A 72,089-nucleotide genomic window follows, 5' to 3' on the forward strand; every position below is an offset into this window, starting at 1 on the left:
ATAATAATCAAGTTACGCCATCTGTTGTAAAACCGCACGAACTTATTCATAGTCCTATTATAATAAAATTAATAAAAAAAATTCGGGGTTTTATATTTCTATTGTAATGCGGAGTGAAATACCTTTCTTTTGATACCCACATCGGCATATCTCATGCAATTTTTTTTTTTAATTTCGAACAGGTGGCAACCCTGTGAAACATTGTCAGTGGCAAAAGTGTAGAAATGATACACTATCTGTGTGCCCAATTTCATTCAAATCCGTTAAGCTAATCCTGAGATCGTGTGGCTATACAGATATGCATACAAGAATTGCTCGTTTAAAGTTATAAAATACAAAAAAAAAATTGTGACGTGTACATGAAAATCGCCGATACACGTGTTTATTTTTTATCCCCTTTCCGAAAAAGTATATTTGGTTCATAGGACAGAATGTGTGTAACGCGGTGTTATTTCCACACCAAAAACGTCACGATATGTTGTTCTTAACGTTCGACCATTTTCATAAGTTTCAGTAATTTTCACGCGTTGTTCTCTAATGTAAAATTGTAGTAGACATGGCAAATGTCGTATTAAATAAGACTTATTATAGCTTGAGAGTTCAAAACTCATGGAATTGTTGCTCTGCATAGCGCACTCATCGACCTCAGTGTCAATAAATTTAGTACAGTAGGTTCTGTTTTTATGCGGCTTTTTTTTATGCGGTTTTGAAATAGTGCGGTTTTTTTTAAATTACAAAATGCATGTCGACCTATCGGGAATTGTACATATAAAAAAGATTCTAAACCAGCTAAGCAAAAACTCATCACAGATTACATCAGAAATGCTAACCCTACAAGTATGGAACCGCCTGCATCACCATCTAGATCAGACGTGTACATTTCCTAAAGTGACGAAAGTGATTTTACGCTAAATCCTAAACGAACGCGCAACATGTGGGTATTGTCTGATTCTATTTCTGAATTAAATTTATTTTTCGATTCTGACGTTTCTTAAATAAAGATATAATTTTCAAAAATACAATATTTTTTTTATGCGATTTTATTTAATTATTTCAGATTCATGCGGTCTATGGAACGTATCTATAGTAATAATATGGGACTAGTACCCTTTTTTATGCGATTTTATTACATTATTTCAGATTTATGCGGTTTTAGCATTTTGAAACGTATCTATAGTTTTACTATAGAACTAGTAGCTTTTTTTATGCTGTTTTTTTTTATGCTGTTTCTTGCGAAACGTATCTACCACATAAAAACAAAACCTACTGTATTTAAATAGAAAACGGGGCAGTCGCGGAAAAATATTTAAAGTGTGCAATTGCGAACGGAACCTAACTTTGTATGTATACTATTATTATTATTAGCTTTTATTTATAAAATAAATATTACAGATAAGCTTATAACCGAGAAACTAACAACAAAGAGACCTGTTGTATGCGAAATGTTGGATGAATATTATTATATAACAACTAGAAACGCCCAGCACACGTTATCCTGCCTATATTTATCTGCCTATATTTATCTAGTATGTAGTCAAAATGATGTACTTGCTTTCTATAAATCCATTTCTTTAATTAATGTGACAAAGATGGCGACCGCCATTCGGAAGTAACCGGCTTCGAATCTCCTTGACATGAAAGACCAAGTTATAGAAAAGACTATATCCAACAACGGTGGCCCCTCGCCAGGCTAAGCAAACTTTCGAGTATATTTCTGCCATGAAAAAGCTCCTCAAAAGAAAAAAATCTCACACAAATACCCAATAAAGGCAAAAAAAATACCCAAATAAAAAGTAAAGAAAAATACTTAAATTTAACACATGTTCTGAAAAATCCCGGGCCTAGAGAAGAAAAAACGTTTTTTTTTGTTAATTTGCTTTATTCATCAACGTAATTTGCATCAAGAACAACGCAATTCCAGCGCTGCGAACAGCCAGTAGTCACTGGGAACCAAATCTGGCGAATACATTAAAGAAAATGTCGATAATAACGAAAATGTCGATAAAATCACAGAAATATTCGAAACTGACCGGCATGTTAGTAGTCGTAGCATCGCCCTGAAGCTCAAGATCGGTCATAAAGCAGTGATAAACAAGAAAGGTGATGCATTGTTCAGCAAACCAACTCAAAGTGCGACACATTACCTTGCTGAAAAATAAGATTTTCGCCAAAAAAGCACATTGAGAAATGGCAGCAATTAGTCAGAAAGTAAGCCTTACATATATATAATTGGCGCTTAAACCCTTTTTTGGATATTTGGCCGAGCTCCTCCTCCTATTTGTGGCGTGCGTCTTATTTTTTTTTCACAAATGGAGAGCCTACAGTTTTAAACCGACCCCGAATAGCAGTTTGGAGGTGGCTTCGTTTTAGAGAACTTAGTACTAAATACTTAATACTATTTCGCGCTACGCGAATAACTTGTCGCACTTCGTGTTTAAAATCTGTTTTCATTATCTATTTATTTGTAGCTCCATAATTTTCTTCATTTCTTTAATTTCGCAATGACTCTTTTTCGGAAGCAAAAGCTAAAATTTGGCCTATTTCCATTTCTATTAGTTTTGTATCACGTGAAATTTTTATATATGTATATTATTATAAAATGGCAAATCAACTTCAAATTTCCACATTTCTTAATAATATTATAATTTTGCAACAGAGCTATTTGTATTATACAAATGATGTTGCTTTTGTTGCTCGTTACGTGAACTTTTTACTCTTAACACACTTGTGCAAACAGTGCATGTAGAAATATTTTCTCTAAAACACAATAAGAAAATATGAGTAAAATTATTGTGCGCTTATAATTATGCAATGAGGCTGACATTTTTGCACTAAAGGAAATTATTTACTTAGAATCGGTGCATTGAAATCGGGCGAACGGTATATTCAAAAAAGGGGTTTGAATATCTTAGTGTGGCGTATTTAATAATGTTAACATTACGGTCTTGTTATCTGTCTACCCATTATCGTCTCGATCTATAAACCTGCCTTCGCGAATCACCGCGCTGGCGAACGCGCATTCCAAAAGATTATCCCTGCTGTTACAGTTCATTTCAAACCTGCTGGACAACTCACAGAAATCCGTTCAAAGTCAGCAGAAGTGGCCGTTGTAGCAGACGAGCGTGACTGCCTTGCTGTTGTAGCAGCTTAAACATTCCCCATTCATGTACAAGGAATGCTGCTGAAGTGACAGTCCTTGGCCGGTTATAAACCCGGGTCGATCCGGTTACATAGAACCGACTGTGGTGGGATTCTCGTATAAAGGATCTCAATTTGGAGATTCGGCAACTGTAAGCAGACAAAATGGGTAGAACATCTGAATACCTATATCTTCCCCTGCGGTGTAAGTAGTCTCTGATCACCGTAAGGTCTTTGCCCAACCAGACAAATCACAGTGACAGGATGACAATCACATTCGGTGATTATGTGTTACGAGATGGTTGCACAACCTGCCAAATAACTTTGCAGCACTTACTTTCACCAACTATGAGGCCCAAGTGGTCATCAGGAGGCAATAATTTCATCATGTTGATATTGAAAAACATAGGTACAACGTGACTAGTGTACATCAAAATGGTATTCAACCTTCTTTCCCTATCTTTAATAATCATCTAACCCCATCAACATATCAAAATGGCGCCCACCATAAACACGAGGGTAAACCGTTCGAACTGTCTACGGCTTTCGCCTCAGTCACGCTACGTCACTAGCTAGCATCGAACAATCTACTCTCCCACAGAGGCTGGTGAGATAGTCCGCAAATTACCTTTGTAGTCGATACGATACTCGTCAACAACACTTCGAAATCAAATCTCTAAATGGAGGCTGGCAAAGTAAATCGAAGCTTCCTCAACCGTTAGGAAGCATAATACTATGTTCAGCAAGTAGCTTCTGCTGGGGTGTTACCCTAGACAATTCAGGGACATCTGCATGACTTGACTGGACCACAATCGACAACCACTGGACCTCTTAACATACAAACAGGCCATTAACATCAATAATCGAGAGTGTCATCACCATCTCTATGAACTCCAGCTCCCCGAATGTTGTCATCGGAGTACAAGATAATGCGGGTGGCTGTTGTTGTTGTTGTAACAGCATAAACATACATGTACGAGGAATGCTGCTGGAGTGACAGTCCTTAGCCGGATATATTATAAATCCGAGTCGTTCCGGCAACGTAGAACCGACTGCCGTGGGAATGATAGGGTCTCGCGAGGCAGTTGAAGTTCTTCGCCTAGTGCCAGCGGTGATTGGACGCCGGTAACGGCATTCGGGGAAGGAGAGTTCATAAAGGTAGTGAGGTACGCCTAGGGGGGCGTCCATAAATTACGTGAGATGTTTAAGGGGGGGAGGGGGTCGAGTCAAATCTCATCTAATCTTACGTTGGAGAGAGGGGGGGTCACGGCAAATATCACGCAATTTTTTTTCTGATTGAAACAAAAAAAAATTATACTATTTTGGTCCATTATCCAGATTGTACATGCTTAAGATTTAATCTTAAGCGTAATCGTAGTATGATTAAGATCATTCACTAATTCGTTCGAAAGAAAATAATTTCATTCATACTTCGACGTTATACATTACTACTGTCAAACCGCCATATTTGTTTTATACCAAATAGCTCAATTTAATCTGAATTTACTGTACAGTGTAGCCCGTCGTTTATTTTAGCGCCACTATCAGCCGAACGCGCGAGTCGATGAACAAAAGCGTACGAGCTGAGTGGCAGCGACACACGGATCTGCGTATGATTCTTCACGACCGTTTTCTGGCACCTCCATACCCTATCACTCATGTTGATGGACGTTTGACAATTCCGGACTTTAAAGAGCATGACGCAAAGTCATTTGCTCCATTTCTAATACGCCTACCCTCACGGATTGTCAGAAGACGAGCTAATGAGTTACTGTGCGCAAGCGTCAACGCCTTAGAGTGGATAGATCAGAACGAAGTTGAAGGAGCAGATGATTTTACTGAAAATCTTATGGACATGTTGGTCCCAATAGTCTCTCTTGAAACCGCACATGATTCTCCATGGACTGAATTAGAGTAGATATTATTTTTTTAATCCAGTAGTTACGATTTAAGTCTTCTATTGTTAAATTTTTATTACACTTATAACTCTCAGCAATATTGATTACTAGTCTTAACTAGTCGTAAATAAAATCACGAAGCAATTTTTTTTCTTTTTACAATAACAATCTAACGCGTTTACATAAGAAACCCACATTTTGAAAAATCTCACGTGAGATTGGGGGATGGGGGAGGGGGTTGAATAAAATCTCACGACACCTCACCAGGGGGGAGGGAGGGTCAGAAAATTAAAAAAACACCTCACGTAATTTATGGACGCCCCCTAGTGAATACCGTTGATAGCCTGCCTGTACTTATGTATCATAAGGGCCAGTGGTTGTTGTGTATACATCCTGAATTCATGTGGCAGCCGATCAAGTGCTGCCGCCTCAGTAAATTAACTTTATTTAATGCAGTGTATTGTTTGCTGCTATTTCAGTTTATGTAACCGTTTTTAAAAATTTACCTTTAATTTTTTTTTTTCTTATTTAGATTTTTCTCATACAGTGGGTTATACTAGTATGGTGGCCGGCTTTAGATAAGTTATTTATTAAAAAAACAATGGTACATGTACAAAGAATGGCCAGTCTTTGCATCTGCGGGGCCCTTAGGACTACACCCACAGATGCACTAAATATTATGCTGACAAAGCAGCTCTCAGATTAAGAGAAATCAGTCTACTCAGAACGAACCAGAGAGGACACTCTTCAATTTTAGGAAAATTCCCCTGCATTCCTGGTACAACGAATTTCTGTAATACCAAGGATATCAACTTAAATAAATCCTTCGGCACAATATTTCACTCCAAAAAGGAATGAAATAACGGGCTTATTGTTAAGAAAAATACATCTATACAGATGGTTCAAAACTGGACAACAGAGTAGGTGGAGGGGTTTACTCCGATAAACTCGGAGTCAGCCAATCATTTCACCTAGCTGATCTTTGCAGTGTATTTCAGGCGTAAGTCACTGCTATAAAAGAGGGACTTATTGTACTTATTATACTTGGCGCGTACACTCTTTTTGGGTGTTTGGCCGAGCTCCTCCTCCTATTTGTGGTGTGCGTCTTGATGCTGTTTCACAAATGGAGAGACCTACAGTTTCAAGCCGACTCCGAACGGCAGATATTTTTTTATGAGGAGCTTTTTTTATGGCAGAAATACACTTGGAAGTTTGCCATTGCCTGCCGAGGGGCGACCGCTATTAGAAAAATGTTTCTCTTAATTTGGGGTTTCACCGAGATTCGAATTGTGAATTCCGAATGGTAATCACGCACCAACCCATTCGGCTACGCCGGCCGCCAAGAGGGACTTACGGAAATTAAAAAGAGAGTATTATCCACAAATGAAGTCTTCATATACTCGGACAGTCAAGCGGCAATATAAGCGCTAAAATCTAAAACACACTCGTCAAAAACAGTCATAGAATGTTTAAACTTCTAAATGACGTATATTAATGCTACAAAGTACACCTTGTTTGGGTGTCAGGCCACAGGAATATATCAGGGAACTGCGAGGCAGATGAACTTGCTCGAACCGGTACAATGCTCGGTCTCCAATCGAATAAGACGCTGATACCTATGCCTGCAGCCACTTGTAAATTACTTATAGATAGGGAAACCATCAAAAAGGTAAATACAAGTTGGCAAAACCTCACAACATGCGAACTAAGCAGACGGACATGACCGAAATGGAACAGCGGTCGTTCGAAAATCTTGTTAAGACTGTCATTGTTTAATAGGCAGCCACGCTAGAAGGTGTAAAATTTCGGAAAAAAAATTTTTTTTCATAAAATGTTAATATAATCCTTTAAGAATATGTCAAAAAATTTTTAGAACCTAAATTTAAGTATTTCTTATATTATAGACCGTCAACCGTGACGACTCTATTCTTTGCGTTCGAGCGCTGGGAGAAGTATAGTTACGTATTCAAACTTTAGACGCGAGGAAACAGTCAGACACCTTTTATGTTAGTGTGATACGGCATTTTTAACTGATGTAGCGGACATAGCGCATCTAAAACTAACGAAGCTTTGCTCGTTTATTAAAGCTACCTAATGGTTTAAAAAGGAACCCTGCTGGCACCTTTATAGTTACATTATGCACTTATCTTATCTACTTTCCAAATGGGGATAAGAACTCATCAAAGAGATAGTAATTTTATCCGACAACTTTTAAGAAAAAAAAACCGATTATGGGCTCTTAAAAGACAATTTTCCAAAATGTTTCATGATCATGGATGATTCCGCAGGCCTCACAATTTAGATTGCTACATCAAAACCCCCGAAGCACTCCGCTACGTCAACCTTAAACCGTAAATATCAAGATATCTTCTTCTTCTTTCATATATAAAAATGAATGTTTGTCTGTATGTCCTCGATGACTACTGGACCGATTATTATAAAATTTGGTATATATATGTATATTTCCACGGAGAAGGTTTGTAGAATATGCTCACTGTTGCCACTCGCCACCAGGTGGCGCTTCAGAGTAGCATTCTGCCCCGTCCAACCGATTTTTTCGAAATAAACAAAATCAATAGAATGGTTTAGAATTAATTGAATATTGGCGTACTGATTTTTCTTTAAAGTTATTTTTCTTACATTTATTTTAGTTGTTGCCGTAGCAACGCGCGCCGGGTACAGCTAGTTGGTTATAAAACATTCTCTATCTAATTTTTGATGAGTTCTCTCCGAATAACGTAAAACCGACTGTCTTCGTTCCATTTAAGGGGTTAGGTGGGTTTGAAAATTTCAAAAAATCGATTTTTTTTTTGTTGTTTATGTTTAAAATATTCTCCTAAAATTTCAAAGTGATCTGAGTAAAATTCTACGAGATAGACCCTTCAGAATTTCCGCCCATCAGGCCATGTCAGTGCAGCGTTTCGTTTTTAAACGCGTTTATCTCAAAACTCGATTTTTTAAGTCGGTGGACACGATTTCTCGAAAAGTTATGAAACGATTTTGTTCAAATTTTGCACACAGCTTTGGAATAACATTATCAAGTTATTGAACGAAGGATTTTTTTTTTTTTTTATTACAACTAATTTTTTCGAGCCAACACATGACGAAAATTTGACCAAAAAATGTGTTTTTTTTGTTCAAAGTCTGTCAAAAATTCAAATTAATTTTTTTTTTTTTCCTTCGTCCAGTAACGATTTATGCATGTACTAACGAAATATTTTTGGTTTTTTGATTTTATATGAACCAATAATGAGTTATGCTGTCCACGGCAAGAGCATTTTTTTGTGAGACGTTAAGGGAGATGTGGTACCAACGGCTGAGTTTTCGGAATTTTTAAATAAAAATTTCACAAAATACTGTTTAAATATGTATCTTTGATATGCTGAATTGTTTAAATAAAATATATGATTGTATATATTAAAAAAAAAATAGTAAAAATACCCTTTTTTTGAACCTCTGTAACCCACCTAACCCGTTAATAAAGCGTTGTATTTGAATGTCGAAAAAATTGCAACCAATTTATTTAATTTTCATTTATACTCGTATATTTTACGTAATTTTCTTTCAATCCAATTACTTCTTGAAATCAGTATTTTACATTTACCGTTTTATATACACAATTTTGTAATTTCATGGTTTATTATACACATATATTTATTTTAACTGCTTACATCTTTTTTCAAAACCTTATCCGATTTTCTATTCGCAAAGTTGCCAGCATTTGTATGCAGAAAATTAGTATTTGCAAACAAAATATATGTAAGAGTTTGTGGCTATTCAACAATTACGGTACAGTAACCAGGGCATTGACCAAAGCGACGATTTCAACATATTAAGCTAAGGCATAGAAGACCTTTACTGGCAGTACACTTATTTTTTAGCGGATTTAATAATAAAATGACTTAAAACAAAAAAAAAAATGAAATAAATTGCAATCTATTATTAATGCATAGAACTAAATTTTCTTTATGTTACCAATTGCAAACCAAACTAAACCAAAAATTCTCAAATGCTTGCCACTCAGGACAAAGTTCGAGCATCAGCGAGCTAATACAAAGTTAAAATAAGTGTAAATAATAGTTAAGTGGAAGGTAACGATTGCTTGCAATTGCCTTATATTTAAATATATCCCCATGGTTATCGCCGATGCAAAATATTAGATAGCGTTCGTATTTGACTCTGCAATTCTGAATCCATGCGTGCCGCTTCCTGATCAAAGGTGTGACGCATTTCATTTAAATCTGGCAATTTTGTGCTTTTAATGTTAAGCATGTCATTAAAGAACTTTGCCCAAACATGCTTCTTCAGATAACGCGGTAACTTCTGCTTAATGTCCCATACACTGGAGCGCTTTTGCAGTTGCATGTATTCGCCCAATAGCATAACATGTACTGTGCCAGCAATGCAAAAAAGGTCAGTTTCGTATGACCATGGACGGCCCTCCTGCATTTCTATGCATGTGAAACCATCTGTTTGAATAACTTTACGGAACTTCGTCTTATCCGGTTCAGGGAAGAGCGTCATATCGATCGCGCAACCAAAATCTATTAAACGTAGTGATGGATAATGGTAGTCGGTACTGGGTATACGCATTAGTAAGAAGTTATCAGGTTTTATATCTGCATGGATTATTTTATTCATGTGAAGGTGGTTTATAATGTTGCATATCTGCGCGGAGAAATGCATTACCAAAGACTCGTGCATCACTTTTGTAGTAGCTTGGCGAATTTTATTATTTATGTCAAGCAGAGAACCGAACGGCGAGAATTCTGTGGCGATAATGCTAGCATTCGGAGCAATTACTGCAACGGAAATATCCATGAGACCGGGCAGAATATTTGTTGTCTTGATTCGTTTTAGGACCTACAAATTTAAAAAAGCGTGGCAGTAAAGATAAAAAATAAAGTCATGAATATGTGTTTAACATACTTGATCGCAAATATATATTTCCCAGGTGTTTGGAGGTTTCTGAAATTTCAACGCCACCACGTTACCACTGTTAGAATCTGTAGCCTTGTACACTGAACCATATGAACCACGTCCTACTTCTTTATCAATATTGAATTGCACACCATCGGGTAAGTTTAGTGTACGCGTATTCGCTATTTTTGGCAATGGGGTTTGTACGATTTTATAGTTGGTACAACTATCATCCGAGCCTGGGAAGTCTAGTTTTGTAAGGAATGCTCGGCAGAGTTCACTGCTAAAAGGATCAATTGCTTCCTTATCCAAGTGATGCTCAATTATTTCATGAGCTTTTCGCAGGCGAAGCTCTTTTGCTTCTGTATCGTGTTGAGTCGCGAAATATGAATTTTCTTGGTAAGTAGAAATATCTGCAACAGTGCTTGTATTATATGCTGAAGTCGAATCCCGAAAATTGAGCCTGCCAACGGCGGATGTCAATGAGCAGTGGGAGTTCTCCAGAGCCACTGCGCTTGAAAACGAATAATTTGCATTATCATTAAATGTAGCATTCTGTAATACTTCGTCTCCATTTTTAATAGATTTTATGTGTTCAATAGCGATTGCGTTGCTATTTCCATTAGTAGTTCCACCATTTTCAGCTGAGGAGGAGTTGCTACTACTACCAGTTCCTATTGGAATTTTGTTTATTCTTTTTAATTTTGCTTTATAGCGCTTTGAGCTGGATTTTGGCGTTGAAGTATTATCTATGCTATAAGGGTGAAAACTATGACCATTTTTAACTCTTCCATATTCAGGTGTTGATGGCGTCACCGCGGAAACCTAAAATAGCCACGTAACGAAAGATAAAGTCATCACCTTTATTCGAGGTTTGCATAAACATATTTTTTTGTGAAAATATTTAGAAAGTAGACTTAATACATGCGGAAATAAAATAAATAGAAAAAAGAACTGTGCTGCCAACACAAATTACGGTATATCTCACCTCTTGTTGATAGATTCCTTCAATCACATAATTGTTTCCTTTTAACGTATGTCCATGTTGCTGGGGCTCTTTTTTAAATTTAATTTTAATAGTTTTATTTTCGCCCAAACGAATCGTGGAGGCTTCAATTTGATCTTCTAAGTCATCCAAAGTATTTCCGATTTCGTTCATTTCTTTTTGACCTTCATGAAGCATTTGTTGTGGATTCTCATTTTGATGATGGCTCTGAATGTGACGTTCGAGATGATTATGCTGTTGAATACGCGGCTGTGTGTAGATAATTGTGTTATGGAAATTGTGGCCGATTGGTTCAACACCATTCACCCCAATGTGCTCATTTGTACATACTCGATGTTTATGGCTAAGAGTGTGCTGTCTTTCGACATTAGAAACACTTGCATCCCTGTCCTGATGCTGTTGTTGCTTTTGCACAGCACCAATTTCTTGTAACTCTTGCGGTATATGATCGCCTTCAGCTTTAGCTTTCTCTTCTGTATTGATCTGAGCTGCCACTTGTTTTATATTATTTACTACAGGTGGACGAGTAATGTACATTTTAGCTCGCAATTCCTCGGGACTATATTCCACACCTGTTCCAGGGTACACTAATTGCTTGGCATAGTGACAACGACGATTTGGATCTTCAGGTTCTTCTAGAAACAAAGCTGGTTTCCAAGTCTCATAATTGTTATGACAATAAGCAGCAAATTTTCGCGGCAATTTACAAGCGCCTACGGGTGTGAGAGCTGGAGCCATCGCCTTTTTATTTAAAGCTGCAGCTTTTACCTCTGCTTCTTCCATTTGAGTTGAAGAACGTGTCGCTTTTTCATACTCTATGCATTCATATCCTTTAGCAGGCCGATCTTCTGCCGTTTCAGATGCATTTTCTAAATTACTATGATACACGGTGATCGTGGATCCATTAAACTGTAAAATAATATATGTTTTAGAAAAACTATGATTACAAAAAAGATATAAAAACAAACCTGGTTTGCAATAGCCGGTGGATCAGTTTCATTTCGGTAATTTGCTGCATCATTTTGATAAACTTGCTGTTGATACAATTGTTCCTGCTGTACTTGTATGTGGTTTTGCGCATGGGGCTGATAATAGGAATTGGAGGCTGCCGCAGTAGATGTTTGTTGCCTATGGTAGTTTTCCAGTTGCGGTGAATGTAACTGCGAATGCATTTGTGGAGATTGTTGTGGTTCCGCTTGAGGCTGTTGTTGCATTGGCGGCTGTGAATGTTGCGAAAGATTTTGTGATTGACATTGTCCTGCCTGCTGATAATGCATTTGTTGGGATTGGTGATGTTGTGTTAACTGGTGCCCAGTTAAATGCGGCTGATGCTGTTGTTGTTGATGATGTAGCGCCATTTGTGCAGCAGCAGTCTGCATGTATAAGAACTTATTATGCGCATGGTGAAGTTCTTCACAAGACTGTGCCTTTTCCTGAAATGCCAGGTTATACACCGATTCTGCTTCTTTAATTGCGTTAATGGACTGATAGTAACCTGCCCAACCTATATAGAATGCCGCTACTTGTCTACCAACGCCCCGTTGATATAAAACTTGATAGAAATGGAGCGGATGTGTTTGCATTTCAATATATTTTAACCATAGGCGTACCATTCGCAAATCTTGCTTATAGAATTCACTGTGCTCAAAAAGCGCCAGACAACGCTCGAGTGTTTCGCGGAATTTATTCTCTAGATCTCCTCTCAAATGATTTTCATACCAGCAAATATAATTGTACCAATGATCCAAGGGATCAGGTCCTTGGTACATGGAGATAGCATTCTCCCAGGCTTGTTTGTCTCTTAGGAAGCCGTGCATTAAATCCGTGGGTAAAAGCACTGGCAAACAAGAATTCATCATTGTCAGTTACACCACAAGTGAGGCAATATCCCACACCTCTCACAAATAGCGATATTCAATTTCCGCAAATTTTAACAACTTTTATCTCTGCTTTTACTATGAAATAAGTAACAATAAAAACTGATTCAACTTTGATGCAAACTTCGGCAGCAGAAGTGCAAGAATTCACCTTGACGTATATCTCAGGGTTGCTTTAACATTTTAATTGTGTATCGACAATAAGCTACGAAATATTTAGGTAACTTTATTTAAAATTTTCACCACAAATAAAAAAATTATAATTTTTTCCTTTACCCTGCCTTTATACTGTTTGTTTGTCTATCGAAGAGATGCGAAAATTTCCAAAATAATACATTTGGATGTTTGAAACCAATTCAACCCTGAAAACTTACCACCACTTGAAAATGGCTGACACAGGGTTACTTTTATCGTATTACTAAAAAATAAAAATGGGGGAACCGAAAGTTTGAAAATATGTGTTGCAATCACGCGATCAAGATCATTACTTAAATTTTTCACCCATGAAAATAATTATACATGATCCTGAACAAATATATAAAGAGATCACCCAAAACAGGGGCCAACAACTACTGTACTAAAAGCCGTGGCATGTTAAAATCAATTGACTCCCATTTATAACCTTTTTGAACCTATTGGTTTTAAGCTTTGTGAATGTCGTTCGCCACTTTTAATACTAAAGTACCACCTCCTATGCTCTGAGTGACATCAGAGCAGAAAATAAACTAAACTTTGTATGCAAATGTAAGCAGGACAGATATATGTGTACAATATTTATTCTATATTATTGTCTTTCCGCTCACTTTCGCTTATTCTTCTTCTTCATTTTGTTGTTTTAATTTCCGTACTGGCGTCATGGCACTCGAGCGGGCGTAATTATTCTTGAAATTTGCTTAAGACTTCTCCATAGCTATATAATATATATATATAATTGGCACCTACACCCTTTTTGGCTGCAAGATCCTTCTGGCCACGGGTAGATCGGGGACGCTCGAGGGAACTCCTAAGGCTAACAAAGCCACAGCTCTCGAATTTGGTGGGTATCCTTGTCGGACATTGTCCGTTAGGTGTTCATGCGGTGAGACTTGGGATTGCCTCAAGTCCGTTCTGCAAAAGCTGTCTTGAGGACGAGGTGGAATCATCTCAACACCTTCTTCTCAGCTGCCTTGCTCTCGTCTGGCAAAGATTTAGACATCTGAGCTCTCATTTTTTCGCTACGCCTGCGGATATAGCTGGTCTAAATATCACAAATTTGGTGAAGTTCATCAATAGCTTGTTGCGGCAAATTACGAACGCAAATCAGCCACCGTCGGCGTCTTCGTAAAATGCATGGTCATCATCGTCTCTAATCCCAAGGTTCCTTCTTCCTTCCCTTCTCCTATCTCCTTTCCCCTGTATGGCATCACAACGGACGAATTTTCAATATTTGTCAAAGTGTGCCCTAAGAGAGTGACTCTCGATGCCTAAGCGACCGCTCCATATGTTGGTCTTATTATCATGATGTAGATTTATCTAAGGATTTTGGGCTACAGTCCTAATATTTTCCTGTTAGACGTTTGCAGATCATGGGAACCTTTGTTGCTTTGAACGCAATGCCTCTTCCAGCTAAGTTTGGCATCCAGAACAGGGCAAAGGCACTCTGGATCTCCATGAACGGATACAGCGCAATGTCCGTAGACCTTCTTGCGTCAAGAATGACGACAACAGGACAGAAGTCCCAAATGGATCTGTTAATGGCAAACTTCTGATTTGTGTCCAAGTATGCTTACAGAAATCGAGCGTTTGCACTGGTAGTGTGGTACTGAGCGTCAGATGATAACCAAAGTGCAAAGTGCTTCTAGAATTTACAGATTGTAGTGTTAAATTCAATTCAAGTAAATTCGATTCTACATGTAACGGAGTGTAGGGAGAAAAATGGTAAATACGACATTTAAAAGAGAACAAACATTTGTTTACAAAATGAGACTTACTCAACGAATTAAGACGCAGTTTTTTGTTTTGCACAATTGATCTCCTGGCAATAACATCACGAGTTCTAAATTTTTTGCAATGAGTTAGGGTATATACTTCTGCACACTGCGATACGCCATGGTGAAAAAAATTCAGAATGTGTGGCCAATATCAGACCGTTAACCGGCTCTCCGCGAATTAAAATAATCAACTGATTGTCTGACATAACCGGGGTCATGCGAGCGATTTGTTTACGAAAAACTGAGAATGTATTCCTCTTCTTTTCGCCATTTTTTGCGCTCGCTATCTCTGTTTTATCTAGACGAAAAATGTGCTTGCGAAAGCAACAACATAGTTATCAAGTAAGATAACCCGGCAATCTATCATCTTTGAATGTCTTTTATAGGCATATTCTATTCGCCATTTCCCCGCTCGCTATCTCTATGCTCTATGCTTCACGAAAATTTTGCATGCGAAAGCAACAACAAATCGAGTAAGATTCGCCGCCAGCGAGTATGGCTATAGCTCATTATGGCCTCTGGGACGGTCAAGCATTGTTTGACAAGAACTTTATATGTGTGCGTGTCGGGTGCTTGACGCTAATATCTAAAATTTTTTATTGTTACCGACAGCAAGTATGTGTGACACGACGCCACCCGACTGCACTAACACATACAAAGCGCAGTCAAGCATGCTGTATCGTGACCAGAGGTCAATTAGACTGGTATAGCGCACTGCTTTACCAGCACATGTAATTTAAGGCAAATTTCTTCCTCCTGTGTTGCCAACATATCTTCATGTATACAAGTTGCTTCATTTGTTCACCACTTGCTAACTCTTGGCGAAAAGAAATAGGCCTGTGTCTTCCAGCTGCAGAATGAGAGAAATTCACCACAGCAGAGCGACGATTTGTAGGGAGTTAGGGAATTAGTTTGGCATGCTTCTAGAGCAAAACGTTTATGAACTAAAAATTGGAAAATGTTTCAAATGTTCAACCTTTCAAATGTTCGTTCAGTATGAATATCGGTATCTTCGAATAATTTTACTGAAAAGAATATATATCAGGAAAGATTCCCGTTGGTCGACATTGAGAGCATTAAATTCACGTATTACCTCATCTGCTCCAGTCGTTATTCTCCGTAGAGGAGTGGCAAATAGGCAGAGACAGATATGTTTGCACGACAATTAGCCGTTTCCGATCATACTGCGCGAGTGGGCTCCGAGGAGCCGTAGAGGTTTCTTTTATGGTGCTAGGTGGTTACACCCGCGCATTACGCGAATTTAAGGCCGTGTGTGTTAAATGCGCCTGATGGCGGGAGTAACATGTGGCCGCAAACCACTCCTATGTGTCTTAAGGCCTGATCAGCTCTTAAGATTGTCCCAACTGTTGCACTAATTACATCTAATCGAAGTGGAGTTTGGGAGAGCCATCTTTGGCAAGCGTGATAGAAATAAACTTCGGGTCCCGATTTAGGTTAATTACCAGCTCTAAGGAGAAGTATTGGCAACAGTCTTGCTGCATGGAGTTGTTCTAGTGATAATAGACGAAGGGTGAGGATCAGCGCACTAGACAGGGCTAGCTTACAGGGGCGATAGCTATTGGCAGGGAAAAGCCGAGTCGTATGTAGAACTGTGGCGCCTTCCCAAAACAGTTGACAAGTCTGTCGCTAGTCTCCTTTCTAATACAAAACAGACACAATGAAGGAAACTTGCATGCTTGTAAAATTCAGTGAAGTGTTTGGTAATATTGTGATGCAGTTTTTTTACGTTTTTTATGTTTTTTCTTTAGTTTGTTTATTTATGTTTGTTTTATACTTATGTTATTACATAACTTTGTATTCTATCATCCTTGTTAGAATATATTTCCAACCGGATACTTTCTCTATTTAGTTTTTCACCAACACAGCACCAACATATATATTACAGCTGGCAATACCACATTTGCTTCCCATAAGTGCAAAATACTAGTGAAAAGAAATTTTTTATTAATTTTCGTTTTTAGTTTTTACGTACGACAAATTTACGACTTTTAAAAAAAATCGTATATGCAAGTGATGCAATGGAGCTTTCTTCAGATCCTTATGAACTAAAATTGTATCAGATGTTCCAAAGTTGTGACAAAGAGCAATGTGGTTTGCTTAATGAAGAATCATTGTATCGTTTATGTGGCCTCCTGGAACTTCAGGATAAAGGCGCTGTTCTTATTGCAGCTTTATCTGGCAATGGTCGTGTTTCTTTTGATCGTTTTAAAGAAGCACTGTTGAGTTTTCTCGGCGCAGAGCTTGGGTTGGATACCGAAGAACAACATTCACATTCGGAAACACATATACGCAGTAGCAATGTGATCTCAGCAGCGACGATCATTAATACTAGCAATAGTAGTGGCTGTTTGGAGGATACTAAAGGTAAATATATAACCATCATCATGACACATTATATCGGCCTTTTGTAAGAGCCATTATGTGATTAAGGAAGCACTTTTAAAGGCTTGCTGAACCCAGTTGTTTTTCAGCGACACTGAAACCTGGTATAGTATATAAACTGATAATCTGTGAAGTACATAAACTGACCACTTTAAGTAATATTTGAAATAAGCAAATCTCATTATTATAGGCAATCAATAAGAGTGTTATATATTTATGTATATGTGTATGTATATTGTAATTTTCGCCTTTCGCAGGTAGACGATAGGATATTCTTTTCTTTCATAAATATGTTGTTCGCATGACCTTGGTTAAAGATTATTCCGTGGACAGCGGTAAAGACATGTGCAAAAATGGCCTTCGAAATTATCGTTTATCTTATACTGCATCTTATCTCTTGTATGCATTAATAGGAGTGTTTCTTGAAATTTCAGAATAGTTTTCGGATTGTAGTCTACTGCTCAACCAAATGCAGGCACTATACATGTATACATAAGAAAACTTACCTGTAGGTAGCTAGACTGAGTAGTTATAAATATCTCAATGCTTTTCGGAATTATTCAGTTAGTGTCTGTAATACGTCACAATCACAAGTATATTTATAGTTTAAGACTGGAAGTGATCTTATAATAGCTAGGAAAGGAAGTGATCTTGTAATAGCTAGGAAGGAAGTGTAACCTATATATACAATGGGAACAAATTTCTTTTACAAGCAAAAACTATATTTCGACCAATCCAGTGTCGAAGCTCTAGCAACCGTTTTAGGTAGGATCTGTTTTTAGATTGAATACCAAATATGTTGTGTACAAGAGTAATAATTATTTTTCCTTAATAGAGCGAACTCTAGTTATATGTGATGAAACTGCAGGAAGTAAATCGTTAGATAGTGATCATACCACGTCAGACCGGGAAGTCTCACCTAAACTTGTGATGGGATCTAAAAAATATGGTAGACGTTCCCGACCAGCAGTACAAAATGAAAATAACGCACCGCTGACAGATTCCGATGATGATGTTAATGAACAGGATCATAGACTATGCGATATGAATTTACACCACAGCATATCTTCAGTAAGTATATACAACAACTTGCAAATATGCATTTTTCTACAAAGTATTTTTTTAATTTATAGGTGCAGCGTTCGTCTTCGCAAACTGACATTCCCAATAAAGGAAGGCGTCGCTTGCCTACAGCAAATGATGGTGGCAAACTTAAACGTTGTTCTTCTTTGCCTACACATCGAAACTTGCTACACAAAATGGCTCCTAAATCACTTACTTCAAATGTGCAAAAACCACAAATTGAAAAGGATGTGAAAGTGTCATCGATTTGGAATAAGCATCAACAAAAACAGGCACTGAATAGTAGTGTGGAATCATTAGGTAAAATAATGAATATATGTAATATAATACATATTCGCTAATTGCTTATTTTCCATAACATTTAATTTTAGATTCACCAACATTAGCTGAGCCTGAAATACTGCCTGTACATAGAATATTAGATATATTCGAGCGGGCACATCTCGCAAATGGTAAGGGAATTTTGCTCGCTCTCGGATTTGATGATGAAGAAGTTAACGTAGGCCAGTTGAACAAAGTTTTGGAAGAGGAATTACGTGGTTTTGAAGATGATACGCAGCTAGCACTAGTTCGTGCTTACATGGCTTTGCAGATGGCAGAACTAACAACCTTACGCCAAACAGTTCGCCAATTATACGGTGAAAATAAAAAACTGCATGCCAGCAATAAAGACGCAAATCAGCGGTTGTCATTACTAGCAGCTGAAATTGATGAACGACACGCATCTTTGGAAGATTCTTCAAAAAAAGAGGTAGCATTTATATAATATCATATTGTATTCTATTACCTCATTTATGCCCATATTTTTTTAAGATACGTATGCTGGAGCAACGACATGCTACTTTGGTACGTGAGTTGTCGACAAGGATGGCTAACGATCGTGAAAATTGGAGCAGTTTTACATCTCGTCTTGAAGCAAAAGTCAAGCAACTTGAGCAGGAAGAAATCAAGTTTAAAACGGAGTTGGAACTTGTGCGAAGAGAAAATTGCGATTTAGAAAATGAGCAACACAAAATGCAGAAACAAGTCACTGATTTACTTGAAAAAAATGTCCAACTAAATCTGCAGTTAGCAGACTTAAATAAGGACGCTACTAATGATATACGGGATAATCAAAATGGCAAGAGAATAGATGAAGACGAAAATGTAGCAGGATTGGTAGACAAAATATCCGAATTGAAAATAGAAAATAAAAATTTACGAGATAAGACTGATGAGCTAGTAGCTGAAATAGAGCGTTTGAATTTGGAGCTATTGCGTATAAAATCGAAAAATAAAAAAATTCCGCCGTCAATCAACACTAACACAACTACAGAATTAGATGCACCCATTGCTGTTTTGGATGATTCCGAATTAGGAGTCAATTTAACTGCCACGAAGCGTCGCGGTGACTCGCCCAGTAAATCTCATATAACAGAAGAAAGTCCCCGGTTGGGTAAACTACGGAAATGCACAGATGGGACAGGTAGTGAGACCAGTGACACCAGCGGGGAGTGGATGGCCCTCAACTCGGAGTTACGTGAGTCAGAGTCAGATCGAAATATAGCAGCAGATTGTGCTCAAGAATACTTGGAGCAAATTTCCTGCCTTAAGCAGAAAATAGCTGAACTAGAAACACCTAAAAGTAATTATGCTACTAGTGAAAGTGTTTATACTGATGAACGTTGTAAAGAATTAGAAGCCAGTTTGGAACAAATGCAACGTGCTTACGAAGACTGCGAAGATTATTGGCAATCTAAATTAGCTGAAGAACGGCAATTATTTGAAAAGGAACGGCAAATCTACGAAGAAGAACAACAAGAGAGTGATAAAAAATTTACTGAGTTGATGGAAAAAGTGCGCGAATATGAAGAACAATTCAGTCGAGATGGCAGACTATCACCCATAGAAGAGAAAGATGCGCTGGAGCAGCAATATGCTGATCTAGAGGCGGAGGCTAACGAATTACGAGAGACGGCAAGAAAAATGTTCGACGAAAAGTGCAACGAAATCGAAAGCTTACAACGAGAAATCGAGGATTTGCGTACGAGGTTAGGCGAAAGTGTGGAAATACTTACCGGTGCATGCGAGTTGAACAATGAAGCTATGGCAGTGAGTGCTTTACACATTAATCCAGATAAGCAGAGTCCGGCTAGTTCTCCGATTAGCTATCTATGGCATCAGAGTACCATACAAGAACCAGTTAAAAACTACAATACAACATTCCCTGAGTCACCTTCTCGACATCCTAATCGGTAAGTGGTTTTCTTTGCTCTAGATATTTAAGTCAGTATATTGTCCACGGAAACTTTCTTATATTAAACAAAGTTTATTATTTGCCACTACATTTATCCTTTTCAGTAGATTTTCCTTTCTAGTGCCCATCGAATATAAAGGCCTAAACCTATACGAATCGATTAAATAAAATGATATACACTAGCACACATACTATGTATGTATGTATGTATATATAATCTATACTTCTATACTAATTATATAATTTGAAGTGGCATTTTTAGTAATGGGGTACAGGACAAACGGAATTTTTAAAGTGCTATAGACACACTCATGGTCATCTAACACACGCTCATTTAAAGGAATTAATCAAACGAAACACACAAATAGATAAGACCACTTTCTTTGCTGTGAGGTCTGTTTTTGTTTCTAATTCATTCAGATTCGCACACACACAAGCATTGCTTAGATATAAACATATTCATAGGAGCGCCTTCCTCTCTTTGCTGTAGTGGTATTTCTTTTACTTCGTAATTTATATTTGTAATTCTTGCGTTCACAAGGCACAGCACAAACACAATGAAATAATAATAAAACATTGTAGTGTTCGGTTTTCAAAATCAAATATAAATGGAACCTCAAATCCACTGTAATTTGTTACTCCTCGATCTGCTCGATGTGCTCTTAAGATGCATTAATAATAAAGCTTTTCTCTTCATGCGTCAAATTTTTTTCGTTTTGGTTATTTGTTATATGTATATATATACATATAGTATATATATAATTGGCGGGTACATGTATTATGTATATGTGTTTTTTTAGCTGCATGAGAACAATCGATAGCGATAACTATGGTTTGACAGGTTGATGGCAAACAAAGGTTTGGCAAGTCTTCATGAATCGTTTAACACCAGAACAACGATTCCAAATTGTGGAGATTTACTTTGAAAAAAAATAAAATAAAATAAATAAATCTGTTCACGAAACACATAGAGCACTTGCGGCAGCATCGGCCCTTATCTTTGTCGAAATGAAGTCCTTCCTTTACAACAATGAAAGGCAACGCTGACTGAATTTTCGTTTCCTAAAATTAATCAGCTAAACATCGACGCCATTTGGTTCCAATAAGACGGCGCATCTTAACAATCTATTGCAATATTCAAACCAGCATTGTCGCTATACGGCTAGATTTATTGAAAAAAAAAACAGTAAAAAATTGGACTGACTCAATGGACCATGCACTGTGGCGGATATATGTCGGATATTATATTTAAAAAAATGCCATGCAACTTTCTACCAGATTATAATAAAAAAATCAATTCAATAATATTTCTGTTATGTATTATCATTTTAAGTTCTCAAGCTCTTAAGAAACACCCGATACTTCAAACTAAGAAAATCGAATAAACCTAGGTAAAACTACTTAATAAGATTTCTTATTCCATGCAAGCCAAATCCTTCCAAGTATTACCATATTTTGCACAAATTTAATGTTTTTTTGTTTTTTGGTTTGGTCTAATATTTTCTTGCATTCTTGGATCGCACCCGTTATCCTAGACAACACTCGGAAATACAAGACTTTATTTCAAATAACCAATGACGAATAACAAATGAAATAGTTGAAAGAAATTGTATATATATGTATGTATGTATATGTAATTGGCGCGGACGCCCTTTTTGGGTGTTTGGTCGAGCTCCTCCTCCTATTTGTGGTGTGCGTCTTGATGTTGTTCCACAAATGGAGGGTCCTACAGTTTCAAGCCGACTTTTTTTTTATTAGGAGCTTTTTCATGGCAGAAATACACTCGGAGGTTTGCCATTGTCTGCCGAGGGGCGACCGCTATTAGAAGAAACTTCCCAAGGCTGAAATTGCTAAAAATGTTGCAAATTGAAAAATCAGAAAGGTTAAATTTCGAGTTTCAAGCACAGTTTAAGAAACAACGTTTTAAATGCAACTGATTATATACATTGATCCCTCCAACCCATAATGATGTTGTTGTTGTAGCAGTAACCCTTTCAGTGTAGTGTAGATTATCGGTCGTTTTCGTCTAGTTCATCTAACGGCACTCCCAGGAAACTTGCTGTTTCGACAGGTTGGGTCCAGAGGTCCAGGAAACTAGAGCTGTCTAGGGAACCGTAGCTTACCCATAATGATCATATCGGACGGTATAAGATTTCTGCGGTTTAATTAAATACTATTAGGCGGGGTCGAGTATGTACATATATTTGAACGATGCATTAAATCCCGACAGCAACAAAAATGCTTAAAACCTTGAGCATAAGGTTATACTTCCTTCGATATTTACTGGATCATTTAAATGTATGCACGCAAGAAAAAACTCATAATGCTATGGTTTATGTGCAAATTGCGGTCGACCGGACTCGCAACCCGACAGGCGTGAAATTAAAAAAAGAAAAATTATAACGAGCTTTTTGATGAGCAAAAGTTTTACGATCGTCATGATATAATTGCAAGAGTTTTTCGTCTTAAAATGAAAAGGCTTAGGCACATAATTATAACAAAAAAAAAACACTTTTGGATTTTTGGATATTCTTCGCTGACTAACAGACAAAGTTCAACCCCAACCACACTAAAATTATCAGTTGGTCTATCAAAAACAGGGCTTGTCAAAAATCAAGAAAATTATAAGACAAAACTAAAATACATATCTAATAAAAAAGTATATTTTTTTTTATCTGTGCAAGAAATATAGATAATTTTTTTCAATAATGCATACTTTAAAAGAAATGCGCACAGTGTCGCTTACGGGCACGCTATTTATAAGGCGGACTGTATGTAATAAGTAAGACAGACAACACCGTACGCTATTGGTATTTCACTACTTAATAAAAGAAAAGGTTGACATTGATTCAATGGTAACAAATTGTCTAGTTTTTCACTCCATGATCTTCTAAGTATATGTTTGTTGCTGCAGGAATATGGCCACTAATTAAGAACCTTGTAGCTTTTAGTAACCTTTTAGCTTTCGTTAAATTTATATTGCAAATATTCTTGGACATCTTCCGCGTCTTCCCGCGTATGTTTGTGCCCGGTAAACGAGAAAGTAACTAGCCGTTTGAGTTCCAAGTCACAGGATAAGTTTGGTTTCAAGCTTAGTCTGTTTAAGCGCACAGAGGAAATGTTTCCAGATTTCCGATGCAATAACATTGACCGAACAAATAATTAGTTTAAACCAAAACAAGGCAACCAAATAATGTCGTCGATATTAAAAAAAGTATTTAATATTAAGGATTTATTCAAAAGTGACTAGTCCTACTGTAAGTGTAAACCAAAATTGCTTAAGTCCATTCCGGCAAACCGTGTTGCGCTCTGCTACTGTACACTTATCTTATGGGATTATCGACCATAAAATAAAGAGAACAAATGAGTATTAAAAGATAACACAAACCAAGAAGCACATGTGAAATTGTTAGTATTTTCGTATTCACAATCAATAGCTAACAAGTCCGCTCATCTTGTTGTTTATGACTTGGTAGTCACCACAGGGTCTACATTACATTTAAGTGCAAAATAATAACAACGCCCAAGAAATAATTGACGAAACAGTGACCTATTTTCATGCCGCTATTATATCGCAAGTTATAAGCAAACAAACAAAAAAAACTATGATAGTTTGTTTTCCTACGTTTTACGAAGTTCAGTACTCCGCATTACACCAGGTCGAATGTTAATGAACTGAATGGAAATTTGTACATTTGCCGATAATAATAACACATGTCGTGAAAGGTATAGTGAGTGCATGTATGGTACGATACCTGATTTTTGTTTTAAATGTGAAGTCCGTACTTAGTGCCAAATCCAATGCTATAGGTCTGGACGGTATTCATCCTCAATTCGTTGAATACATACTACTAGAAATTCTACCGTATGTTACTTATGCCTTAAATACCATTTTGACCACGTCTATCTTTTCCATTTGTTCCAATGGAGATTATAGACTTATCGCAATTTTTACCTTTTTTGTCAAAAATGCTCAAGCGAATAACATTCTCAGATAAACCATCAAAAAGGAGCTGCACTACAGCGCTTATTAAAGTTTCAGATGATATCAGACTTAACATTGATAACAACTTCGTAATTTTTTTTACGCTTCTGGACTAATCGTAAGCTTTCGACACTATTGATCACGGACTATTGATTGAAACTTGAAGTCAACTTCAACTTTTCAGCGCCAGCATTGAGTTTAATAAAACTCGCACGCAAGCCCTATGTGCCAATCACAGCTTATCCAGCTATTTGCCTATAACTAAGAGAGTTCCCCAGTGCTCGATTCTTGGCCCTCTTTTAAATGTGGCCCGCATATGAAGTGACACTACAAAGAAACTAGGAATAACCTTGAATAGAAATCTGACTTGGAATAACCACATCTATAGTGCAATAGGCAAAGTTTATGGTATGGTACGGTCATTATGGAATACTCAACGCTTTACCCTAATGAAAATTCGACTGCTCACAAAAACGTTCTTGTTGCCAGCGTTACATTGTGGGTGTGAACTGTATGCCGATTGTGATAGTCTATGTCGTACAACATCAGTACTACAGTCTATGGATCAGGGAATAATACGAGCACTCAAAAAGAATTTTAGAAAAAACCTTGTGCTCAAAATGATTAATAGTCTTGCTGCTAATGACAACAACCCTTCTACAAAAATAACGATGCTAGATGCAATTCTGATGGTTAATGATGCCTGAAATAAAACGTCACAAAAACCATTCACAACTGTTTCAGACATGCAGGATTCATTGAAGGACACGACGGTTCACCAATCAAATATCAGAACATGAATTTGATGAAGAAGATGATGTCCCGTGGTCACGAAATCTAAATTTAGATTCTTTAGCAGCACCAGCAATGTGGAAAGATTATGTTGACATCGATAGCGCTCTCCTCACATCCGAAGAACCCACCGATAACAGTATCGTACAGAACATTAATGCTAAGGAACAACAACAAGCTGCAGAATTATTATCCCGATTTGTTAATAGCAATATTGAAAACGATAATTTGACCATGGCGATGTCTTTTATACACAATAGTATTACAGACTATTTTCACAATAAAATGAAAAACCAAAAACAGAAAAAAATTACAGATTATATTCATTATTCATGTGTATAATGCGTACGTAATAAATGTGCAATTTTGATTTCATTAATTACATACTATATTTTTTCTATTAAAATACATACATATGTACATGTTTACGCAAACATGTTTTTTTTTCACAAAATGCTTTGTATGACGTCCGCTTATTATGACGTGTTTGTCAATTCCCTTCGATGTCAATATAAACGGATTCCACTGTATTTCTTTTTATTTCCCGTTTCTTTGAAGCAAGGCCTACACCATTCAACCTCTGGCATTCAATAGGTTGCTTTAAAAATTGTTTGCTTGCAGTGCTATATTTTTCACATCCAGCCTATTTGCATTTTTGGGCAATATGAAAGCCAATATGGAAATATGTATTGAAAATAGCTGGTGTCTTTTTTGTGTCGTATTTCGTAATACCTTTACTTTTTGAAATTTCTTTTTTCCACACACGTTTCTATAGGGGACCAGCACAGACTCCTTTGCAAACAAAAACAAGTGAGGGGCCAATTAGTTATTTAAAAATAAGAAAAATCCAATTTTTGCGAATATTTTATATGAAAATAATTACCTCTATTGGAAAAAGCTCCATAATATACACAAAGAACTAAGGATACCACATAAGTATGTAATAAATTAATGTTGTGTAAAAAATGTGTAAAGTTTCATTAAATTTTGTTCAAAATAAAACGTAATTAGTTTTACTCTCAAATTGTCCTCGAATGCCGGATCTCGTATATTAAACAAGTGAAAATATTAGCTGTATGATATATTTAATACAAAACTTAAAATAAATTTACCGTTATTTCTTCTGTTTCCTCATCTATTAAAATTTTTCTCGCAAGTGACCAAGTAATTCTCCTTCTCGTTTTTTTTTAATAATTTTGTTTGTTTTGATTACTTAGATTTTTTTATAGAAAGACCGTTTAACCAAAGATACAACGCGGCTGGCGCTGTGACAAATTTCCGAAATAAAACGTGGTTCAGCGAAGCACCTTCAAGCTGCACGGGCAAAGTTTGTGTAATTTCCGAACTTTTGTTTTCTCGCCCTGATTAAAATTGGTTTAAATGGATATGATGAGCTTTACCAGAACAATTTCTTAAACTTACTGGCGGCCAGCATGTTGCGGATACTTGCAATTTCAGTATACACCGAAGAAATCGCATTTCTTTCCAAATATATTTTGCCAAGCTCATTGTTCTTAGACTTTTACTCATTTTGTTTGGAATGGTTGCTGCAGATTCTCATATTTTTAACTATAGGGTTGTTCAATAGGTGCCCTTCAACTTTTTTCCGATAGGGAGGGCGAACGACGCAATATTTTTTATTTTTCGCTTGTCATTTGTAAACTTCATTAGTATACATTTCTTCATGGAACGCTACACACTTGAGCAACGATTACAAATCGTGCAAATTTTTTATGAAAATAATCGTTCTGCTGCTGCTACTTTAAGAGCATTACGGCCATTTTACGGTCCATTTAACAAGCCGTCCCGTTTTGGGGTTATGTGAAGTCATTGGTCTACAGTAACAAGCCGGCGACGATTTGTGAGCTCAGAGCCAATATTGGACTTCGTAAAACGTGCACGCGGTGGTCATGTAAAAGAAATCGAATTTCATACTTAAATGTATATGTTCAAATTCGATAATAAAAAAAAAATTAGTTAAAAAAGTCAAACCGTTTGTGTTTATTCAAAAAAGTTCAAAAGTTGAAGCGCTCTTACTGAAAAACCCTATACATACTTCGTTGGGCATCGCGCTACACGCGTGCATCCATTGTTTACAAATGGTTCTCACTTTTGGAAATCTATGCAAAACAAATCCGTTAAAGATGGTTCTGATAGAAACTTTAATAATGCATCCATAACCAAACACTTACGCATGCAAAGCTGTGTTATATTTCTCTTCTCTCTACTCTACTCTTCTTTTTTCGCATAAAAAGCATCTGTAATTATTTTCATAATTCCATAAAATGGTTTCATAATTCAAAATTTTCTATAATTTTAACGTACCGCTACTGCTATTTGTTTTGAATTCATATGTCATTTCATATGTCGCACTCTGTTTTCTTTTCTGTTTTTATATATCTGTACTGTAAAGTTTGCTGACTTCACTTGTCGATATTTGTATGTAATTACTATACCTTTTCAACTTCAAATTGGGACTAAACACATTCAAATTGGGACTAAACACATTCAAATTGGGACTAAACAATTTCAAATTGGGACTAAACAATTTCAAATTGGGAATAAACAATTTCAACTTTAGTAATAAGAATTTTAAGTTGGAATTTAGCATTTTAAGTAGAAATTAAGCATTTTTAAATTGATGCAAATTTGAAGTTATTTATTGTAACATACTAAACATTATAAATCATCATAACAAATAACACAACTAATAATTGAAAAGGTATATATATATAATAACACAACAAATTAAATTGATTAATACAAATAATTATTACATATGATTAAAAAGACATGTCATTCATATTTAACGCATCTGGTATAAATCTTTGGACATGGGCGACATATTTGGCACAAGTAGTTACATTTAATTTGGCGATGTTCGGTTGGATTACATTTTCTAGCCGTTGCAGGCGATACTCAGTTTGAGTCATATCTACTCTATTTTCGCCAGCCAAAATTTGTGGCAGTTCAATTGCCAGCTCACGTTTTACACCAGCTTTCAGGGTTGACCAGGCAAGCTCAATTGGGTTGAGCATTGGGTTGTATGGACTTAATCTCAGCAGGCGGTGATCAACAAATTCGTTTTCTGCAAAGACATCCTCAATGGAAGTATGGCAAGGTGCATTATCTATTATCAATATTACTGGTGATTGGTAAATATTTCGAGCATTACGAAGACAACGACGAACAAACTCATTAGCTTCTGCTTTTTTAAATGCACCTCTTCTTACTTCATGATGAATTAAACCCAGATTTCCTATACATCCAATTAGGTGAATATTAGCTTCACGACTTCCAGCTGAAATAAACGTACAACGGCTTCCTTTTTTGGACCGGCCTCGTTTTCTGGATATAAATAAGTTAAAATTGGTTTCATCCATATAAATAATAGGTTTATTCTCCGATTGATATTCTAAAAGTTCCTGAACATACACACATCTTTTTCTTTTATTTTCTTCATTATTTGCTCTTTCAGGCTCGTTTCGAATCTCTTTCAATGTATATATAGATTAAATTATCTAAATGTTTGCGGAAACATTCTGTAGAGGCATTAACGTGATGATGGTGCTGGAATTTTTCTTTAAGTTGTTTTAGTGTTATTTTTGGATTTTCTTCAATATATTGTTCCATTAAAAAATGATGTTCATTTGTTATTTGATTTTTCCTTTTTCCTCCACGTTGTTTTTCACTTTGTGGGTTTTCCTTAACCCACCTATATGCAGTAGACTTTTTTACTCCTAATGTGTTTGATAGTGCTCTCCAATCTTCATTCTTGTTGTACATTGCTTGAATTTGTTTTTTAATATTATCAGCTTCAATTTTTTTAATGTAAGCCATTTCACGGTGTCATATTAATTAATAAAATATGAATAAAATAAGAAAAACAAAATTCAATAAAAATATCGGTAAGGGGTAAGGGATAAACGCTAAAAAAAAAAACACTTTCATGAATTTATTGTAGCGAAACGGTTCAAGTCAGTTTATTAAAAGTTGTTGCATATTATAAAGTAACATTTCAAGAATATTTGATAAAATTTTCATGTAACAATATTGCAAAATGAAAAAATACATTTTGCAGTAGTCAGCATATCTCAGCGTAGAATCATCTGAAATCAAAAAAATCGAATAATTTAGTTAAAGTATGAGTTAAATTTCCCCCAACGTTTATTTTGACGATTTATTTTCATTTTCAGCCATTTGGTAGTCGTTTGAAGTAAAAAGTGATTTTTGACGAAAAAATGCCGCCATTTTGTAGGTGTAAAACCACCTTAATATAAAAAAAAATGGCGAAAACAAAACGTTGGGGGGAGGTTTTTTATGTGTAAAATATGTGTGCAAAATTTCAAAAGGATCGGTTGAGTAGTTTTCAAATGCCAATGACTACGCACTTTAAAAAAAAAGGTTCGAGAAAACCGCGTTTAAAGTTTGTAACGGACTACGCGCGCAACTGCTGCGTCTCGGCAGATGTTTGAGGCGGCTCGGCTTTATGCTCTATAACTTAAAAAGTTTTGCTCGGATTGACTTAAAATTTTAACACGGTATTTTTGAAATGTTTTACTACAATAACATGCAAAAAAAAAAATCGATTTTTATCCCTTACCCCCCCCCCCCCCCCTTAAATTGTCCACTTTACACACAACCCATACGTATTCGTTTTTATAGTTTGCAATATACTTTAATGAACTACACTAAAATGTTTTAATAAAGTAAAATAAAACAAAGAAATAAAATGCTTGCTGTCTTTTTTGCCTTTACTTTTTTAACTCTTTTATTAGAACGTTTCGTTATGATGCATTTGTAAAAATGGATGAATTTTCTGTGTTGTGTGCTCATTCATTGGGTCTATATTTTTTTGAAGTATGACAGGAAAGTTAGAAATTATGTTGAACAGTTGTCTGAAACTACATATGAGGATGAATAAATATTAACGTTACGGCCTACGGGAAGGCACAAACTTGTATTATATCATTCTTGACCAATACAAAAGTATTACATATACAGGTATGGAGCTTTATTGTTTCTCACAAGAAAAGTGTCAGCTTTGATTTTTTCTTCTTTGATATTGTTGTTAAAGCGAACTGGAGTGTGCTGTTATGAATTAATACTTTATTGAATACAATGTGGTGCAAAATATCACCCCACCGGGAGATTTATAATTTTTGCATATGGAGTGGTACGTCAATCATATTGGAAACTTGCGTACTAGACTGTTGCGCGTAAAGGTCAAAATAAAGATTCCCATCACTCAAAATAATTTTTGTATTTAGCAAAACAGCTCCTTAAATTTTATAATTAATTTTGCGCCATCTTATATGTTCGTATATTGTTGATTCCAAAGTGAAATATAGGATAGTTAGTCTTGGACCCGATAGGTGGCGCTGTTATCGTGAATTTTTATTTTTTTTAATAAAAGTTTTTGTGTGCTAATTTCTTTAGATTCCCTATCTAAAACTACACGCATAATAGACTTTTATGCCAGATATGTGACGCCATTGACGCCAATTCAATTGAAACGAAATTTTATTTCGCTAACTTTTTAAACCGCCTAACCGATTCCAACGGAATTTTGTTGGTTACTTTTTGAAAGATAGAATAGTTTTAGATTCGATTGGTGATGTTGTTGTTCCCGGCCTTTCAAAAGATTGTGGCAGGCGACGAATGATAGATCCGACAGAATTGTTTCTCACACGAAGTAGTTCGAACCAAGTGGTTGCTTGTTTTTCGGAATAATTTGATATGTGGAAATTATGTACCAGAAATGTTTGCCAGAAGTGTTCCTAACGATTTTTTATTCCTGCAAATATAATACGTTTATACTTTTTACAGAAAAATCTGTCGTTTAGATAACTTAGTAATTGTTATTATGTTTGTCACATTATAGAATAGCTCTGCATTATTTTACGTTTTTAGTTTGAACGCTTATAATGCCCTCTCTATCTTTTATATTACTTTTTTTTAGCAACAATCTGACAACATCTGAAACTACGATATTCAGTACCACTCCAGTCGACACTATCGCGCCTATTCAAAAGCCAGTAGGATCGAAGCAGTCTGAGTCGGAAACTGATGATGTTTCTTCCACAGCCTCGGGCAAAAGTTCTGAGGGTCACAGTCCTGCGTCCACAAATAGCGCAAGTCAATCACAAACACAGCAACAAATAAAAACGTCGCCCAGTACCGAAAATAGCATATCTAGTCTAAGTATGAAGGAAGAGTTGAAGCGGTTGAAATTCTTCGAGATATCATTACGGGAGCAAGTAAAGAATTTGTCTTTACAAAGAGATGGGCTAGTTATGGAACTGCAACAGTTGCAAGAGGCACGTCCTGTGCTTGAAAAGGCCTATGCTGTAAGAAAATAGTATGGCTACTTTTTTTTCAATTAACTTAGTTTTTCTTTCAGCGCACCCTACATCCGAATATTATACAGCGTGTTAACCAACTGGAATTGCGAAATCGTCATTTGCAAAACGCTATCAAGCAACAGCAACAACAAACGGAGTCCTTAATGCAGCGTTAGTACACTGGCGCACTTCAATAGAATAATTAAGTCTAAAAATCTAAATTTTTACAGGCTCGTGGCAGCAACACCAAATAGAACTTGCCGAGTTGCATAATAGAATCGAAACACAAGGATCATTGATTGCAGAACAAGTACAGCGCTTGCAAAATGGCGATTTGCTGGTCAAAGATTTGTACGTCGAGAATGCTCATTTAGCCGCCACTGTACAGCGGTTGGAGCAGCATCGTGTACGCATGAATATGATGCATCAACAACGACAGGGCTTAAATGGATTGCCTGGAATGCCTTAAACATTTTATTATGCCATGTTACCCAAAGATTTGGATATAATTGCATTAGTAGATGTTTTCTTTGTTTTACCGAGTAGTTAATATTAATTGTTCACAAGCCTTTATGTCCACAAGAAGATGTTGTTAACACAAAGAATCAAATTTCGCACAAGAACTCGTGTTTGGCACCTCAAACTAACACTAAATATTATCAATAGGAATAGTATTCATATTGGGAGAAGCATGATGTATTACGATATTAGATGATAGGTAGAAAAATGTGAGGGACTTGCATATCCATGGGACATGTTGATCAAGAGTAGTATTTTTAGGAACATATGCTCTTATATATTTGTAATATAATACGAGTATTAAATATTGTCCTCATTTTTACTTTTACTCAAAAACCAAAACAACTGACTGTACCTTTCGAGGAATTTTGTTAATTCAATCTTACGTACACATTTTTATTTTTTCATTACTGTGAAAAAATATGATCGTTTTGTATACAGTTTATGTTATGTGCGTTTAAAAGCTAAATTTTTAAGAATATAAAGTTTCTACATAAATGCTAAATATGTAGATTGGTGTTAAATATACAATTTCGTTTGGATTGATTTTTTAATTGTCTGCATATATTAAGTGAAGAAAAAAGTTCTGATCATCTGATCTCATTAGATGTTTTTATTGAGCCATATACTAATATGGTGATTGGAAGGTAACATTACGCTTCAAAAAAAGGTCTTTGACAGTTTTGTGATTAGTAAAACCGGTTGTGTGTTATATCTTTCCGCAATAGAGGTTAAAAGTCGCAGCAAACAAATTTGTTCTGTTTATGGACCCAGGCACAGTATCGAATGCAATGGCAAAGAGTGTGTTTTTGTGATTTCGCGCTGATAATATGTGCGTCGAAAATGGGGTGCGCTCTAAAACCGCTTTGAACCAGTTGCATAAGGCTGGTCCTAAAAGAAGCTTAATATATGGATGGCAGAAAATTTTACACAAAAATGTTGGACGCATTGACGCCTGCCATTGTTTGCCGAAATATACAATCGAGGCATTTTTAAAGCGGATGTTAACTGTCGAACTGGCGTTCAAAAATGGATCACATATCCCATGATTCCATCAGGCCAAGTAATCAATTCAGGCCTCTATTAGGAACAACTGGCCAGATTGATGGAGGCGAATGATCAGAAGCGGTCAGAATTTGTCAATAAGCCAAACCACACAGATCTTCAACGACGCTCCAGATGCTTGGAGAGCTCGTATGGAAGATTCTATCGCATTCCCCTCTTTGAAACATTTGTATAATTTTCTTAATGGAGTTATCAAATTGTTATAATATAATCCTAATTATGTTAATATCATCGAAATTCTCAGAACTTTTTACTTGACCTAATATGCACATTTGTGATTAATATTAGTTTGTCAAACTGATTTTAATCTTTAAAGGCGAAATATGTCTACCAAACTTTACTAACTGTTGACCTAGCGAATAAAGTTTTAATTTCGTTCCCTAGCGTATTTACTTACATTAATTCCTATATGCCATATGCCTAAGACCACAAAGAAATACACCGAAATTTGTTGTTGTTTGTTGAAAGGAAAAACTGCGTATTTGAAGTTTTTTTTTTTAGAAAATTTTGCGATCTAAGACAGTTGGTGTAAGTTAATAAAATCATGTCACAGTTTTAAATTATAAAAGTCGGTTAAAATGTTAAATTTATATAAATTTTATTTAATTATATTACTATTTTTAAGTTGAGCTGTTTATTACAAAAGACACAAGGAAGAAACGAGATCAATTTTACTCGCTTTTTTTTTAAATTATCCACTTTATACAAAACTCCATATGTATTCGTTTTTATAGTTTGCAATATACTTTGATGAACTACACTAAAATGTTGAAATAAAACAAAGAAATAAAATGCTTGGTGTCTCTTTGTCTTTACTTTTTTTGCTCTTTTATTATAATGTTTCGTTTACATGCATTTTTAAAAATGGATGAATTTTTTGTGTTGTGTGCTCATTCATGGCGGGCATCCTTTTCAAGTATGAAAGGAAAGGTAGAAATGATGTTGAGCAGTTTTTTTCTGAAAATACATATGAAGAAAAAACAAGCGTGAGTAAGTAAAATGGCTATTCAATTCTGAAGGAGTTTTTTTGATGTAATATATGTATAGTGGCTCAATAAAGAACTCGGACAAACCTTAGTTAAAACTTTGTATAAAAAACACTGCTAAAATAAAGGCAATTCGAAACAAATTTTTCGATTTCTAAATGCTTTATTTATATAATTTAAGAAATAACAAAAACATAAGATAAGTCGTGTGCACTTCTTTTACAATAACAAAAAACTTTCAAAATGAGAGAATTCACGCCAAAAAAGAACTCGGACATGGAAATTAATTTTACTTTAAAAGCCAATAAAAGTAAAAATTAGTATTTTGTGGGAAACCCTTTGGATTTAATAACAGCATTTAGTCGTTTCGGAATTGACTCCACCAAATTTCTGCTTCGAGGTCCTTTTTGTTTGAAATTTTGTTATTTTTGAGTTTATTCTCCAAATGCGCCCATAAATGCTCAATGACGTTTATATCAGGGAACTGTGGTGGAGTTTCGAGCACTTTCGGGCAGTTATACATCAACCACAAGCGAACATCAAGCGCCTTATGCTTGAGGTCATTGGCTTGGTAAAAATAAAATTGTTCCTTTATACCCAATTTTTCAGCACTTTGGATTCAATTTCTTTTTAAAATTGAAAGATATTGCTTGTGATCCATTATGCCATCAACAAAACAAAGATTTCCGGGTCCGGAGGCGGACATACATCCCCAAACCATCACTAAACCGCCCGCGTGTTTAACAGTGGCACGCAGGTTTTTCTCTTTCAGCTCCTCATTTGGCTTCCTCCATACATACGACTGCCCATCTGATCTGAATATGTTGTATTTGCTTTCGTCGCAAAATATCACATCTTTCCAGAATTCAATGTCCTTATTTTTATAGGTTTTTGCAAAATTAATTCGTTTGTTTTTATTTTCCTTACTAATGTAGGGTTTTTTTCTTGCGACTCTGCCATTGAGGTTGTTTTTTCTTAGAACTAATTGCAAAGTTTCTGGATTGCAGTCAATTTCAAGATGTTCTTTAACTTGTGTTGTAAGTTTTGGATCACTTAAATGAGGATTTGCTCTGACTTGGTTTACTATCCACCGCTCCTTAGCGTCCGTAAAAAGCTTTGGCCGTCCTGTTTTCACTTTGTTTTCTACAGATTTTGTTTCTTTAAAGCATTTTATGGTGTCACATACAGTTGATCGCGGACGATTTACAAGTTATCCGATTTCACGCATGGTTTTTCCATTTTTATGTTACTCAATAATTATTTTTCGCACTTCCACCGAAGTTTGGCCACGTTGTCGACTCATTTTACAAAAAAGAAAAAAGAAAATGCGTATTTGACACAATTTTCTTGACACAATTTACTTCCAAAACTGTCGATCGTTCCTCAATTAACTATATATAATTTAAAAAATTGGATTCCCCCATTTAAACTGCCAGAAATTACGAAGTGATGCCAGATGTCCGAGTTCTTTTTTGGCGTGAATTCTCCTCATTTTGAAAGTTTTTTGTTATTGTAAAAGAAGTGCACACGACTTATCTTATGTTTTTGTTATTTCTTAAATTATATAATTAAAGCATTTAGAAATCGAAATATATTGTTTCTAATTGCCTTTATTTTAGCAGTGTTTTTTATACAAAGTTTTAACTAAGGTTTGTCCGAGTTCTTTATTGAGCCACTGTATATATGTATGTGCATAAAGATACTTATTCGTATGAACCGTTTGTTATAACGTGACATTTAAATGATATTTATTTTAAAAATAGCGAAACCTGAAATAATCTAAATGTTTCCATATTTATTTTAAAACTACATTTAGGGGCGACTTTTGAAGGACTTTTATAAAGGGGACCAAATCGCTGAGCGAACTTTGTCGGGCGAAGCGATGCTGTCGGGTGAAATTCGTCACAACATTTGAATTAATAAAGCAGAACAAAGGCGAAATTGGCATCAAAAGTGAAAATAGGAATCGGAAAATGTTACGATTAATTTAAGTTAAATATCATATGGAGACGGCTTGTTTACATTTTTCACTGACACCTGTTTCTGGCTACCGGGTATAAGTCGATTCTTGACGAAGTTCGTAGAGGTATTTAAAAGAAAGAAAAATTGTTTGAAAGTGTTTATGTTAGCGATAGCAGATTTTGAAATGTTGTTAGACGTTGTTGCTTACCATTTAAAAAAAGCATCCATTCCTGCGCAACTACCATATAATTGGTGGAGCAGTTGATGCTCGTCGTTCGCGTTCAAATCATTATGCAAGGGTTCAAAAGGTGATACAAATTACAAATTTTTGCTGTCCCATACATAATATTTGGAAACATTATAAAGTATAAGAGTTTGTTGAAGCTGACTCTATAGAGAATAAAAGAAATGGCAAGCGGAACTACTACTCTTGATAGAGAGGCTATATTGGTAAGTGAGTATAGCGCAACGCAACTCCACTCGAATTCATTAGAAATTAATCCAAGTAATACAAATTTAATTAATTACTGTAATAAAAAAAGGAATTCTTTTAATTTTAGAATTAAAAAAAAATCAAATTCTCTTAAATTTTGAGTACAGGGTCCGGCACTAGAAGTGTAGCCAATTAGAGAGGCCATAAATTTAGTTTGTAAAATTACTTTTATTCAATTCAAAGTAAAAAATGTGTGAAAATAATGCAAAATTAAAAATTAATTTACTTTTGCTCGATATGACCACCTTTTACCTTGACTATGGCCTTGAGACGGTCCAGAAACGAATCGCAAGCTGCCCGAATATGACTTGCAGATATTTTGACCAACTCGCGGACAATGGATTTTTTCAGCGCCTCGAGACTGGTGAATCTTTTAGTTCGGACCCTGCTATCCAAAATGGCCCAAAGATAATAATCCATCAGATTCGTGGAATTTTAGAACTATTGTGTGGACGTTATGAAGTTTGGAACGTTGTTTTTTAGCCTTTCTTGGTTCCCTCGAGCTTTGTGAGACGAGGTCGAGTCCTCTTGAAACGACCATGGTCTGCTACCGAAATGTTCGTCTGCCCACGGTTTCAAAGCAACTTCCAGAATACTTTCCCGATAATATTTCGCATTTACCTTGACGCCAGGTTCGATGAAAACGATTGGAGAGCGCCCATCCGTGGTTACAGTGGCCCAAACCATTACCTGTGGCGGGTGCTGCCTCCTGGTGGTCAATCGATGACTCGAATACTCGTATGAACGGTCGGTCAAATAAACCCTATCGCTTTGGGAGTTTACGAATGGCTCAATTTCAAAATTTTTCTTGTCAGAAAACACAATGTTCGGAAGTTGACCATTTTCGGCCAAAGCCAAACAACTCCTTCGCTCTCTCAAGCCTGACTTGTTGCTGCTTTGGTGTGAGATTATGCGCCTTTTGGATCTTGTAAGGCTTGACTTTGAGATTATTCTTTCAGTATGTGGCTACGGTCAGATATTTTCAGTTCTTTCGCCATTTGATTGGTACTTCGTCGGGGATTTCGCTCAATTCGCTTCTTCACTTTTTGAACCATTTCACGGGACGTTGCAGTCTTTTGATTACCACGTCATGGACGCGATGCTACCAGTATCATTGTAACGAGTAAAAAACTTTATTTACTTTAAGGTGCTCGAGCTCACGAACAATCGCTGGTTGTGATTTTCCAGCCAAATATAGTGATTTTATTTTTTCGCGTTTACTCTCGGCAAAAGGCTTCCGCGCGCTTTTAAACAACACTCTGGACTGTCATTTAGCCAACAGACAGCTGATGCCGGTGCATTAATAGGCTAGCAATCATCATCAATATGCTACCAACCAGTTAAATTAGATTAAGATTTAAAAACTTACTGTTAGGCTTGAGTTTACTGTTAAGCGATTCAGGAAATAAAATCATGAATGGTATATATTTATAAAAAAAAAAAATAGCTTGGTAGCTGTCAACTTTGGAGTGCGTCCAGGAACAAATTTTATTAATATTTAAAACACTTTCAACTTCTTTGCTATGAAAACAACCAGTTATTTTCGGCATGGCCGGCAAAATGGTCGACTTTTTTTGGAAAATAAAGGTCTGCCACAGCCGTGTTTACCATTTGAACTGCACAGGTTCGAATATCCGTGCAATACCAAATGATAAAAATTTGTTTGTTTTAATAGCGGTCGCCCCTCGGCAGGCAATGGCAATTCTTCGAGTGTAATTCTGCTATGTAAAAGCTCCCCATAAAAAATCATTTGTTGTTCGGAGTCGACTTGAAAACAGCAGGTTCCCGCATTTGTGGAAAAACATAAAGACGCATGTCACAAATAGGAGGAGAAGCTCTGCTAAACAACCAATAAAAATAAAAAAGGTTGTATACTATGTACATATATATAAAGGTTTGGAGGAAGGGAAGTTTAGTACCATTCGAGGATCGTGGCTCTTCGGAAATGAGATGAGAAACGTTGCGTTTTTTAATTAGGCTTGGCGTGATTTGAAAAGTCGTGCATCGGTGAAGGCAAGGAGGAAAATTGCTGCTGTGGCACTGTAAACCCTCCTAGAACTGGACTCGCCTGATATGGCTCCATGTGACTTTTTCCTGTTTCCCAAGCTCAAGTTGCCGCTCCGTGGAAAACATTTTGAGACAATTGAAGTCATAAAAGAGACTTCGAAGAACACACTCGAGCTTGACTTGTTTACAGTAGCACAGAAAACAAACTATGTGACATATCACGCTGAAATTTGCCATGTAAGCTTATAACAGTCCTACCAAAAAACAAAAAATTTATTTTTGCCATATGTCATCCGCGGACCGTTTTATTGATAACGTCTCGTTCATATTTGAGCAGAAGGTACTATCTTTATTTACTGCAGATCGATTTATAGAACTCCGCGTACTTCTCAGGCCAGTATGACGTCATTGCAAGGATATCTTTTTTTCTCATCACTTATACTAATGTATTCCTTTCGAAAAAGAGGCATCGCATACTTTTTCAAGTTCTGCGTTCTTTTTAATACAAATGATAGCATGACCATGTTTCTGCTATATTATGATATTTTCGTACTCTTAGTATGTTTGGATCATCAGTAGAAATCTGAAGCCATCTAGCTTCGGTAATTTTGCATTTAGGATCCTTATATAAATTTTTTTTGATGTCCAATAAATGGATTCGACTGTCTCGTAGATGCAATTAATAGAGAAACATCTTCGGGAATAAAAGGTTGGGAAGTTTTCTTCTTTTTTTCAATAAGTGCAAAATCTCGATCACATGGAAGAAGCTGTGTCCAGAAGTCAAAAATTTTTGATTGATTTCAGAAAAATACTTCGTACTTCGTTTCTGCCGAACTGGCTCTGCAAAAAGTAGTTTACGGTGACGGTACGATATGAAATAGCGTTTTTAACTCTGCTTCTTCGAGGCTCAATCAATTCGATCAAACACGATAAAAACCCGTTTGTTCATTATAATTTTTTTCATAGAATTTGACAAAATAGTCCTTTATTTGAATAACACTAAATTTTTCGCAATTGAAATAGCAACGACAATCACAAATCTAAATAAAAACAATAAATAAAATAAAATTACAGCAAGTACACTTAAAACGTTTTTCCACATTACTTGTTCTGGGGCATTTTTTTTGAGGGATACTTTGGTTTTTCCTGGTTATATATGCATTTCCACTATTTCTAAGCTTTTTGTTTTTATTATCACTCGACTTTTCAACATTACATTTCCTTTTTGTACCTCTGTTACACTTATCAATTACCTTCGACAATTGCGATCGTATCATTTTGCGTGTAACTTACAACGTTCTTCCACGGACTGGCTTCTTCTAATTGCTTTTTAATTGCCTTATGGTCCGAAATTTTAACTTATTTGATGCTTTAGAGATGCAAGAGAGTAATACTAACGGAAATCTGCAACAAACACGTTTTGCAAAAAATGGCTTTTAAAACGTTATTCGCGGCTCCGCTTCAATTATATATACATACAATATATAAATCTTGACAAATAATCAATCGTGATAAGGAAGATGTTGAATTTCTCAAGGGCAAGGAATTAGAGTGTAATTCCGAATAATCTTATTACGCACGTAGGTATGATACATACAAGGGCCCTATAACCTTGTTAGAGAAAATATATTGTTGGCTTTATTTACTCTGGTTTATTTTTCGCGTGAGTAAAGCTCACAACAATATTTCTTCTACACCGTTCTGTAGACTTATCAAACTTAATTTTACAAAGGAGACTACAAAGATATCAAAACAAGAGGTCAACTAGACACAACGTATACAACTTTTATGTCGAAATTTATATAAATAAGTTTCCGCTAAGAGATGTCATAATTAGTACTTATTTATCAACTAATTTATCGGAGATGAATAAACCTAGTTCAATTTTCCTCTTGAATATCTTGAGGAGTTGCGCGCTTACATCCATGGTCCTTACATGGGCTGACAATGACAAACCTCCGAGAGTTTTTCACTATGAAAAAGTTTCGCATAAACAACCATCTCAGGTTGGGAAGCGCCATAAAACTGTAGATCTAAAGACGCACACAACAAATTGGAAAAGGACCTCGAAGAATGTATGTACATACATATTCTCGCATGCTTCAAATTTCCCAAAGACTTGGCATACAAGTTTGGCCAGCTAGAGGGTTGCAAAATAATATATAGTCGAGACCATGAGAATGCAAATTAACAGTGAGTACAAAAAGGAAAAGGGTTTATGTGTGTAGCCGCCTAATCGGCAGGCCGGAAATACTAACGACGCCAGACGCTAGACGTTTTTTCCAAAATCTGATATAACCGAAGCTAATTCGGAACTGATAAACTGATTTCATATAAGTTTAGAAACGCCTTTAACCGGGTTTATAAATAATTTAATTACTTTCGATATTTATGCATGAGATACAAGGGAACTGTAGCTTAAAGAATATTACTGGCACCAGTAGTATCATATATCGCGCGTTGATACCAACAGATGATATCTAAATGGACGGTAAAAACGATCTGACTCCTCATAGCAAATTTAAGTTGTCGTCCGAGAGGAAATAAAATCCAAATGGAGTCTGCAAACTTTACCATACTGCCCTTGCCCACAACAACGAAATAGTATAAACTGAATTTATTTTTCGCATTACCTCTTAGCTAAATAACTAAAATAAACTACGATGCATATATTATGATATACTATAGGAATAATAATTATTTCAAACCAATTCATGAGTTCCATACCAGAAGGATTAAATGCCTGTAGATTGTGAATGTTTTACAGGGTACGGCAACCCGATTATTCAGCTGGTATTCTTGTAGTATTACTTAAAGTTAAAGTGGCAATTTTGACCGAAACTGCAGCAGACGGGCGAATTTTTATACTCGTACCTTGACTGCTGCTCATTTCTTATTGTTTATCTTCGAGTTTTCATAAGTAATTTAACCGTAGTTTACGGCAATAACCAGACTTTATTTCAGAAAAACGTGATATCTTAATTTAACTTTCAACTCAATTCATGACTGGGCTTAAATTAGTTAAAAATTCTAAACTTCTAACTGCAGTTCTGAATTACTGAACCACTAAATTGGCCTGATGATTATCTTTCCGAGTGTATTTATATAACGGCAGTGTCATACGATATGAAGTTTTGATTTATCCCATTTGTTCACAAGGGCGTGAACGATTTTCATTTACAATGTACAAACTTTGAAAACACAAACTTCCCTGCACTGCTTCATTTTTATTAAAGTGGTGAACATTTTAAATGAACAAGAAGAACTGAGCTATTATCCAATAAAAATGCTAAACCTTAGCACACATTAAGTCAATATAATCAACCGAGCACCCATATATGAGCATACATACATAGTAAGGACACGAGTGATTTTATCCAAAGGCTAATAAGCGCCGAGGCAGTCTTGGAGCTTGACCACATCAAAAGCTTTAAAATACTTACAAAAACGACGATGAGCGTTTGTTGCGACAATTTCCTGTTAAATCTATGTACTGATTTGTTCGGCATTGTCGAAAGTTGCGTTTGGCTGACTTCTTATTTTGCTGCATCCTAAATTTGAACACTCCGGATTCATTGTAGTGTAACAATTTTGTTGGAAAAACTGTTATACCAGTTTTGTCTTCAGTTCTCTGAATTTTCTGCTTTTCATGATGTACTAATCCTGGAGGTGAGGAAAGAATTGCAATTAATGTTGGTGATGCTGTTGCTGGCGATATTAATTTGGAATTCAGTTTCATTTCACCGGCCGGCATAAATTTGGGAGCAGGCATGTATTCGGATCGGGGTTCAAGCAAAATTTTAGTTGGTTTGTGCGATGAGAGTGGATTTGCGTACATGTTGGTGGTTTCTTGTATTGTAATCTCCTCTGCTCCTTCTGATGTTTGAGTACTAGACAAGATATTAATATTGTGCATTGGTTGGACCGTGGTTGTTGCCATTGGTGTTGGCCGCGGTTGTGAGAGCTCTGGTGAGACTGTTTTCTTTGATGTTGCTTGGATTGGCGTTGATATTAAAGGTTGCAAGAATGTTGGAAAAGGCGTAGTGAGCTTCAATGGTTTAACCGTCAAATCATCTTCATCATAATAATAATCTTCCTCGCTAGAATCGTCCTGCATATTACAGTTAAAAATATAACATATCTTCTATTAATAGAAGTGTACGTAAATAAATTATTTTATTTGATATTTGAATACTTGCCTCACCAAAGCCATTGTTATCCATTTCTATAATAGCCACATCCTTAATATTGATACGTATATTGTATTTACCACTTTGCCGCTGATCATAAATCATTTTGGAGTCATCACTGTTTACTTGCGGCTCATCATTAACCGGTTGCCCACTAATTATAGTTAGCAGTAGCAACAAAGCTAAACAAAATCGTCCAGCAACTAGACGCTGAACCAGTTCTGAAATTTTCATTTCGTTTGTACATTTGTAGTACATTTTTTTAGTATTTTAGATGCAGGTGATGCCGCCAATGTCTAATGTGTACGTCGTTGGCGTTTGCCGGCTGAAGACTGAATATCAGAATTCAAAAGGAGTTGAGTGCTCGCCTAAAAAGGTTTTGGTATCGAAAGAGCGCGTATCACTAACTAGCGCATAAAGAACTAAATGCAGAAAGATACTTCTGAACTTCGCCTATTACAGTCTTTTGTTTTTAATAGTAATGGGTGGTAGACGCTCTTTCAGTATTTTTGTACAGCTATGGAGAAGAAAGTAGCACTCTTATAATCAATACACTAAACCGCAGTATGTTTCACATTTTTACAACAATAAATGGTAGTTTAGTTGATAATCGTCGTGGAATGAAGCTCGAATTTTTAAATAGTTTTATTGTTAAGCTCGGAAATTGTTCTATCCCGCAAATATCCCTATTCTATGGCATGAATGTGTAGGCAGAAAATTGTGTTAAATGAAAGAAAATAAGACCAACAAGTAATTAGCGATTTTAATGAGGCAAGCACTGATTTGCAGGAAATAACTTTCTTTAGTGCAGAAATGTTAGCCGTGATATATAGGGGGTGTGGCATCTGACAAATATATTAAAATGTGGAAAAGAATATACATATTATATATCTAAAACTAATTAAGCTAGGCAACCGAAAATTGGCACGAATGCACAAATTGAATATATCGTTACTTACGATGACAAAAGGTAGGTATTGGCGAAATAAATAAAATAAAATAAAAATCTAAGTTAAATCTTGCATCTTGGAATTGTACACTTTTATACCCGCGCGCACTTATAAACTATCATCCTTACATTTGAAGTACTTACACACTACGCAAGAAGGATAGGATGAAAGAATGCTATTTTATGCGTGGAATTATCGTAAAATAAAACCTAAATGTTTCTGTTTTTAATAAATGTTACATAAAAACTATTTCATTTGTAATACTACAGGTTTATAAAGTAATGATAATCTTCTATACTATAAAGGTGAATGTAGGTACGTTGTCCGCGCATCACTACGAAACGACAACACCAAATGACGTAAAATTTTTATACATTCATATTTTCACCCAATGAAGGTTATAGGCATGTTTTTATGATGGAACTCCCTTCCCACAGGCCCCAGGCCGCGCCACCACTCTCATTTGTCACTAGTAATCGAATATTTGCTTAAATTTAATCTAAATTAATCTTAGTTTTTCCTATTTCCCACTATTTATAGCACACTCTAGACTTCATAATCCGCATAAGCGGTTCAACTATGACCCAAATGCAAAAATGTAATGCTTTTATATACATTTCCTAAATCCCTCAAAACTACTCCTACGCGAGCGGGGCCGCGGATTAAAGCTAGAATTTGATAAAAATGTAAAAATAAAAACTTTAAGTACACGAAGAGACAAACAAACAAACAAACGGACGGCGCTGATCAAATTGAAATTTAGTACAGAAAATCTTAACGGGCGAGGTCCCTCATTTTCATTCAAGGGGTTAGTAAAAGCGAAATGGTTTTGCGTGTTTTCTTTCCATTTTTGATGCCACTGGCAAACTTAAACTTAAAAGATAGCAAAACGTTAAAGGCGTTGACTTACCAAAACACTACTCGCACAAGATTTATCTATATGTAGAGTGTATACTGTAAAAGTGTTCAATAATTAAAGTGGATGATAGGAAGATCCAAACGAACAAAAAGGAGGTGGAGGGTGAAAAAGGGTGAATATAAACCGTTGGCAAGTTAAGGTTGGATAAAATAATTTTCAGTACTTTTAGAAACAAAAAATCTCTTTTAAACGTTAAGTTTTTGTAAAAAAATTTTAATAAACTTTTAAAGGCAAGAAACCGTTAAAATGTTTACTCAAACTACATGTTTTAAATTGGCTTGCCTTGAACCGCCTCTGACGCTCTTAAAGTATTGCAAACTGTTACCGCAGAGCCTTTGTTTTATATTTCGGATTTAGATTATTATTTGTTTGAAATTAGATATTTCGAATACAAAATTAACTGAATTTCCAAATATTTCGCTAATGAATGCCAAAGAAAGTGCTGCCAAAAAACAAAACTATAGTCGGAAAATTATTCTAGAGACGAAATAATTTTGGTAAAAAATAGTTTTTTGAATCTTAACAGCAATATAAGATAAACGTTGATTGAAATCCATAGAAAAAAAGAATCGGAAATGGATTAAAGCGACCTCTCTTGCGATTATTTTGGAACTTGGTCTTTCTGTCTTTATTAATCGAGTTCAAGTTGATACCGATTTTTGAAGCCTTTTGACTTTTAAGGTCTAAACTAGCTGATCTTGGCTTTCATTTTAGCTTTTTGGCGAAAGAGCGTTTGGTTGTTGTTATGGGTTGTAGTTGCTCACGATCTTTTACTGTGTCATCGAATGTTCCGCGAGGTAGTGTCTTCAGACTCTTTTGCTTGTCAATTTTATTAATGATATATAACATTGCTTGGATATTCTAATTTTGTGATGACTTACACATGTACAAAACCGTCACGAGTCTTTCTGATTCTATCAGACTTCAAACGGATCTTGATAATGTAACAGCTTTGGATATGGTAAAAAATCGTTTGAATCTAAATATTAAAAAATGCTTTAGATTAGCATTTTCTAAATGTTGATCTCCCATCCATACTAGGTATTATATTGGTGACTATTTGCTGAGTTCGGTTCATGGGATATTCGATTTTGGAATAGATGTTGATGCCATTATTCGCATCACCTTGCACAGAGTATGGAATACATAGGGAAACTTTTCACTTCCAACAAGTCTCAAGTCATCCGGGTAGGAATCGGGTTTGATTCCCCGTTTATCCAGGGATTTAAAAATTCCTCACGGAAGGGCGTCATTAACACCCTCTTCGATGTCGACAAAAATGCCCAATACGAAACCTTACAGCGTTGGATACTCCTTTATATGCTTATATGTCGCAATAAGTAGGTTTTCGCATATGTGCTGATTAATAAAGAAATGGTTTTTTAACAATTTTGCAGCTAAGGCTATAACCAAATGTAAACCAAAGCTTCGGGAAGTTTATTAAATGCCCAGGTGGGCATACTTGTGAACATTCAAGTTATTTAAATTATGTTGACAGCTTAGGCATTAGTGAAAAGCAAGTATATACAATTTTGTCCCATAAAAACAAAAACAAATTAATCTATAACTATGTTTACTGGCATATTTATTTCATTTTTATGGTGGAATTCTATAAGTCTCAAATTTTATAGATGTTGTAAGCACAATTTTAGAAATGGTTTCAATTGTTTGGTGGTTATACATTTTGGAAACAGCTTCCACCTATGTACTATATATTGCAGAATATCGTGACCAAATTGAAAGCTACGCGCGGCCCAATTAAATATTAAATGACAACTCGACTCAATAAAGTAGACGCCCCTTATGTCTGATTTGTGCACGCTTTGAATTCTGGCATCTGCTTACGCTATAGGTATGTGCTGACAAAATGGCCGATTGACACTATTTACCTTATATTTGCCAGAACTAAATATGCATATTAAGAAGAATAAAGCTAGATTCACTCGCAAGCTTGAAAGCAAAGCAAAGTTTGAATAAATACAAATTAAAACAAAAACAACCACATACATAGGATAACAATTCGGTGCCGATGTGAGTGTGAATGGAGAAACGAGAAAGAAATTTTATTTTTATTTTGGCATACAAAAAAATTTGTTTTCATTCTTTTAAGTGCTATTATATTAATTTCCGACCTACCACAAGTTTTAATAAATTGAAGGTATAGACTTATACTTTGATGAGTCTGTATGTTAATGGAGCACACTAAAAATAGTCTCTAGAAAGAGAGCAAGTGCCATTAAATATTTTCGAGACTGAATCGTGATAAAAATACGTTTCGTTAGTGTGCTGCTAATTTTAGATTTCGTAACGAAGTTGTATATGTAAATAGAAAAAAAAATGCCGTGACACAAATATATTTTCATCAGCAGTGTTGCACTTTATTTTGACAACGAAATAAGAAAACTATTTTTTCAGTTTGGTAAAGAAGAACTTTTAAACTACAACATGCGTGTTTATACGAATAAGATATGCCTCCACAAGTATAGATGTGCCAGTGGTTAGACGAAACTGGACTTTATACATATTATTATAGTAAATATATAATACAATAATAAACAACAGTTGTTACTTTTCATCTTACTGACTAGACTCAAAAAGTTCCGATGGAAAACGAACTTGTACAGTTTTTAAAATTAAAGAAAATTAAAATTAGTCACACAAATGTTTTCACTTTGGTAAAATAAGTCAGCGTACTGACTAGCCGAAAGAGGTTAACGGATTTTGTAGTTTTAAATATTCAGAGATCTCACAAACTAAAGACTTAAATATTAAAAGAAAGGAAGCATTACAAATCAGATGTTTAATTTTCATATATTAGCTACCAAAAGACATTCACTAATTGGGAACCTCCTGTCAAGGAAAAATCGATTGCGACTCCATTCTAGAATCTTTTTTTGGAAATTATCAATTTTAGAGATTCGATTCCAAATTTGAATACCTACATATGCAGCGATGGCCACAAAATATAATATGTACCAATAGAAGTGATATCAATACCATGTAGCGATTGTTTTCTCACACTTGGCTTATTGCACATGGGACAGTTGACTCGCCTTTACTCTCGAAAAAAACGATGCCATTTGCAAAAATTATAAAAAAAGTTGTAAAAAAGGAAATCAAAGGAAAAAAATAAAAATACATTGAACATAAATTTTTGCCCTTTATTTTTAAGGTATAATTATCACTAACAACTTTAATTTCTAACCTGATTCTAACCGATTGTTTTTTGCAAACGAAAATTAGTGAAGAAGCATAAACACATTAATACAAAACATCTTCTTCTTAATTGGCGCGATAACCGCTTACGCGATTTTGGCCGAGTTTAACAAAGCGCGCCAGTCGTTTCTTTCTCGTGCTAATCGGCGCCAATTGGACACACCAAGTGAAGCCAAGTCCTTCTCCACCTGATCTTTCCAACGCAGAGGGGGCCTTCCCCTTCCTCCGCTACCATCAGCCGGTACCGCATCGAATACATTCGGACGACATATCGCAGCCAACGTAGCCGCTAGATCTTTATTCGCTGCGCTATGTCTACAGGGTGTCATTGAAAAGTAATGAGCCTTCCCGCGCGGAGTGTCTGCCCAGCGATCAACCGAATCGGCTGGTGGGGAAAATGATCGTAGGACCTTCCCCTTCCACTAGAAACCGGACCCAATTCGCTGGCAATAGCGGTGCAGTCAACATCGCACCGCGCGTGAAAGCTGTTTTAAAAGTGTGTTAGGATTTTGCAGTGGCGAAAATGGAGCGATCGTTGGAGCAACGTTACTCGATAAAATTTTGCGTAAAGCTAAACAAAATGAGAACCGAAGCCATTGGGCTACTCAAGGAAGTTTACGGGGACCAATCTCTGTCCAGTGCCCAGGTAAAATGGTGGCACAATTCGGAGTGGCACACGAGTCAGTCGCCACGACCCAAGAAGGCGCGCATGTCGAAATCCAAGGTCAAAACCATGCTGATCATCTTTTTCGACTCTCGAGGCATCGTCCACAAGGAGTTTGTACCTCCAGGAAGCACTGTAAACGCGGCATTTTACAAAGAAGTGCTCCTTCGGCTGAAAAACCGTGTCGCCCGGGTTCGACCCGACCTCGTCAACAATTGGACCCTTCATCACGACAATGCGCCGGCGCACACCGCCTTCCTCTGCACCTCTGCATTGACCAAGATGGGGGTTCCGGTGCTTCCCCACTCTCCCTACAGCCCAGACCTCCTCCGGACTTCTTCTTGTTCGCGCGCCTGAAAAGAAAGCTGAAGGGGAGGCGTTTCGACTCCATCGAGGCGATCCAAAAAACTGTAACAGCCGAATTGAACGCGATTCCGGCGGATGAGTTTAAAAAATGTTTCCTGCAGTGAAAGGACCGCTACCAGCGGTGTATTGACGCTCAAGGGTCCTATTTTGAAGAATATAATATAATAAGTATAAAACAACTGCTTAAAAAAAATAACGCTCATTACTTTTCAATCAAACCCTGTATGTCGTCGTAAAGCCCATAAAGCTCATCGTTCCATCGCCTGCAATATTCGCCGTTGCCAACGTGCAAAGGTCCAAAAATCTTACGCAGAATCTTTCTCTCAAACACTCCAAGCGTCGCTTCATCGGATGTTGTCATCGTCCAAACTTCTGCGCCATACATCCAAAACATCAGTTTCCTTTCTTTTTAAATGCTTTGCATTAATGCGTTTTTATTTTTGTTTAAGTTTAATGTATTTAAGTAGGTATAAGAAGTTAGATGTTTTTCTTACAGTTAATTTAGACATTCTTATTATTAAAAATATTACTTAGGATTCCTAACAATTTATGCTTTAGCTCTGCATATTATTTTGCAATTATGCAAGGGTTATCGCCCTACTGGTTATTGGAAGAGAATTCCGCGTGTCACAAAGTGGTGTATTCAAAACAGACTGTTTGCTGCGAAGCTGATACTTCAAGCTCTGTTCCAATCGACCAATCTCCGTAGCGCTTAAGACTCTTTAAGAATGAACCTACAAATAAAATATCAAAAACAAAAATTTGTACATTGGCAAACATATGATATTTGCCAGCTTCGCCAAGTTTCGGTTGATCGCTTGCTTCGTTAGTCATAAGGCAACCGACAAAATCAGTCAAATTTATTTGTTAACTGATAATAGCTCTGTCCGTAATGACATTAGTACAAAGTATCATAAACAGATGTTCGTTAACACGAAAAAAATTTACAGTAACAAAAAATTCAGAGAGCAAAATCACAGTTGGATGTGAGAGAAATGATTTTTTTTTTAAAGGGGCTTTACAATTTGCGATTATAATCAAAAACGATATCATGAGTGTTAGCGACTTCCCGCCCGGTGTTTTATAATCCAATAACTCAAAATTTAAAATTTCCAAGTTATATAACAAATTATTTTCATAATATTTTTCCTCATCATTTTCAGCTTGCGGCCATAACATCTTCGAGTAACATCTTGAATTTTGATAAATGTGTTCACTATCGATATGATAATTCACATCATCTGGTATATTACAATTAACACAACCACAATTTTCTATTTTTACCCGTTTTCATGTGAAACAATGTATTTACTGAAAGAAGGAATAAACAGTTAGGAATTTCGCTTTTAAAAGTATTCATTGCGCTGAAAACTCGCTAAATTTTAGAACTTGAGTACGACAATGACAAGAACCATATTTCCAAATTTTACACATTTTCAAATATATTCAAACCAGATGAGTTTTCATACGCCTTGATTTGAATCTACTTATAGATTCTTATAAATTCAGCGCTGGCACAGCTTTAAGTATCATATTTAAAATTATTTCATGTTTAGCTATGTATTTATGAGAAATGCAGGTATTTATATTGCATTTGAGTTCGGAAAAAAGCACTAAACAAATGTTTATGGCGCTTAAATTATCAAAGAACAGTAAATCTAGTGCTTGAATTACAAAGTTGACAACTATGTTGGCTAGGGATGGCTAATTTTTCATCGGGTATATCCAAGTGTGATGGATTACAAAATTGCGGAATTCATCAGAGTAATTCTGGCTGTGACGTAACATATGTGGAACAACATCAAGGCGCAGAAGACAAATTGAAGGAGGAGCTCGGCCAATCACCTAACAAAGGCTGCACGCGCCAACTACATATATACCATACATATGTATGTATGCAAGTGTTTATGTATGTTTTTCATTGTAAAACTTATGCTAGACGATGTTAAAAGAAGCATATTATTATTTTTAATTGTATTGCCTTGGGGAAAAATTATTATGTTAAATGTTATATAAAAAAATAGCAATTTTATAGGGAAAATGCATTTTTTAATTAAAAAAATTCTTTTTATTATAACATATTTTTTTTTTTTGATACGAATACCACTCTTAGTACAAGGTAGGTTGGTATGAAAAATTGTCGAAATGGTCAGTAACCACGCCCACCTGCTATGTAACGGTATTTTTCAAAAAAGATAACAAACGTGATATGTCTGCTATAAAAGAAGCAAACTTATTGATAATTTTCAAAAATGACGTACCAAGAAAAAGAAATACGACACAAATAAAATTAAAAAAAAAATGGGCGGTGTCCTCCCACTTTTGGGTAAATGTGTATATCTTGATTCTGACTTAATAAAACTCGTCCAAGCTGGGTGCACGTATTGTTTCACCTAATTTGAACATGAATGTTATTGAGATCTGTCAAAAACCACGTTCATATTTTATACAATATGTTTAACACTATGGGTCTCTTCTTTTCGCCAAGAGTTAGCAAGTGGCGAATAGATGAAGCATCTGGTGGAAATGAACATAAGTTGGCAACGCGGGAATAGAACTGCCTTAAATTACATGTATGTATTTGTAAGGCGGTGAGTTATACCAGTCTAATAAGCTATAGACATACTCGCTACCGGCGAATGTTACTCGATAACTTTCTTCTTGCTCTCGCATGCAAAATTCTCGCTAAGTTAATCGAGCATAGAGATACCAGCCTTATATTTCCCTGCGTTCGTCTGACGTTATAACCTATGCTAAAGAAAAAGTTAAGATATTGATACAGGTTAATTTGCTTGCACCTCTATAGCGGTAATTTTCAAGCAAGTAATCATTTTATTTACTTATCAATTATTCTATCAAGCAATAATTTCTTATAGAATATTTTACAATCAACCCTACACTAGGGCATCAAATTTAAGCAAAACATAAATGTACTTATATATGAACATACATATTTCCATGAAATATACATACATATAAATATATCATTAATACTAATTTTTGTAAGTCGAATTTTTATATTTATCCATCTTATGCTTAGTGGGTTTGGTAGAATGCCAGTACAATCAACGTGGTTAGTACACTGGCATTACTGAAATATACATAGTAGTTGGATTATGAGTACTACAAATAACTTCTAAGATATGTTAACGTTAAATCGCCAGTTAATTACAAGGAGAGTAGATTAGCGCGGGACTAGTAACGAACTGCGAACGTTAGTGAAATCGCTAGTTCCGCACTAGCTACGTTTACTGCAGGGTAGAAACATACATATATACGTGTGCATGTGTGCAGCTCAGCATCCGAACTGGTGCATCAACTCTGAAATGTACACTGATATTTGTATAGTAAGAAGTAGAAGTTGAAAAATAAAAGTGTAAGAACGGTATATGTGTAACCAAATGTTGGATTTAGTTTTTTGTGGCGGTGCTTGGAATTTAATATAATTTTCAGTTCATAATTTTCGAGTAATTCAAACTCGCATTCCTATAAAGAACTTGTAATTGTTTTTAAGTAAATAAACAAACATAGTATGTTAACATACATGTGCGCTTATGCATACAATAACATATGTTATTTATGCATGTATTTCATTCTCACATTTGAAGAGCAATACTCAGCCGCGAGAAGTTTGCGTACCTATAACATGGTTTGTTGACGATGCACTGCGCAAGGTGTTTTTTTTTTACAGTGCAACGAGCTGAAGTCACTTTGCTTTGTTGGTTTTGTATGCTATTTTTGTTTTTGTTTATGTTAGGGTTTTAAGCAGTCGTGACTCTCTTATTGTCTGTAGAAGGTGTGTATTGCCGCACACATATGTTGCTAAAGTGCAAATTTGGATGGGCTTAGAGAAATAGGTTTGTAGTGATTTCACTAAAAATCCGTAAGTCTTTCGAATTCTCCCATAACCAACTATAAGTTCTTCATATGGTGTATTAAAAGCAAGATACATATGTATATAGTAATTTGAGCAAACTGACGAATACATAGAACCGGCCGTCATGGGAACGAAGTCTAGATCTGAGCATTAGTGGAAATCTATGGTATGATACAACATGAAAATGATACAATTTGAAGACAAAAATGCTTCAATTCGAATCATTAAAACGGCCTGGACTGAAATTTCAATATGCTGTCTTGAGAATTTGTACAAATCCATTCATCAACACATTCACGAAGTAATATATTAGAAAGGTTGCAGCACAAACTGTTAAGCTTTAAATAATAAATGTAAAAAAAAAATAACATGTATTTATTATTACTTTTTCATATTCGGTTAATGCCTCTATTCAAATGAACCAAAAATTCAAGCACAATATTACAACCGCTGACGTTTTACTGCTGCAAAATACCGTTATTTTCGATGAATGTTTATTTTCTTTAAATATCTTTCCCCGTTCACTAGTGCTATAGAATTGTATAGTTCCATAAGTAAAAACACTATCAGCTGGTTGTCAACAAATTCGAACGGCTCAGATTAACTGATTTTAAATGCTCCTTGCTATTACATGGTAGCATTAAAATTGTTTAAAAATCAAAAAGTCTTACCAAGTTTAAAAAAAGTCGTACAAATTTGAACATTTCTCAATAAAAAAATTATTATAAGTGAGAAAATATCTGTTATTGCGAACTCTGGGTTGAGTAAGAAAATACAACATTCTGTATTACAAATTCTGGGTGTGAATAATACTTTATGAAATTCTTTATTGCGAAATGAAGAATTTATATAAACATTTTTCTTTGTAAAATTCGTTAGAGAAGTTTATATTATTAAAATAACTAGGGCTAATCTCAGAAACGGATTAAATTGCTAAAAATTTCATAGATTGTTAATCTATCTTGTATCTTATAACTACATATGTTCATGTATATACCTACATATCGATATTCAAACATTGACCCTCGTATCTACCTCGATTTCCATACATTAGCACAGCATAATTGCAATGTAAAATATATGTATATGTACATATATATTTTAACATCGAGTTGAGTTACCGGTTCTTTTCACTTATTTTTGAGTTAAAAAAAAAATTTGATCGAAAAGGCAACATACTCGTACAAGTGTTTCTTCCGTGGTTAAAAAAAGAAACTCTTCTTACCAAAAATAAATTTGAAAAGTTTTCACTGATTAATGCATATGTACATAAATACATACTTATATATATAATTGGCGCTAATTAAGTTTTTTCATGGCAGAAATACACTTGGAGTATTTGTTATGTATGTAATTGAATTTGTTTAATTATTATTGTTTCATAACTCGCGTTTTAGTTAAAATGCCAAAACAAATAACTAAAACAGTAAAAAGTTAAAAATATTGTAATATCACACGCCTGTTAGAAAATGTGGTAATAAGAGTTGCATACGTTACTTATAGAGCTGTAGCAGGAATAATCGAATACAAGATTGCGCCATCTCAGGTACGAGAGGTCAGCACTGAGAATAAACAAATGAAAAGTAGAAGAATAAGCAAAAGTAAGTGGAAAGCCTATAATGTCAGAATATATTGTCGTGGAAAGTAAGAAAAAAACTGCTTTTCGAAATTTCATATTCATTTATGCTTTAACAATTCCACACGAGCCACTCCATTGTCATTATTTTGTTTAATTTAAAAATCAAAATATCCACGATGAACTCACAAACAAGCAACTTTTCACTCAAACGTCAAATTCGACAAAAATAAAGTATCGGTTTGGGCATGGCACCATCTTTATATTCTCTACATCGCGGAGTTGTACTGTGTCCAATAGCAACCACCGCATTGATTGCGCTTACAAATGTTGCTAAGTGAGAATGATTCATTGCAGGCATGGCAACATATGTAACACATTCTCTGTGCAGCTCGCGCGCATGATTTGAGTTCGTGATGTTGCGAAAGCGTGTTGCTAACGTGTTGCCGATGCTCGCCGTCGACTTTTGTTGACTGCACTGCCGAATGGTGGTTTTGTTCAAATCAGAATCAGTTATTACTGCGGCATAAAACCTTTCGTGTGTTTTCGTTTTGTGAGCGGATTGTAAGAGTAGTGTAAATTATTACAACAGTGTTTCTGTTATTTCTTATTGAAGTTTTTATATTTATTTTTTATGTACATACATTTAAAAAGTTACACTAAATAGTACACTAACTGAGAAGCAAACGGATGCTTTGACGGCGCGCCCGCGGCGGCATGTGTATGTAAATAAATGCAAATACATATGCGTATCTGTCCTTATTTTTTTTTGCAAGCTGATGGTAAACATAGTGGTTGAGCAAACACAACAATTTATAAATTTTTGTGAATAAAATTTGGCACAAAGCGCAGCGGTAGAAGCCATCTCCATCTTCACGGCTGTTCGTGGGCATAGCTTGATCTTATCGCAGCGCCCACGAAAAATTAAATTAGATGTTATTAAAAATTAAATTAAAAACACACTGTAAACCAATAAAATAAAATATAAAACAATCAAATTTTAATACAGCTCAAAAAAATGTTTTAGCTTAAATAAGCAATAAATGCAAAGGTGTTGTGCTAGTATGATACGTTTGGCAAAGGTGAGACTTTCTGTCTATTTTGCTGCGGTCTGTCTCGCCTACTCGCCCAGGAAGATGGTGTAGTGACGATTGCGGTTGCAAAGTGAAGTCAGAACAACCACAGTGCATACAACCATCGGTAGTGTTTAGTTTTTTGTCTACGATTTTCTTAATGTTGATGCAGTCCATGATTCACGAATACATTGGAATAAAAGTGAAGACTGTTCAAATATAGTTGTGAATTACAATAAGTGAAATAATAACCAAGGTATGTACTTGAGTACACCCTTATTGTGTAAACATATGTATGTATTTAAGTATTTATATGAAAAACCTACGTACATATTGCATTTATTTGTAAGTGCGTACAAATGTGCATATGTACATATGTGTGTATGAGTAAATCTGTATGTATATACATATATTACTTATAGAGTGAAGTGCTTGGTTTGTTTGATTTTTATAAAATCACCAGATTAACAGGGAGTTGAAGAAGAAATATCCTAACCAATAAATATGCAAAAATATAAGTAGAAAAATCTGAATAGCCAAGAAAATACGTAAAGTAGATAAATTGGCAATAAATCAAAAAAGTTATGAATTTAGCGATGGTGTGGTACGATATATAAATATTGTTATTGTAATATTTTTATTGGAGAACAGCAACAATAGAAAAAAAGCAAATAATGTACTATACGACAAAGCTGTGCTGCTGCGCAGAGCTGCAATAACAGTAATATACAACAACTAAAAACCAAAACAATAAGAAAAACAATAATCCACATTAGCAATAAATAGCAGCGGCGGGCAATAGAAATATCTAAGTTTCCCACAACTATAAAAGCGCATTTTGCCAATATGGCGCGCAATAACGTCACCGTGAAAAACATCACCGGCATCTACACAGTTCAACGATGGTTTGAGTATTGCCGCATCCTAGCACTATTTGTAGCGCTACACTGCAATGCTTCACTGCCATTAGTAGTCTCTGCTGTTGGCAACCGCGTTGACAGCAGCACTGAGACTGTTGCTGAAGGTGTTGGCTTACCCGCAGTCGGTGGTGTTAATGGCATTCCTGAGAGGTCTGCGTATATTTTACCGCCGCCTCATGTATTCCGGCATCAGGAGCATTATTCGCAGCGTACTGAACAGAACGTGAATGACTTCAAGCGAACGCAATTGTATAAGCAACCTAGTGAAAATTATAGTAACTCTATCCCTAAAACAGTCAATAGTAGCGACAATAGCGGCAACAAGTATATTCATTTACTGTCGCAATCGGAGCCTCAGATATCAGAACATTTGCACCGTCACAGTCACAGACATTCATCGAGCCCGGCCTCCGTATGGGAACGTTATGTTCTCCCACCTCTCCGACATCAACGTCATCAGCAACTACAACCACACCACCATCGTCAGGAAGCCGCAGCAGCCAAGCCAGTAATGGTAACATCTTCACCATCAATACACCTGATAGTGCCCACAGCAACAGAGGCAGCTGTCGGAGGAGTTGTCGTCGCTACAACTAATGAGGACGTCAAAATAGCATCATCTTCTATTTCCACAACCAACAGCAGCAGTGAAGCACAGCATATGAAACCACATCGTTACTTTGATCGCGATGGGCTCTACCAATCGCCTTATCTGTGGACAACAAAAGGCCCAAAAGTGCGTGGTGATAAAAATGGTTGGTTAGAAAAAGATTTCGCCGGCATGCGCTTTTACAATAGAAGGCAAACTGACAGCCAAAGAATTTCGCTAAATTTAAACGCTGGCTCGGATGACGGATCACCCACACGAAAAGATAGTGCTTATAAAAAAGTAGAGGATACAGATTCCAGTGAAACAAAGAGTAACACCAATACGGGAACATTTGTTGGCGAAAACTACGGCAGTCAAGTAGCTGAGGATGAAGTAGATAATAGCAGTGAATATGATGATTATTCGTACGGTGATTCAGTAGAGGAAAGTGTGAGTGCGAACGAGTTACCCGATGCTAGCGACATGCAAGACGGGGAACATCGAGCAACCGTCAAACGTTTTACGAATCCATTTAAAGACTTTCGTGTGCCACAAAAGGAGCGCGACTATCCACACTCATATTCTGCAATGCGCCGGCGCATAGCCAGAGATCGAGACGGTGATGATAGCAAAACAAACTCTAACTTTGGTGCCGATTCTGATAATAATAGTGATGCAGACTTTTCTAGCGAAAAGTGGCAACGCATCGAGCAAGAGCACCATCGCAAACAACAAGAACACCAGCAAAAAATGTTGGCGTTGCGTTCACGTCACGACGACTATTACAGATTCACAGAAGCAACTGCGACAACAGAGTCTGTGTCTGTCGCGGCAGCAGCACCCAAGGAACAGCGTTATATTGATGATGTAAGTGCAGTTTTTTTAAATTAAATTTATTGTATTTTGCGATATTATTGATGCTCTTTACAACTATTTACTTAGATACACGCACATGCATATATTATGTATATGTAAATATACAAAAAAACATATACACATTACGTTCTAGGCCGCTGGACTGATAACCCTAAAGCGAATTTGGTTTGCCTGATTTCAGCGGCTATCAGCTGCTGTAATTATGCCAATATGATGTAAATATAATATGTCTGTAGATTTCAGGGGATGGGTGATTGGTGTATAATATACTGCTGCGTTAATGAATAATTAGCATTGACCGCTTTTTAGACACAGTAAAGACAATTTAGTTTTTTCAATGACTCATTGGCATCAACTGCGTATTGCATTATTCTAAAGACAATTGGAAATTAATAGGAAACACATGCCAACAAATTAGTGAACCCAGAAATATAATTAAATATGTATTATAAGAAGAAAGAAAAAAATCAATAAACAACCAGCAAAGTATGATAAAAAAATGTAAGTCATCGTTAACTATTGTTTTGAGATTGAAATTATATAAGTCTCCTCATAATAATTGCGAGTGGAGAAAAATGTATGTGATGAAAAGCTCTTATTTTGAATTATAAAAGCCTTTTTATAATAATTATGAGAGAGATAAATTTTTTACGTCTTCAAATACTTATTTTAAGACGAAAAGTCTTTAGATAATAATTATAAGTAGAAAAAAGTTTAAGTCTTCGATAACTATTATTTTTAGGCTTAAGGGTTAAATTGGAGTAGCCACACCCTAACGCGATAACCATAACCGTGGCCTTAACCGTAACGATATTTACTGTCTTTCCTTAATGGTCACATAACCGTAAACAGCTGATATTTACATACATTCGTAGTCATTTAATTGTTCCTTTCAAAACGCAGAAAGTAAAGAAAACCTACGAACATGAGCATTAAATGCCAAAAGGCGGAAATTGAAGCGCAGAAGACGATCGCGTGCCAATCCCATTGAAATGGATTGGCTTGTCATACACACACGAGCAGCTTCGCAACAAGTCATATCTAAAAATGTTCGAAATAAATAAAAACCATGAACATGAAAGGAAGCGCGGGTGAAAATTGCAAATTAAAACTCACCGAAAAAAGTGAAGTGAACGCGAAAAATAAAATCACAATAAATGCAACGAATCGGCTGTTTATGGATATGGCGAAAACCCAAAATTAAAGTGATCTCTATAGTTCCGGTTATAGTTATGGCATTGTGGTATGGAACCACTACGATCATTAAATAATTCTCAACCTTCATTCAATGGGATTTACTGAAAAATTGGGAGCCTGAGTGTCTCACAAGCTCAACTAAAAATACAAAGAAAGTCGCCCTCAAATTGCTTCTCAGCAACTCGCCCGCCATCGACCAACACGCGGTCATAAACAGCGATTTTTGGACCAAATCGTCCCGGTAGATGAAAAGTGGTGCCTATACATCAATATAAAGCAAAGAAAGGAGTGCGTGGCTCCAGGAGATACGCCAAAGCCGAGAGTCAAGCCGAATCTTCATCCAAAGAAGATCATGATATGTGTTTGGTGGGACTGGAAGGACATGGATCACTGGGAAATGCTCGAAAGAATACCACGGTCAACAAGGAGCTCTACATTGCCCGGCAATATCACGTGAGTGAGACTATTCGACTGAAGAGGCCTGATCGACATAGTCAAACCATACTCCTTCATGACAACGCCAGGTCCCATGCCGCACAAGTCGTCAAATCCGTACTCCAAGTGTTCGGATGGGAGGACCTTCATCATCCGCCGTATTCTCCGGATCTGCCAAACCATATGAAGGGCGTTACCTTTGATAAAAAAGAGGTCCTTAAAAACTGGTCCAAATTGGTCGAGAGGTGGCAAGAGGTTGTGAACACCAACGGCGAATATATATTTGATTAACTTTTTATATAATTATTGTTTTTTTGTTTAAATAAAAGTCTTCGGTAAAAACGCCACGAACTTATTCCACGACTTAATATATGGTTATGGAACCTCTGATCTTAAATTATTAAAATCATTTACCAAAACTCAAAAATTGTTTGCATTTTACTGTATTATGTTGTTTAAAAATTTGATTCAAAGTCTAAAATGACTTAAGTCATCGAAGTCAGCTTTCGTATGTCCCAACTACTTCCTTATTCTGAAAAACATCATGTGATTGCTTTTTAGAAAATTCAAAATGCTTCATATCAGTTTGTGGCTTGGCGTTATCCCACTTAGCATAAATCCAACTGTAAAAACAATAGTATTGCAATCGATAAATATGGAACTCAATTAAAACTTGTCTGGACTTAAACAATGCCGTGCTCGATAACTTCCCATAAAAGAACAATTATTTGGATAAAATCAATTATGACATCTAAACATTTTCGACGTAGTACGTACGCTACAAAAATAGCAAACAGTGTTGATAATTCAAATATTATTGTGAGGAAAATTTTGTATGTTTATGATTTTTGCCTTCAGTCTTTTTGGTAGTTAACCATGTGCTACCTTCCGCTCTCAAGCATCTGCATAGCACAGTAGCATAAATTATCTGAACATAAAATGCACTTACAAAGTATTAAACTCAGGCAGTGTGATTTTTTATTTTTCATTTTTCGTTTCAAAATTGCAACTTGTAATTGCTGCACTTAAAATGCGATTAATAATGCATTAGACAACATTTGCTAATTTGCTAAGTGCGAACTCGGTGTGTACTGCATATGAATGCTTCTGGCACCGGACGCATGTACAGAATCACAAATCGTAAACACCAAGTAAAGTTGGCAATCAAAACCGCAGCGAAAATGCACGCAGAAGGAAAATGAAGTTAACTTTTTCAAGTCATTAGAACATAATAGAATGGAACAGTAGTACCATCTAGGTGAGCAAACCTATAAATATGCTATTCCCATGCACATAACATATGTACATAAATATATGTTATCTAAGGTGGTCAGCATACGAACAATTAAGAATTGCTGTGTCTTGTGTAGCATTTTAAAGCATAGCATATTGGATTAACTGTATACAGGGTGGCCCATAAATGAATGTTTTACGCTTGAACAACTTTGGGAAATATCGCGCAATTATTTTGAAAGTCAATATTGAGTAGCTCACACTTATTGAAAATGAGTGAAAATCAACTCAGCGGCTATGTTGATCAACAAAACATCCATGTGTTCGTCGGGAAATCTATTCATCCTCAGAGACTGGCGACTTATGGCTGAAGGTGGAAACGCCATTTTGGTCAACGGCGAGCACTATAGAGGCGTAAACGTTTTTTGGTGGTTGGAGCTAAGTTCAGTGATCAGAGCTATCGACCAGCTTGGCAATGTCAATTGGACTCCTCGGCGCGATGTGACGTATTCAGACTTTTTGTGGGGTACTGTGAACGATCGACGTTGTGCAAACAATTTAGTAACGATTCATACCCTTAAGATGGATATCGAGCAAGCCACTCATAAGATTGGGCCAGAAGCCGTTAATTTTTTTTGGTGTGGAAAACTGGGTTAAAAGGTTGCGCTACTGCCAGCCGGGCCAGCCACCTGAATGAAATCGTGCTATATAAATGATAGGAAAGCTTGCTCCTTCAAATAGGCAAATTATATACCGATACTAATTATTTTTTAATACTTTTTTTTAATTGTTAACGGAGCCACTATATGTACCACCCTGTATATATACCCACATTTGCCAATCCATCTCTGTAGGAATTCCGTTTGTTCTGTTACTATGCACTTTTGTCAAACTTTGTGTTCTAAATACAGGTTTTTGAATCATGCTATTTTGACACTAGCTGTTAGTGTATGTGACAGAAAATGTCATGTCTTTTCTTCTGTATGGTATCACAGCGGACGAATTTGATTTTTTATCCAAGTGACAAGTGGTTCTTGCTTTAAACACCATTTAGGTTACGGTGTCAAGATTACCGATTTTTGGTGGCTGGAATTGAAGATATGAACTTGGATGATTTTCGATTTTAGTAGTAATGAGTTCGGTCAACAGCTGGAAGCTTGGGCTGATAGGACAGCCAAATAAATGAAGACGGGTTTCATTAATAGTGTGAATGTTTATTCCTTTTAATGAATCAATAAAATATTGAAAGAAAATGATATGATGAAAAATAATTTTGTTCAATTTATAAAAATATACTTATATTTGGATGAACCTGTCTGCTCTGCATCGAAACTTTGTTGCTTGTTTATTTCACGAAGGTGTGTATATTTAAAATGCAAGATTGATTAAAAGATAAATTGATTAGCATTACATATATGGGTCCTTAAAGTATATGTCTATATATAAACAAATATAAGAATTGTTATTTCTGTACATTCAAAGTAACATAGGCCTACTTAACAAACTTTCTAGTAGAATGGTTTAAGCTATTTTTAATCAATTGTTATTATATTAAATGCCTGCAATATCATTTATTATCGATTTAGAACCTCAATAAAAGTACAATTTTTCTGTCTATATAGTCCGTTTTGGTCAAAAATATATATGGCGCCCCTTAATAGTAGAAATAAAAAATACATTTTAGGCAATAATTGAATGCGTCAACTACTGGTTGCTCTAGCAAAGTGGTTCGCATATGGCGAACCAGAAATTGGTTTCATTAGTTTAGGATTTTCCTACAGGATATACACAACGTTAAGGAATTACAATTCAGAGCACAATACGCCTCAATTGATGCAAATTCATTGCACAGTATAATTGCTGGAAGTTAGTAGAAATTAACTGCATGCACAAATACTAAAGGCAATGCTTGGCAACAAATACATATTGGTTTAGCTTCGAAATGAATACCAGTACCAAGCAGTACGCCGGTTAAAAATAGCAAAGTTGGTTATTTATTTTTCTTCACAGGCATCTTAGTTATTTGGTCACTACATTTCTAAAATGGTCCCTTTTTGGCGTAACTTCATAAAAATGCATAGTTGGAATTGTTTGACTATATTATAAAATTGGACATTTTCATTTCGCACTTTGGCAACATCTTTGTACTGGGAATTGCATCGTATGTATTGGCAACACTACAAATTTCGTATCGAATGGTTGGAAGAAGTGAAATCTCACAAATTTTAATTACTTGCGTAATAATGTTGAGTCTCAAAGTTTACCATAAAACCTAAATGGGCGCTAGTCTCAATTTCTACAATTCAAAATAGAACACTTATATATATATATATAATTGGCGCGTACACTCTTTTTGGGTGTTTGGCAGAGTTCCTCCTCTGTGGTGTGCGTCTTGATGTTGTTGGGACCTACAGTTTCAAGCCGACTCCGAACGGCAGATATTTTTATGAGGAGCTTTTTCATGGCAGAAATACACTCGGAGGTTTGCTATTGCCTGCCGAGAGGCGATCGCTATTGGAAAATTTTTTTTCTTAATTTTAGTGTTTCACCGAGATTCGAACTACGTTCTCTCTGTGAATTCCCGAATGGTAGTCACCCACCAACCCATTCGGCTACGGCGGCCGCCGTGCACTTAACTATTTTAAATAAGTTCAAAAATGCTGGATTAAACACAAAATTTTATTTAAGACATAAGAGAATTGAAATAATTATTTAAAATATTGCATCTTCAATAATTTTTCATAAACGTTACAAAAATGGAGGGAACTGCATGATGACGTATTTCTATATTCCATATAACATTATGAATAAAAAATATTAATAAAAATATAATCACAAAATAATAAATTTAATACTAAATTTGACATTAAATCTTAATTTTCATGGAAGAGGAAAAAAACGTATCTTATTAAATTAAAAAGAAAAAAAAAAAACATGCCTAAACATCTTGGACGCAGCATTACTAATTAGTTTCCATTCCTGACACTGTTTAGACTGTGATAAATAGGCTCAACTACGGAAAGGTAGTACATAATTATTGCATGATGGATGTGATTTCAATTAAAGTGTTCTCTTTTACCTATATTTGTTAATACCTGTACTTACTCTGCGAGTCGAAAAGTGGGATGCTTCACCGAAAGATCTGAACTAAATTACAAGCCTAGATCTAAAGGGTGTTTTTTTTAGAGGTCAGGTTTTCAAGTTGGCTCTACTTTTTTCGTAGATGGTCTTTTTGACAGCTGTCACTTGGTTTATGCTCAGTTTGGTTTGCCATTTCATAATGAATAGACTTACACCTGAACAACGTTTGCAAATCGTGCAAATTCATTACGAAAATAGTGGTTCGGTTCGCGCGACGCATCGAATAAAATTTTGTTCAGCGATGAAGCTCACTTTTGGTTGAATGGGTATGTCAATAAGCAAAATTGTCGCATTTGGAGTGAACATAATCCACAAGCCATTGCTGAGACGCCGTTACATCCTCAAAAAGTCACTGTTTGGTGTGCTCTATGGGCAGAGGGAATCATTGGTCCATATTTCTTTAAAAATGAAGCCGGCCATAATGTTACAGTCAATGGAGAGCGCTATAGAGCCATGATTAATGACTTTTTCGTGCCTGAATTGGACGATGTTGATGTGGACGACCTTTGGTTCCAACAAGACGGCGCTACATGCCATACAGCCAACGCAACAATCGATTTATTGAAGGAAACTTTTGGTGAGCGCATTATCTCGCGCCGTGGACCTGTGGCGTGGCCTCCAAGATCGTGCGATATAACACCGCTGGACTATTTCTTGTGGGGCTATGTGGAGTCGCTTGTCTACGCAGATAAGCCCGAGACGATTGACGTCTTGGAAGAGAATATTCGGCGCGTTATTGCTGACATACGGCCCCAATAGCTGCAAAAAGTGGTCGAAAATTGGGCCTCTCGGCTGGAATTTATTCGGGCCAGCCGCGGCGGCCACTTGCCCGAAATCAGTTTTAAAACATAATGGCAAACCCTTATCTTTATAATAAAGCTAAATTCTTGGCCATAACATTAAATTATATACGTTTTATTTCATCTTGAAAACCTAACCTCTAAAAAAACACCCTTTATCAGTTTAGATCATCCGTTCCTCATAAAACCTATGCGCAATTCAGAAACAAAAATTATTGACACAAAAGAAAAGCGTTTGATATACGGAAATAGTTTCACAGCATTTGCCTTTAATTTAATTTCAACTGTCCTAGTTAGTCAAATTGCCTTTGTTTTGAGAGAATATTAGCGAACACTTTTATACTGAATTCAAAGTTCTTCGTTCCTCGATTGTGGATAAGGTTATTTACAAAGAAATCACAGCCTTGAATCTTCAAAATATATCAGAAATTGACTTTCCAAACAATTAAAAGTTGTAGGCATAATCCAATGATTTTATAAATCAGAAAGCAAAAATGTATTTTTCGTCTCTACTTTGCCTGCTCAATGCCGCTTAGTGGAGTTTTAAAAAATATTTGTTTTGCTTTAAAAATTTTAGTAGGTATTTAATTATTTCTAAGGCATTGTTGCAAAAAACTGCACTTCAATCGGTTGAGTAATTTTTGATTAGATGTGATTTTTGATAACGCTTAAAGATTGGAAAAATTATACACACACATATATATGATGCTAATAAATTCATGTAGTTCATGGAACATTTTCTCCCCATTGCGGAGATGCGCACACTTAGTATGAATCAAAGTACAGCCTTGCATAACTACATACATATGTACATACATATATATTTTGTATGTATGTATATCCAAAGTACTTGCATGCTGATTTTGATTGATATTCGCAACTTTTAGGTATCAAACAAGAGCACGAAGAAACCAATATGCAAACTATCGTTCTCCTATCTCATTTAGAATCATATATCCTGACTGTGAATTACTTCATTGGGCTGTATTCGTTCCTCTGGGGTTCCATGCGCCTACATATATGCCGGGCTCATCACCACGTTTGAACTCATTTCTCATGTATGAACTATTTTTGATATCCCGCCTACAATACATTTGTAAATGCATACATGTCTATAATATATACACACATACGCACATACATATACACTACGTATGTAGGCTTGTACTATGCAAACAGTACTGCTATTCAATCGACCGATCAGTGTGTATACTTTATTAAACATGGGCAATGCTACTGCTGCAATCGTTATAATGTAATGAGGGGAGGAAAGTTGGCGGCAAAAGGGTGAAGCATATTGCAGTGCAAAGTTTTGAGTGAGTTTTTGTTCTACGCCTTGCATCTGTGTGACTTTTATTTACTTTCGTTCATTTCATTCGTTCACCAAATGGGTAAATAGCTGCCAACTTGAGCCCGCCCCCTTAGAGCCCGAGTCGTGCAAGAGATGTTGTCACTCTACCAAGTTTTTGTACTTTTGGATTTGACTTTTGCCTTTAACAGCAATTATTCCTTAATTAAAATGAATCGGGGAGAAAACTAGTTCTGCATTTGGCTTCGTCCAAACAAGAATTTGGCGTCTATTTTTAAACATAAAAATTACTAATGCTAAAATTATTAATTATATTACAATACTATTTTAAGCTTTTCAACAGATGTTGGAACGATCTATTTTAATTTCCAGCACTTGCTTCGCATTTAAAATTTAGCACCGCTTTGTCGTAATTAATATAAAATGCGTGTGCATCATTTTGATTGAGACTACGAGCTAGCTTTTGTTACGTATACTTTTTTTCCAAAATACATAAATATATGAAATTAGCAATATTTAAACTCAATACATCCATAAAATATTGCTGCATAATTTTGGCTGTGAGCTACTGTAGGTATACATACTTATATATATCGCACCCTAAATACAAAAGGGTCACAACTCAAAATTTTCCACACTCGAGCTTGACTTGTTTACAGTAGCACAGAAAACAAACTATGTGACATATCACGCTGAAATTTGCCATGTAAGCTTATAACAGTCCTACCAAAAAACAAAAAATTTATTTTTGCCATATGTCATCCGCGGACCGTTTTATTGATACCGTCTCGTTCATATTTGAGCAGAAGTACATTTTGAGTTGTGACCCTTTTGTATTTAGGGTGCGATATGTATGTGCCATTAGTAAATTGTTGTCATTTTATGGGAATCTTTTCTTTAAACGGGTGCTTTTTCTAAGGTCTGGCAACTGTAATGTATGAGAATAGTTGCCATATTAGTAGGAAAAAGTGGTTGATTTTTTAAGTGTATTAATTAATGTAGGTACTTAAAACTTTATTCTAAATATTTATGTAAGGGAGTGCAGTGAAAATTCAATTACTTCTATAAAACTTAGAAACATAATTCCATTTATTTAGAGAACTAAAAAGTTGTGGGTTATTAAAGCGTAACATAAATGGTGTTTTTTTTTATTTTGGTTTCCAAAACGTTCTCCCATTCTGCCCCCGGAAAAATTATCTTCTTCATCTATTATATAATTAATATTTTGTCTGCATTGTAAGGGAAAATATATATAAGCTATGAGCGATCAAAAAGTACCTCTTGTGAATATCTTTTATTTGGCAACGTAAAAAACAAAACATTTTAAATAAAAGTTATGAGCAACCACGATGAATTATTCCAAGGTATTGTCTTCGCAGAGAATTTTGATTCACTTCAAATTTCGTGCTCCCTTATTTTCATTGTGACACAGCTCAGTGTTGTCTTTTTTACTTTAAGTTTTTCTTTGCTTACAGGATTCGTTTTAATTGGATTAAAATTTTGAACTTAAGGGTTTTTTGCGCTTGATATATGTATGTGAATGTGCGATTTTTAATGTTTTAAAATGCAAATGTACACAAAAAAAAGCATTGCATACAAACATGAATTTAATGTTAATACCACCTATGTATATGTAATGCATGTACCACGTTCCAAAAAATTAAAATAAAATAAAAAAATGATGAAGACAAGTGATGGCCAATTTTGCGAAACAGCCAAAATGCTTCAACTTCATTTTGACAAACTGTATTTTGCGGAGTTAAATCCAGTGCGGAAGCGTTTACTCCGGGAGTCAGGGGTCATTTTGACCTCATCATTTCATGCCGACTGATTTTAGTACTGAAGGCAGACGCCATCCAAAGAATGACGAAACCAACCGTCAGCTGGTCCAGTAGCGGTGGGTACGTGCGTGGGATGCTGCGAAACGTGTCGAAAAAAAATTTTAACAACTCATTTAATACCGGCTGAAATTTTTTTTGTGTATTGTAGACATTTAGTAGAATAAAAAAAAAATAGTCAGCTGCACGGTAGAGGGGGGAAATGCGTCAGATGAAAAGGCGAACTTGTAAAATAAATTAAAAAATTAAAAGCATAAAGTAAGCCGATTGAAATTTTTTTACATAATTTTGGACACATGAAAATATAATAATGATAATCAGCTGCGTTTATAGCGGTGGGAAGACCGTCAGCCGAAGCAAGAATGTATCATTGCGTGCATTTCGGCGGCGCGCAGAATTCTCAAAGCTTCGGCTGACGGTCTTCCCACCGCTATAAACGCAGCTGACCATCATTATTATTATAAATTCATATGTGTCCAAAATTTTGTAAAAAAATTTCAATCGGCATAAAGTAGAGTTACTTTTTAATTTATTTTACAAGTTCAACTGACGTGTTTTCCCCCTCTACCGCGCAACTGACTATTTTTTTTTATTCTACTAAATGTCAACAATACATAAAAAAAATTTCAGCCGGTATAAAATGAGTTGGTAGAAATTTTTTTTCGACACGTTTCGTACTCTCCCACAATCACACCCACCCACAATCACATTCACTTTCGTTATTCATGAAAGCTAAATCACAAGTATGGTCAAGAATTTAACGGTATAAGAACGCAATCCAAAATCGACCGCTGGCTGCCGGACTATATGCGGTTTATTGATATTCTGATATTGGTTATGAGGTCACCCAAACTGAGTATGTAATATCGAGTCGAGCTTAGTGTAATGCCGCATGAGCAATTTTAGGCAAAGTATAGTGATTTATTTAGTGAAACTCCGGAATAAAATTCTTTATTTTTACATACAACTTTTGCGCAAATAGCTTAAAACTGTTTTATGGTCGATTTTTAACTCTTGGGCGATGGTACTACTACTAACATGCCGGCCAACTTCAATTATTTCTGTGATTCTATCGACATTTTCTTTAACAATAAAAATGCCTGAAAGGAATCGACGAAATCAAAATTGTGTTACAGTATCGGTATCATAAACATCGTTCAATATTTCAGTGGTCTGGCTTGCATTTTTGCCTTTATCAAAGAAGAACTGTAAAATGTACCCAATTTTCTCTTTGCTAGCTTCCATTGTTAACACCCTGTAACTCACAACTGAATGGAAGAAACAAAAACAGCAATAGAATTTTTTTAGTGAGAAATATTACTTTGACAATCAGTATAAACTCGTCCCCTTAGTATTAAAATAGCCTATAAATTTTTTGATGTTTTGAGAAAATTAATTTTAAACTTTTTGTCGAAAGTAGCTCTCACTCAAATCTCGTTGTGTCTGTAAATAATATATTTATTATTTTTTGACTGACGTTTTGACCCACTTTGTGGAACTAGAATTTGACAAAATTTTGACCACATATAAAATCGACGATGGAGAATCTAAAAATTCAATAAAAAAATAATAGCCTATGAGCACATAGGCTATTGTTATACTAAGGGGACGAACTTTAAATTGTTTGATTTATACTATGCGAGATATCGATCACTACAACCATCTACCCAGAGAATAAAGGATTTCTTTTTCCCCAAACTTCCATGAAGATTACATGCAAATGAATTTACCAATATCAACACTTTCCAATTTTAAACGAGAATAATTCATTGGAATTAGCAACAATATTGTGTTGTCGGATGCCTGCAAATGAAAATAAAAATCTGATAAAAAATACATACATATGACCGCCTACGCGGAAAGGAGTTGTACGCAAAAATTATACACATTTGCAAACACCCTTCTAGTCAAGGTCTCTGTAAAATTCTTCCTGCATACGGCATATTAGTTGTTTGCCAACACTAACTTTCCGTTAAATTACGCAATTTGAACAATAAATTACTTAAACATTATAAACCTTTCGAGGGTGCGGTTTTCAGTTTTAGGATGGCGATGCAGCCCTCTAACTCCCCTTTACAATTTTTTAAATAATATCGTAATATCTCCTGTAAGGAAGTTTTTTTTGTGTGGATAACATTGATATTACCTAAACAAGACAGATCGAAATATGTGTTATCTGGGATGACAAAACCTGTCATGATTGCGTTATACAAGGCAAATCTCTTGAATCTAATTTGCTTGTTTTTTTTTCGCCGTTTACATCCGGATGTCAACGTAAAATGCATTGACGAAAAACCGTTCCATTCGCTCTTTCTTTGTGTGCTTCTAGCCAAGACGTATTTATTGAAGGTGGTGGCACTAGACCAACAACAATATTTTGTCACGGTAAGGTATTGGCGAAGTAGAAAACCAATAATTAATTGGGCTTGTTTTATTCTGTACTGATAGCCGCCGTAGCCGAATGGGTTGATGCGTGACTACCATTTGGAATTCACAGAGAGAACGAGTCTAGTCTCGGTGAAACACCAAAATTAAGAAAAACATTTTTCTAATAGCGGTCGGCCCTCGGCACGCAATGGCAAAACTCCGAGTGTATTTCTGCCATGAAAAAGCTCCTCATGAAGAATATCTGCCGTTCAGAGTCGGTTTAAAACTGTAGCTCCCTCCATATGTGGAACAACATCAAGACGCACACCACAAATAGGAAGAGGAGCTCGACCAAACACCCAAAAAGGGTGTTATTATGTATATAATATATCTATATAGCTACATGGGCATTTAAATGGGCATTTGAGTACGTTTTTATATCCAAAGCTAGGCAACACTGCAGTAGCGAGAGAGATTTGACTGAAAGCAGAAGAACACCAACAACAACTGCAATCGCGAGCAATGCTATCAGATGTTAAAAAAGGGTAAAGCTAAATAGAACTGAGAGAATTATTGAACTAATTAAAAAAAATGTATATTTTACAAAATTACACTGTGCGACAATTTTGGGGTCATCAAAATCAAACCACACCGGACCTTTTTTTTCTGAAAATATACCTATTCAATAGCAAAACCCTCGCTGGGTTTTTAAAAGTTAGCTCGATTTTTTTTATTGCGTTTTGAAGTTTTCTATTTTCATGAGATTTTGGAGTTTTACCTGTACGCTAAATTTGACTTATAAATCGACCTTAGTTTGATTTAATCGATTTATTTTGTCATAGCTTGATGCAGAAATTTCGTACATGTACAAATAAACTTATTTTGAGAAGAACCTATATCTCAATACGCAATTTTGAATACCAAAATTTCGAAAAATTGTATGTTTTTACCATTTTTTACTGTAATTATGAAAATAATTAAAATTTCTCACTATTTCTTTTAGCAAAAATGTTGCAAAATGTACTAAAAAAGTCATTTATAAGATAAAAACATAAAACTGAACTTTAAGTTTGTTATTTTCTAAAAAAATAAATTTTTAACAAGATTTATCTTCATAAAAATAATTTTTTTATACTCTGCTTTAAATTTTTTTTAAATATCTAAAAACTCTGTAGGTAAAAATATTAAATAGATTAAGTAAAAAGAATATAGACTTGAATTCTTATAATTTTTTTTTTTTTTATTAAAATAAAGAATTTTTACGTACTAAAACCTTAGAGACGAGCTCTTTTCGACAATGATTGAATTTCAACATCATCATTATCAGAGTAATCAGATTCATCAGTAAAGAATTCTATGCCTGTCTCTTCTTCTTCTACCTCATATTCTTTTTCCTCCTGGTTACTCCATTGTCCTTCATTTTCTTCCTGGTCGTATTGAAAAATATGTTTACTCCACCAACATATTTCGGCTAGTATGGCACCTGGAGCTCGTTTTCCTCGGTATCTTGACTCAAATGGCATCGCAGTTTGATGGTAGCGCTCTCCTTGCTCATCTGATTCTGTCCACAATTGTTGACTAAAATAGTCCAAATGTTGGTGAAGAAAGTGAATTTTTAGCGGCATATGGACCCCAATTTTGGAAAAAGCGGGTGGTTACGTATAAAATTATTTTCATAATTACAGTAAAAAATGGTAAAAACATACAATTTTTCGAAATTTTGGTATTCAAAATTGAGTATTGAGATATAGGTTCTTCTCAAAATAAGTTTATTTGTACATGTACGAAATTTCTGCATCAAGCTATGACAAAATAAATCGATTAAATCAAACAAAGGTCGATTTATAAGTCAAATTTAGCGTACAGGTA

The 72,089-nt window shown here is 35.7% G+C and overlaps 4 protein-coding genes across 4 annotated transcripts in view; 2 read left to right on the plus strand and 2 right to left on the minus strand.

Annotated features, from left to right (window-relative positions):
- Positions 1 to 8,554: 8,554 nt before the first annotated feature.
- On the minus strand, positions 8,555 to 13,138 carry LOC129247786 (mitotic checkpoint serine/threonine-protein kinase BUB1). The gene is made up of 6 exons (XM_054887092.1): positions 13,116 to 13,138; positions 12,991 to 13,044; positions 11,931 to 12,917; positions 10,945 to 11,871; positions 9,966 to 10,781; positions 8,555 to 9,899 (listed from the first exon to the last, which is right to left on the minus strand). The coding sequence occupies exons 3-6, from the start codon at positions 12,819 to 12,821 to the stop codon at positions 9,174 to 9,176; spliced, it is 3,360 nt and encodes a 1,119-aa protein (XP_054743067.1). The 5' UTR covers positions 12,822 to 12,917; positions 12,991 to 13,044; positions 13,116 to 13,138; the 3' UTR covers positions 8,555 to 9,173.
- Positions 13,139 to 16,744: 3,606 nt separating this feature from the next.
- LOC129247335 (blastoderm-specific protein 25D) lies at positions 16,745 to 34,030 on the plus strand. The gene is made up of 8 exons (XM_054886426.1): positions 16,745 to 17,194; positions 18,048 to 18,283; positions 18,346 to 18,595; positions 18,667 to 19,046; positions 19,109 to 20,529; positions 31,271 to 31,658; positions 31,712 to 31,823; positions 31,883 to 34,030. Exons 1-8 carry the CDS (start codon positions 16,849 to 16,851, stop codon positions 32,119 to 32,121), a joined length of 3,372 nt encoding a protein of 1,123 aa, XP_054742401.1. The 5' UTR covers positions 16,745 to 16,848; the 3' UTR covers positions 32,122 to 34,030.
- A 96-nt stretch (positions 34,031 to 34,126) lies between these two features.
- Positions 34,127 to 43,108, minus strand: LOC129248791 (uncharacterized). Its single transcript, XM_054888406.1, has 3 exons — positions 42,884 to 43,108; positions 42,128 to 42,795; positions 34,127 to 34,193 (listed from the first exon to the last, which is right to left on the minus strand). Exons 1-3 carry the CDS (start codon positions 43,106 to 43,108, stop codon positions 34,127 to 34,129), a joined length of 960 nt encoding a protein of 319 aa, XP_054744381.1.
- Positions 43,109 to 54,977: 11,869 nt separating this feature from the next.
- The window catches only part of LOC129246880 (uncharacterized), a 119,834-nt gene continuing 102,722 nt past the window's right edge, over positions 54,978 to 72,089 (plus strand). Inside the window, exons 1-2 of the mRNA XM_054885593.1 lie at positions 54,978 to 55,771; positions 55,979 to 57,891. Of these exons, the coding sequence (XP_054741568.1) occupies positions 56,362 to 57,891 (1,530 nt within the window). The 5' untranslated portion in view covers positions 54,978 to 55,771; positions 55,979 to 56,361. The remainder of the gene's footprint in view (positions 55,772 to 55,978; positions 57,892 to 72,089) is intronic.

Source organism: Anastrepha obliqua, chromosome 5 (assembly GCF_027943255.1).
Source record: "Anastrepha obliqua isolate idAnaObli1 chromosome 5, idAnaObli1_1.0, whole genome shotgun sequence".
NCBI lineage: Eukaryota > Metazoa > Arthropoda > Insecta > Diptera > Tephritidae > Anastrepha > Anastrepha obliqua.

What these genes read in the sequence shown, in the direction of transcription:
- LOC129247786 (XM_054887092.1), bottom strand. Translation starts at nt 12,821, where the DNA reads ATGATGAATTCTTGTTTGCCAGTGCTTTTACCCACGGATTTAATGCAC. An exon ending in AAGGAATCTATCAACAAGAG is followed by an intron (nt 10,782 to 10,944) that starts GTGAGATATACC and finishes TGGCTATTTTAG; the next exon opens with GTTTCCGCGGTGACGCCATC. An exon ending in AAATATATATTTGCGATCAA is followed by an intron (nt 9,900 to 9,965) that starts GTATGTTAAACA and finishes TTAAATTTGTAG; the next exon opens with GTCCTAAAACGAATCAAGAC.
- LOC129247335 (XM_054886426.1), top strand. Translation starts at nt 16,849, where the DNA reads ATGGAGCTTTCTTCAGATCCTTATGAACTAAAATTGTATCAGATGTTC. An exon ending in CTGTTTGGAGGATACTAAAG is followed by an intron (nt 17,195 to 18,047) that starts GTAAATATATAA and finishes TTTCCTTAATAG; the next exon opens with AGCGAACTCTAGTTATATGT. An exon ending in TAGTAGTGTGGAATCATTAG is followed by an intron (nt 18,596 to 18,666) that starts GTAAAATAATGA and finishes ATTTAATTTTAG; the next exon opens with ATTCACCAACATTAGCTGAG.
- LOC129248791 (XM_054888406.1), bottom strand. Translation starts at nt 43,108, where the DNA reads ATGAAAATTTCAGAACTGGTTCAGCGTCTAGTTGCTGGACGATTTTGT. An exon ending in ATAACAATGGCTTTGGTGAG is followed by an intron (nt 42,796 to 42,883) that starts GCAAGTATTCAA and finishes TGTAATATGCAG; the next exon opens with GACGATTCTAGCGAGGAAGA. An exon ending in AAACGCTCATCGTCGTTTTT is followed by an intron (nt 34,194 to 42,127) that starts GTAAGTATTTTA and finishes ATGTATTTTCAG; the next exon opens with AAAAAAACTGCTCAACATCA.